This window comes from Podarcis bocagei, assembly GCF_964188305.1.
Source record: "Podarcis bocagei genome assembly, chromosome: 8".
Taxonomy (NCBI): Eukaryota; Metazoa; Chordata; class Lepidosauria; order Squamata; family Lacertidae; genus Podarcis; species Podarcis bocagei.
The window spans coordinates 92,464,581-92,534,121 of NC_138133.1; the positions used below are offsets into that span (position 1 = coordinate 92,464,581).

A 69,541-nucleotide genomic window follows, 5' to 3' on the forward strand; every position below is an offset into this window, starting at 1 on the left:
TTTTTAATGAAAAACAAAAGTCAAATTTGGAAGCAACCTTTTTGAATAGGAGAGGAAAGCTCTGGATGACTCCCAGGACAGAGGAGCACTTCAGGAATATATTCTTGCCGCAGGTGTGAAGAAACAATTGCCAGAAATCAGTGTAATCCACTTGGTCATGTCAACAAGGTACAGTTCTGTGGACCCTTTAGCGCCCGCCCGCCCGCCCCAACCTTTTGTCAACACAGATTTTTGAAAATATGCTTTAATCACTTTTTGTATGAGACAGATACATTCTGCAAACTCTTTAAAAAGTTGCTGGGTTGTCAAAACACGGGAATGACCACACACAGCCAAGAACCACCTTGGCTGAAAAAGAGAGGTGGGCAGCAGCAGTCGCCAACACAGCCACTTCCGCAGGGAGCGGGGTGCTGTGGAATTGGAGCACCCCCCCCCAAAGTCGCTGCTTCCCTGCTGCGAGGACGGATCCTGGGGAAGGGGACGGAAGAGAACCGAGGCAGCTCTAGGGGCAGAAACCGCCACGAACCCAAACCAGCCCCCCCCCACAGGAGAAAAAAGCTTCCAATCACCCGTGCCACCACAGGCAGTAGTACCAAAATCCGGCCGCAGGAGCCCCTGCTAACCAGCATTCCTTATTCCCATAAGGCCTTGGGCTCAAGGCCGGCGAAAGGGGACGCTGCGCCCCTTTCGCTACAGAAGAGCTGCCGGTAGCCAAAAGCTAGGACGGAACTGAATGCCCGACGCCTTCGGGCTGGACGGAAGAGACCCCACCCCCAAGTGAGGGACAGTCCTTTAAAGCGCCCTAAAGGTCAGCACCAAAGGGAGGGAGCTGCCTCTGCCTACCCAGATGGGGGGCCATCCAGGCTCTGGGCAAAAGCTCAGACCCTCCCAACTCCCAGCCACACCCTCGGGCACAGCAGGATTCGAACCGTATTCCCATTGGACGGGGGACCACACCTCCCTCCTCCCTCATTGAGCCGCAGCAGGATTCACCTGGAAAATTCCCAGCCCAGGTGCCGGCCCCAAGCGTCAATCTGGAGAAGGCGGCCCCCACTGACAGTTATTGCATTGATCCAGACTTCGGACTCAAAAAAGGAGTACCTGGCGAGCAGCCGTCACAGACAGACAGACACACACACAGAAAAAGATCACACAAGGCAACTTTCCAGGGCAAAGATGAGGGCAGCAACATCTCTGCCCCTGCTGGTGCTGCGGAGAGTCGTGGGGCACCCAGGAAACGGCTGCTCTGCCCTCGCCAGGTGTCCCTCTGCTGGTGGGAAGGCAGGAGGGGCCTCGCCGGGGGGGGGGGTCACTGGCTGCCCTCGTAGTTGAGCACGTAGTAGTCGTGGACGTACATGAGGACGGCAATGGGCTGCCCAATCATCAAGGAGATCCACACGGCCGCGTTCCCATAGTTGCCCCGAAGGAACCGGCCCACAAACCAGGCCAGAGGAATCTGCGGAGGAGGAGGGAAGAGGGAGGAAAGATGGCGGAGGGAGATGGGTCTTTTTAGCCTGGAGAACAGGCGACACAACAGCCATCTTCAGATATCTCAAAAGGTGGAAGGTGGAGCAAGCTTGCTTTCTCCTGCTCTGGAGGGTAAGACTCGAACCCATGGCTTCAAGTTACAAGGAGGAGATTCAACTTCAGGAAAAACTTTCTGGTGGTAAGAGCTGTTTGGCAGTGGAATGGACTCCCTTGGAAGGTGATGGACTCTCCTCCCTTGGAAGTTTTTAAGCAGAGCTTGGGTGGATGCTTCAGTTGGGATTCCTGCATTGCAGGGGGTCAGACTAGATGACCCTAGGGTCCCTTCAAGCTCTACAGTTCTGTGGTTCTATGATTCTCCACCCTAGGGCCAAAGTGCAGGTCCTGCCCCAAGGCTCACAGGAAAGAAGGCAGAACTCTCTGGGGTGGTGGCAACAGCAGCATCCTGTACTCTGCTTGACCCTCACCCCCTCTGCCAAGGCACCACATGCCGGGAGCCCCTGGCAAGGCTGAGCTGGCGGCAAGTGGCCTTTGCCAAGCCACTCATGCAAAATAAACAATAATAAATAATAATAATAATAATAATAATAATAATAATAATAATAATAATAATAATTTATATCCCTCCCTCCCCAGCCAAAGTTATTTAGAATAACACAGCATTCTAAAATCAATTCAGAATCAAATTGATGGCAACCATTGGGCTAGAGTTCTGTGAGGATTACCGAAGGAGGGGGTCAGACTGTGCCTTGGCCAAAGGCCTGGTGGAACTGCTCCGTCTTGCAGGCCCTGTGGAAAGATGTCAAGTCCCACAGGGCCCTAGTCTCTTGGGACAGAGCGTTCCACCAGATCGGGGCCACGGCCGAAAAAGCCCTGGCTCTGGTTGAGGCCAGCCTAACCTCCCTGTGGCCCGGGACCTCCAAGATGTTTTTGTTTGAAGACCCTAAGGTCCTCCACGGGGCATACCAGGAGAGGCGGTCCCGTAGGGACGAGGGTCCTAGGCCGTATAGGGCTTTAAAGGTTAAAACCAGCACCTTGAACCTGATCCTGTACTCCACCGGGAGCCAGTGCACCTAGTATAGCACCGGGTGAATGCAATCCCATGGTGAGGACCCGATCCTTACCTGAGCCATCATCCCCATGAACGCCCAGGGCCGGAACATCTTCAAAGGCACGCTGACCAGGTACTGGGTGGGGACAGAAACCCACAAAGACATCAGTCCAGAGAGGAGAGGGCACAAAGGAAGCTTGGCTGGCAAGTCTGGCTGCCTCCCATGCCACCCTCTGAAGCCCAGCAAGCAGCCCGCAAGTCTCCCCTTGATTCCAGTCCCTCCAGAGGAAAGAGAACGAAGGGCGCTCTCTTGCCTCCTGAGCTTTCAGGTGTGAGCCCATGGAATGACCCACACTGGGCCGGGGAAGCAAGTCAAGGGAGGGAGCTCCAGCCAGGACACCCTCGCCCACTCCACGTTCAGGGGTTTGATCCACTTTGCCTGGTTCAAACCTTATGCTGAGAACGGAAGGCAAGACACTATCGCGCCCCCTGCCCCTTCTCTGCTTTCAGAGCGGACGGTCCCTCGCCAGCCCTTGAAAGATGCTTATCCATCATTCTTCAGAGGAGGAGGAGCCACAATGTCCCTCAGCAGCATCTAACTTGCTCAAATACACCTTGGCATTTGTCTCCAAACTCCTCCAAAAGGTGCAGTGCAACTTGGGAGTTTTCTTTTTTCTTTTTTAAATCATTTTTATCAAGTTTACCATTTTAACAATCCAATCAAATCACATTGAATGTTCCAAATTATACAAATAGATATCAAGTACAGTGGTACCTCGGGTTAAGTACTTACCGTATTTTTTGCTCTATAAGACTCACTTTTTCCCTCCTAAAAAGTAAGGGGAAATGTGTGTGCGTCTTATGGAGCGAATGCAGGCTGCGCAGCTATCCCAGAAGCCAGAACAGCAAGAGGGATTGCTGCTTTCGCTGCGCAGTGATCCCTCTTGCTCTTCTGGCTTCTGAGATTCAGAATATTTTTTTTCTTGTTTTCCTCCTCCAAAAACTAGGTGCGTCTTGTGGTCTGGTGCGTCTTATGGAGCGGAAAATACAGTAATTCGTTCCGGAGGTCCATACTTAGCCTGAAACTGTTCTTAACCTGAAGCATCACTTTAGCTAATGGGGCCTCCCGCTGCTGCCGCACCACCGAAGCACGATTTCTGTTCTCATCCTGAAGCAATGTTCTTAACCTGAAGCACTATTTCTGGGTTAGCGGAGTCTGTAACCTGAAGCGTATGTAACCCAAGGTACCACTGTAGTCCAAATATTCTGCCTAAATTATAAATTTTTGTTGGGACTTCCCCATGCTTCAAGTTTGGGGGGGCTCTGATCATCGCAACTTGGGAGTTTTCAGGTGGATTCTTAGAGCTGAGAACTACTACCTTTACCTCTGCCCAACACACACACTTTTTTGCTATAAGCAAAACTTGGGAGTGAGCAATTGTCTCCCAAGCCTTTTCCTTACTGGTCTTTGCAGAAATGGTCTCCAGCAGAAAGCTCTGCCTGCCGCCATGTCCGCCTGGACTGGGAAGCTCAGTTTCAGGAGGCCCAGACACCCCCCTCAATCAGATGCTGCTTCCCTCTCTCGCACCCTTGCAGAGAAAGGCTGGCTGAGCACCAGCAAGGATGCTTTGTGGTATGAAATCCACAGCCTTTAAGAAGAGGGTTGAGATTGCAAGCCAGTAAAAGGGGGGGGGGGAGTCCCTTTGGGCTCTCCTGTCGACATTCATGCACACGGATTTGTGGAGCAGGTACTAACCTCGTGGAAGAAAGCAGAAGCGAAGAAGACCCCTGTCTGAGCCACCCATTTGCCAGCCCCCTTCTTAATCATGGGCTTGTAGAAATGCCTTAAATGCAAAGGAGAGAGAGAGAACTTAAGAAGAGGCTGCTGGATCTGACCCTGGAGGCCGTTGGTAGAAATATTCCTAGAGAAGGCTTTTTCAAAGCCATCTAAGTTGGGGGCCACAGCTGCCACCTGCAGAAGCGAGTTCCACAGTTTAACTATGTGCTGCACGAAGGAGGACTCCCTTTCATCTGTCCCAAATGGACTATGAGCAGAATTAGCCCGGCCATCCCCCACTGACAGCTACAGCACCCCACCCCGCTTGAACCCAGGATTGTCACAACTCAGCCTAGGTGTACCTCAAGCACCATTTGTGGACAGGGATGTTCCAGTTCTGCCAAAAATAGGTCACGGTCTCCGAGTTCCTGAAGGAAGAAAAGGGACATATGTTGCTACACGTCAACTAACCCTACAACCCTTGACATTGAGAGAAACCCTTAACAGAGCAAAATAGGTCCCCCCTCTCTCTTTTGGACAGGGGGTCCAATTCCTGCAGGGTCAAATGTGAGCGGTCTGGCTGCGCACAGGATTCAGTCACTGAGTTTCACCCACGAAGGCTGAGCCCAGCCAGTATCGTCCCTTATCAGATGCCTCAAAGGCTTTTCCTGCAACACACATGGAAGGGAGGCGTCTAAATCATTCGCCATCATCTTAAGTGATGGGGATCCACCCACCACACCCCCACACCTGTTAGGGCTGGGGGAAACCCTCCCAGTCCTCGCCCACGGTGAGGAAGAAAAAGAAGATAGTTTGGATTTGATATCCCGCCTTTCACTCCCTTTAAGGAGTCTCAAAGCGGCTAACATTCTCCTTTCCCTTCCTCCCCCACAACAGACACCCTGTGAGGTGAGTGGGGCTGAGAGACTTCAGAGATGTGTGACTGGCCCAAGGGCACCCGGCAGCTGCATGTGGAGGAGCGGAGAAGCGAACCCGGTTCCCCAGATTACGAGACTACTGCTCTTAACCACTACACCACACTGGCTCTCCAAAACCCAAGCCTTGGCTGTTCTGCAGGGTGCTTTGAATGCCCAAAGCAGATCTTTTGAGTGCCATTTACAGATTTTTAATTTTTTTTTATTATTGCAGCCACCTGCCATTCTTTCTGCGGTCCTAGGGCAGGTTATAACAATCTGAGACACAGCTTAAAAACCTGAAAATTGAAAAAAAGAACACAAGTCACAAAACACGCAGGCCCTCCCTGCAGAGCTGACTCACCACCAGTCCCTATAGAACTCCCGGTCTCCAAACTGCATGATTTCCGCAATGACATTCAGGCTGGAGTGGAAGAACCAGTAGAAGAAGATGAGCCAGATCAGGTGGTTGGGGACCTGTCGGGGACAGCAAGGCAGAGGACAGCATTAGTGCAGGGGTCAGCAAACTATGGCCCGGGGGCCAGATGCGGCCCACCAGGCTCGTAAATCCAGCCAGCGGACCCTGCCGCCCGCTCGGTCAGTCGCCGTGCGGGGACTGACTTCCGTGACCATGGCACAGCTTCGGATTGGCTGCAGGAAGTTCCTGCAGCCAATCCAAAGCCTCACCACCCGCGTGCTCAGGTAAACCCAGTACGCCCATGGACGGAGAGGCGGGCGGGTGGCAGGCATCATGACGGGCACATCACAGGGCTTCAGCCAGAGCTTGGCATGCCTACTGGCCTCGTGCCTGGCACCCGGCTCAGCGGCCGCACTGGAGCAGCTGGAGGGCGAGCTGCGGGCGGCCTGCCCACCAAGCTGGCCTCGGAGGACAGGCCGCAGCGCATGGTGCATGCCGCCTGGGAGCTCCGCGGGGGCCGGCTGATGGGGCAGCTGCTGCGCGTCAACGCCGCCGGTGAGCAGGCATGCAGAGAAGAGCTCCTGAGTGCGTTCCTCCTCCAGGTCCGGAGGCAACTGCGGGACCGGCTTACAGGGTATTTATATTTTTCAAAATATAGTCCAGCCCCCCACTACAACTCCCACCATCTTGTCTGTTTGATGCTGGGAGTGATTGGAACCGTAGTCCAAAGGACCTGGACAGCCCCCAGTTGTGACTCACTTTACAGGATCCAACCCCGGAGGCCTGCTCCCATCCCCATCCCAACCCTCTGTGCCCAGGTGTCCTGGGAAGGAAGCCCAGTTTGTGGTACGTACAGCTAGTTTCAGAAGGCGCTCGATGATCCTGGAATAGTCCATGTCCTGCAAGGGAGAGGAGAGCACGAGTCAGCTGCAGAGTGTCATTGACCCATCCGGGGTGTGCATGGCAGAAAGCACCAAGCCCCTGTGTCTTCTTGGGGGGTGGGCTGTCCAGGCAGCTCTCCTGTGAGACGCTGGCAACCAACACACCTTGCAGACCCCTCCCCTAGTTGCAGCTGCTGAGCACTTAAGAGGCCACCAGGCCAGCCATAAGCTAAGCTGTCATTTCTCCCGCCTGACTTTTCCCATTACAGCTCTAAGGGCACGTTGTGGGCCAGTCCTGCTTTCTTGGGGGGGGGGGAGTATCCACAAGCAGTTCCCCAGCACCATGGTGGAGAAGGGGGTCCCCAGGGCATGGCTTACCCGAAAAGGCTTCATGGAGTTCTGGATTGTGGGGACCATCCACTGCAACAAGCACACATTAAAATCAGGTTAATAGGGCCCGGGGGGGGGGGAGGTTAAAGCCAGGGGTCATCTACCCAGCCCCATAAGATACAACCCAGCTTAGCCTCCTTGGTTTGAGGGAATGTTCTCTGGCCCTGTGGCACAGAAGTCATCATCATCATCATCTTTTATTTGTATGCCGCCTTTCCACAGTTAAAAAAACAGTGCTCAAGGCAGCTTACAGCCTAACAAGATTTACATAATTGCAAAAGTCATAAACAATAAATAGGTAAAGGGACCCCTGACCATTAGGTCCAGTTGTGGCAGACTCTGGGGTTGCAGCGCTCATCTCGCTTTATTGGCCAAGGGAGCCGGCGTACAGCTTCCGGGTCATGTGGTCAGCATGACTAAGCCGCTTCTGGCAAACCAGAGCAGCGCACGGAAACGCCGTATACCTTCCCGCCGGAGTGGTACCTATTTATCTACTTGCACTGGTGTGCTTTCGAACTGCTAGGTTGGCAGGAGCAGGGACTGAGCAACGGGAGCTCACCCCTTCGCAGGGATTCGAACCGCCGACCGTCTGATCGGCAGGTCCTAGGCTCTGTGGTTTAACCCACAGCGCCACCTGCGTCCCAACAAATAAATAAACCACATCAAAAAAATACACAACCAAATGGGAAACAATTTCCAAACTGGAGGAAAGAAAAGTCACCCTTGTGCAGTATAGAGAACCAACCCCAACTCTGATCACAAGGGCAAGGCTGCCCCAACTCCTCCAGCTACTGGGACCCAAAACATACCACCAAGTTCTGGAAAGTCCCTGCTCTGACCCCTACCTAGACAGAGAGGTCTCAGAGCCTCTGAACAGACCTCTCTTCCAACCACCAGCACTATCACCCTTCTTCAGTTCCTGCTCCCCTCTTGGACTTCCAGCACTCGCTGAAGAATTTGTCTTTTTATTCCAACAGGAATTTCCACCAAAGTCTGATCTTAGCTTTAACCATTTTTTACTTTTTCTGCACACCACTCGGGAACACAATTCCAGCGAAGCGGTATGTCAAATGTTTAAATAAATACCAGACACACCAGACCTAAAATGCACCTATATTTTGGAGGAGGAAAACAAGAAAAAAAATATTCTGAATCCCAGAAGCCAGAACAGCAAGAGGGATCTGGCTTCTGGGATAGCCGTGCGCAGCCTCTCCCGGGCAGCGGGATGAAGGCTCCCCCTGCCCGGAAGAGGCTGCGCGTGGCTAAGCCAGAAGCCAGGACAGCGAGCGGGAAGCCTCAACGCAAAGCCTCCTGAGCGAAGAGGCAGGAGTGCTCCCGCTGTGCACAAGAGGCTTTGCGTGGCTATCGCTGAAGCCAGGAGAGCAAGAGGGATGGGTGCGCACCAATCCCTCTTGCTGTTCTGGCTTCAGCGATAGCTGCGCAGCCTGCATTCGCTCCATAAGACCCACACACCTTTCCCCTTACTTTTTAGGAGGGGAAAAGTGTGTGTTATAGAGCAAGAAATACGGTAATAACGTAACAAGCTTCCATCTAGGCAGATCAGCTTCAGCCCACATGCAGCACCCCTGCAGAACTGCCAAGTCAGGCAGATGTTCAATGGGAGTGTTCCAGTACCTCCAAACGGTTTTAGCAGTTGAATCAGGGAAGGTGGCAACCATCTCTGCACCCCTTCCCGTCCTGGCCTCCCGTGTCTGCTGCAGCATCTTGTTTGCCCCCCAACTCTGCACCAGACACTCCAGAAGGGGGCACAGGGCAGCTCCTGGCCACTTCCAGACTGGAACCAGAGAGAGCCTGTGGTCTGCTTTAGGCACCCTGCCCAGGTGGTCTCTCTGGCCAGACGCTCCTGCCATGCCCTGTGCTTCAAAGGTGCCAGCAGCAGGTACAGAGCAAGCCCCACCTGCCCCCCCTTACCTGCTGAATCAGCCCCACCATCAGCTGGAGGAAGAAGAGCTGGGAAAGGGGGGAGAAAAAGAAGAGGCCAGGAGTGAGACACCATCAACACGAGACTCATGAATGTTCAAGGAAGAGGGAGGCTGGAAGGTTCAGGTCAGGTGCAGGAAAGTCCTTTTCTCTCGTTAATCTATGGAACTTACTCCTGCAGGAGGCAGGACGGCCACCAAACTGGAAGACTTTAACAGCTGGATCAGACACACGGATGGAAGAGGGAGACAGTCGATGGCTGCTAGCCAGGAGGGGACAGTGGCGTATTTTTTAAAAAATCTTTTTTATTCATTTTCCAATAAAAACATCCAATTGAATATCTAATCATAATACTTCAATTAAAAAAATAAAAAATAAAATAAAAAAGATCAACTTATACTCCAAATTTTATTTATTAATTACTTGGGGATCCCCACAGTCTGGATCTCTGGAGCATATCTCCACATCTTAGTCCTGCTTCTCCGTGGCATAATAAATAATAATAATAATGCCAGGAGGGAACAGGGGCATACTATGTATGTATGTATGTATGTATGTATTTTGTGCACCCCACCCATCTGGCTGGGTTTCCCCAGCAACTCTGGGAGGCTCCCAACAGAATATTAAAAGCGCAATAAAACATCAAACATTAAAAACTTCCCTAAACAGGGCTTCCCAAAACAGGGTGTGGCGCTCATTTTGTGCTTGCCGGTTTCCCATAATAAGCACCTGGTTGCTGACTAAAAGGTAAAGGTAAAGGGACCCCTGACCATTAGGTCCAGTGTGGCTGACTCTGGGGTTGCGGCGCTCATCTCGCTTTATTGGCCGAGGGAGCCAGCGTGCAGCTTCTGGGTCATGTGGCCAGCAGGTCTAAGCTGCTTCTGGCGAACCAGAGCAGCGCACGGAAACACTGTTTACCTTCCCGCCGGAGTGGTACCTATTTATCTACTTGCACTGGTGTGCTTTCGAACTGCTAGGTTGGCAGGAGCAGGGACCGAACAACGGGAGCTCACCCTGTTGTGGGGATTCGAACTGCCGACCTTCTGATTGGCAAGCCCTAGGCTCTGTGATTTAACCCAAGCGCAGATAAGCCATTAACCTGATCCAGCAGGGGTCTCTTTATGTTCCTATCAGCAGCTCCGCCAGCAGCCAGGTAGGATGGGCCCTACACCCAGCCTCCAGGCCAAAACTCTTTCCCACAACCTTGCAGGCCTTCCAAGACCCTGAGCCTTCCTTGCTAGGGGTTCCCACCCCCTCCCTACAGCCCCAACACTACACTGGGTGCATTCCTGACCCCTCCAATATGACAGGGGAGGCAGGCAGAGTCTTCTTGGCGTGGGGGGGGGTCCTTAGGTGTGCGCAACGTGCGCTAAATGTTCAGCCACCGTCACGGGGACTCGCAGCCGGCTTCCCCCATGTTCGACTCAAAGGGAAGATTCCCCAAATTTCAAAGTACAGTGGTACCTCTGGATGCAAACAGGATCCATTCCAGAGCCCTGTTCGCATCATGAGTAAAATGTAAGACGCGACTGCGCATGCACGAGTTTTACCGCTTCCGTGCATGCACATGACATCATTTTTAGCATCTGTGCATGCGCAAGCGGCAAAACCCTGAAGTAACGCACTCCGTTACTTCCAGGTCGCCGCGGAGCGTAACTTGAAAATGCTCAACCTGAAGCACATTTAACCCGAGGTATGACTATAACAGCCTTCATTGCCTTGCAAAGGGGGTGGGGAGCTGGGGGTGGGCAGGGGGCAACGAAGACGGGTCGCCTCCAGACCCAGGGCAGGGGCCTCACCATCTCAGCCAGCCTGCGCAGCAGAAAGCGCTTGCGGACGCGAGGAGAGCGCGGGAAGTTCAGCTCGTAGCACAAGGTCGGTGCGAAGAGGAAGTAGTAAAGGTCTGCCATGGAAATAGAAGGAGGGAGGCGTTAAGGGCAGGGGCATGAAACAGGAGCTGGCCTCTCCCTTTGGGAAAAGGACCGCAGCTCAGGCACAGAGAAAGCGTGTTGCGTGCAGAATACCCCGGCCCCAACCCACCCACCCCCTCCAACAGCATCTCCCCAGGCAAGCAAGGCTGGGGGAAGTTGGATGCCTGAAATCCTGGAGAGCCGCTGCTGCTGCCGGTCAGTGCAGGGAACACTGCCCTAGATGGGCCAATGGTCTGACTCCAAACAAGGCAGCTTCCCCTGTTCCCCAATGTGGGGGGTAGGGAGCAGAAGAATCCCAGGGGACCTTTGACCTCGAAGCCATCACACTCCAGGGGAAGGCAAGTGCCACAAAGCCTCCCAGAGGCAGGGGGGGTGTCAGGAGTCTCAGCCCCAGGATGGCGTCGCCGCAGATCCCCCCAACCCTGCCAGAGCTACAGGGAACCGCCCGCCAACCAGGTCTTGCCTGGCCACGTTACCTCTATAGGTCAGGTTCGCTGGGTAAGCCACGGCCCCCGAGGCCACGTTCCCATTGGCCTTCTGCGACCCGGCAGCTGGAATAGACAATGAAGGGCATCAGTCAGAGGACACAGGTCAGAGAACGGCAGCGTTGGAAGGAACCCCAAAGGTCATCCAGAACAACCCCCTGCGAGGCAGGAATCTTGGGCCCAACATGGGGCTTGAACCCACGACCCAGAGATTCAGAGTCTCCTGCTCTACCAGCTGAGCTACCCACAGTCGTTGCCTTATTCCTGCATTGGGGGGAGCGGGTTGGACTAGATGACCCTTGGGGTCCCTCAGACCAGAAGTCAACTCAGACCATAAAGATGCACATAAAAGGACATTAGAATGGAAGAGGAGCCAGCTGGATGAGGTCAGAAGGGGCCCAACCAGTCCAGCATCCTCTTCTATACAGAACAACAAACCCGTGTTGCAAACTTAACACAACAAACAACACAAGCAACACAAAGACCAGTATACTAGATAGCACTGCAATTCTTATTGCATGATATACATGATTTAGTACAACAACAACAAAATGTGTACACTTGTAAATTCTCTAATACAGGTGAAACTCGGAAAATTAGAATATCGCGGAAAAATTCATTTATTTCAGTAATTCAACTTAAAAGGTGAAACTAATATATGAGATAGACTCATGACATGCAAAGCGAGATATGTCAAGCCTTGATTTGTTATTGTGATGATCATGGCGTACAGCTGATGAAAAACCCCAATTAACAATCTCAGAAAATTAGAATATGAAATCAAATCAGCAAAACAAGGATTGCAAATAGAGCAATATTGGACCTCTGAGAAACATGGGCATTGAACCAGGTTTTGGTACTTTTGGCAGTGTGGGCAGGTGCCGGATAAGATACATACATATCCTCATGACCACTGCTCTATGTGCATTTTTCTAATCTATGGGTTGTGCTAAGAAGATTCCAGCAAACAATCAGATTATCCGGGATCACTGTCCTACGTGATCTGTGTATCTGAAGAAGTGTGCATGCACACGAAAGCTTATACCAAGAACTAACTTAGTTGGTCTTTAAGGTGCTACAGGAAGGAATTTTTTTTATTTTGACTATGGCAGACCAACACGGCTACCTATCTGTAACTGTCCTATGTTGTTATTCACTTACTACTTTGGCACCATGAATGCCTAAATTATTTTTACTGCTTAGCCCACAGGATAGCATCTATTACTTTGTTTCAACTATAGACTTCTTATACTTCTACAGACTTTCAAAGATTTACAGACATGTGTTCATTTGATTTCAAATATATTAGAGAATTTACAAGTGTACACATTTTTTTGTTGTACTAAATCATGTATACCATGCAATAAGAATTGCAGTGCTATCTAGTGTTCTGGTCTTCGTGTTGCCAGCATCCTCTTCTGGCAGCGGCCAACGAGATGCCCCCATGGGAAACTGGCGCACAAGACCTGACTCCCTCCTGTGGCTTCCAGAAGCTTGTATCAGGAGCCTTGTGGCCTCCAAGAGAGGAGGAACAGCCTAGCCAGCCTGGCTTGTAGCCACGGACACCCCTCTCCTCCTCCATGAATTTGTCCAACCCTCTTTCAAAGCCCCAGTTGGCACTCGGGGGCAGGAAGGGTCTCAGGTGCCCCCACCAGGCCTGGCTCCCCCCCCCCATCTCCCCAGAGTCAGAGCTCACCGGAGCGGGTTCGGGCGGCCTTGGCTTGCCTCTTCTCCCGGCACCACTTGTTGACATCCTTGAAGGAGAAGAGCTTGAGGAAAAGGATGGTGTGGACACTCAGAGCAAAGACGGCCCCAACTGCGGAGGGAGGAGAGAAGCAGGTGAGTGAGAGACGCAACACGCAGCCCCAGATAATCTGCATGCCCCAGAGGCAGGAAGGGGGTGAAGCCAGCCTGACTCCCTGATGTTACAGGAATTTATGTATAGGTTCAGGGGGGGGGGGTTGCCCCTCCAGCAGATATCATGCACATGCAGCCCACTACCAAAATCAGCACAATCACTTTTGTGACTTTTGTGATTTGTCCCCACAAAACACTTCATCACGGTTTCTTCCTATCTATTCAAAGGCCTTTGCGGCACAACACCAAATGTAAGAATTCACTGATAAATGTATCTATGTACTGGCTCCCTGGGAAAACTTCAGAAAGTCATCTAGACATGTGAGCTCAGCTACTCAGCAGCCCCTCTGCCTGAGTGATAATTCCTGGCATCCTGATACCTGAGTGCCAGACAGGTACCATTCCAGAAATAACAAACCCAGATGAAGACAAAAGGATGTGATTAACTTGGCTGGGAAACAGGGAAATGTAAATATCTCTTTTGTGATACTTGATGGGTGTTTGGTGGAGGGCAAGGGGAACCATGGGGCAGGGTCCAGGATGCTCAGATTACTGCCACCAGACCTCCCCTTTCATGATGTAACCGGGATGTATGAGTGATGTAGTTTGGGGGGGTGTAACATGGGAATTAGCAGGTAATAAAATTTTGGGTCCTCTTTTGTTTGGGGTTTCCATCTTATTCCACGTTGTGGCAGGTGGGAGTCCTGTCGCGACAGTCTTCAATAATGACCAAGCCTACTGGCTGCTGTTTTGCCCTGGTATTCCTGGGCTGGTGTCCTTGTTTTTTTGTCCGAGAGCCCTCAGATTTCTCCGTTAACACTGACCAACCCCCATGGAGAAGAGGTAGCACTTCTCAAAGGCTATCTGGGGTGGAGACAGGACAAGGTGACTTTGTGCGCCAGCATCTTCTGAGAAGGAGAGATCAGAAACCTCCCAGCTCACGGCCCAGCTCTGCCTGGACCGCAAGCGGTAGGGCTGGGCAAGAGAGTGATACAGCACCCCAAACCAGTTTGAAGCACGTTTTGTGATATCGGTTCCATAATTTTTGACCTGGGGATATATCGTGAATCATGACATGTGTGTGTCTGTGCGTGCGCTATGCAAAAATCACGATGTGGGGAAAATTGTGAAGCCAGGTAATGCCTCTCTGTAGCTCCAATCTTATTTCAGACATGTGGGAAAGCTGCTTTTCAAATCAAGGGCCGCATTCCCTTCAAAGCAACCTCCTGGGGGCCAGATGTGAGTGTTGGGTGGGAGGGAGGGACCAGGCAAAAGGGGATGGGACGTCAAATGCAGATGCTGATTTTGCACAGTAGGCTAGTTATGAAGAGAGAGAGAAGAAACGTACACCTCTCCTGCAACCAGCCCCCAGGCCTGAGGCTTCCCAGCCCCAATCTGGGGGCCCTGCCACCCAGGAGCCCACAACAGAAAGCCGCTTTTTCAGAGCAAGTCCACAAGTCGGGGGGATGGCTGTGCACTCACCTGGCGTGATGGAGGTGACAGCAAGAGCCACCAGCGCAGGGAAGCATAAGATTGTCAGGAGGTTAACGGTGTGCAGGACGGCCCCAAGGTGCTCCGACATAGAGCCCTGCGGAAGGAAGGGAAACAGGGGCAATGCTCTATGGCCACCTTAAGCGCTACCTGCCCACCCCTAAAAGGGGGGCCTGTTATTGCTCTTATTATTTCAATTTATATACTTCCCATGATCAAGAGATATCAGGGTGTTGTAAACCAGGACTCAAGGCAGCTTAAACAAATCAATATGATGCAAATACAAAGCTGAAAGCATTATCAGCAGTAACAGTCAAAAGGGGAATTAAACTCTAATAGGATTAAAACAGTGTGTGTGTGTGTGTGTGTGTGTGTGTGTGTGTGTGTGTAAAATATAACATATACTGTATTTTTCGCCCTATAGGACGTACTTTTTCCCCTCCAAAAATGAAGGGGAAATGTGTGTGCACCCTATGGAACGAATGCAGGCTTTCGCTGAAGCCTGGAGAGCGAGAGGAGTCGGTGCGCAAGCCTTCCCACTGTTCCCCGACCTGGTTTAGAGGCTGGCGGTGGGGGAAAGCAGCCCCCCCCCCGCCAGCCCCAAAGAGCAGGTCGAAAGGAACCCAAAGCCTCCGGAGCCCAGCGGGATTTTTTTTTTCCTGTTCTCCCCCCTCATATGGTCCGGTGCGTCCAATAGAGCGAAAAATACAGTGTGTGTGTGTGTGTATATAAATTAAAATACTGGTAACAAAAACAGCACAGCACTATGACAAGCGCTTCCTTAAAAAGAAGAACAGTCAGTTCCCAAAGGCCTGTTGGGAAAACCCGGTCTTCACTGGCCAGCAGGAGGACAAGAAGGAGGGAGCCAGTCTGGCTTCTCTAGGAAAGGACTTCCAAAGTTGTCTTGGAGGAGCCACCTCCGAGAAGGCCCTCTCCTGCGCCCCCTACCCAGCATGCCCGTGAGGGTGGCGGAACAGAGAAGGGCCTCCCCTGAAGATCTCAGAGCCCGGGCAGGTCCCTATGGCTGAACACGATCCTTCAGATAGCCTGAGCCTAAGCCCTAAAGAGAGCCCGCTTCGCAAGGGATCCCAGCCTGCCCCCCAAAGCACACTTACCGTCGCCAGCCTCTTCTCAATGTGCAGAGCTGCCAGAGCGAACACATTGGCCACTGGGGGGAAAACAGATGTTGGCAATCATTGCTGGGCAGTGCAGGCAACCAGGAACAAGGATTTGGGTCCCTGTTCTCAGCCAGCCCAGGAATTTGCAAGCCTGCAGGTTGGAAGGGACCCAAGGCTCATCTAGCAGAACCCCAGAAAGGCACTCCCATCCATTCATCCCCCGCCACCTCCACCCCGCCCCCTCTCTCTCTCATGCACACGCATTGCCTCACTCAAGAGCCCTGATCTGAACGGTGCAGGAGACCAGCAGCACCAGGGACCCAAAAGCTGCAGGACACAGAGGCCGCAAGGAGTTTTGTAAGCAAGAAGCTCTTCAAGAGGTGCAAGTGGAAGGAGCCAAGCGGAGACCAGGCGTCTGCAGAGAAATTCAAGACAAATGCCAAGATCACTTGACTCACCGATAATAAGGCACAGGGCAGGCCAGCTGTAGGGGTCTTTCAGGAACAGGGAGATGACCTGGATGGGGTCCACCAAGATGCCGTACCTGAGGAGGGAAGGAGCACGTGGTCAGAGGCACGCTCTCCTCCATCCCAGTCGGACAATGCAGACCCAGGAAGGAGGCGGCTTGGGTGAGAAAGCTGCAGCCCTTTGTTTTATAACAGAAACGTCGCATATGTCGTGTGTGAGTGTGTGGGTGTCGTGTTTGTACAAACTGAATGATGGGGGGGGCGGGTTTCCTGCAACACCAGGAGATGTGCTGGGCAGCCGTGCTGCGCATTGACAAGGAGGCACTCTCGGGATCAAGCCACCCCAGGCCCAGGGATACCCCACTTGGGGAGGGAGAAACTAGAAGCTCTATTTGCAGTTCTTGTTTTGCTGATTTCATTTAATATTCTAATTTTCTGAGATTGTTAATTTGGGGTTTTCATCAGCTGTACGAAATAATCATCACAATTATAACAAATAAAGGCTTGACATATCTCACTTTGCATGTCATGAGTCTATCTCATATATTAGTTTCACCTTTTAAGTTGAATTACTGAAATAAATGAACTTTTCCACGATATTCTAATTTTCCGAGTTTCACCTGTAAATGATCCCTGGCAGATGGTCACCCAAGCTCTGCTTAAAAACCTCCAAGGGAGGAGAGTCAGCCATCTCTCCCAAGGTCATCTTCTTCTGCGCTGCTGAATGGCTCTTGCCCTCATAAAGTGCCTCCTAATGTTTAGTTGGCACCTCCTTGTCCCTTGAAGCCATGGGTTCGAGTCCTCCGCTCTGGAGCAGCAGGAAACAATCCTGCCAGCCCATCAGTGCTGAGCTTGCATGGTCCGACTCAGAGAGGGTGCCTTCCTATGTCCCTGCACTGTCCGGCAGCCATGGCTCTCTCCCAGTCCTGCCTGGAGATGTTGAGGATTGAAGCAGCGACCTTCTGCAAGCCAAGCAGGTGCTCTGGCCTTGAGCTGCAGCCCTCCCCTCCTCTCCCCCCCCCCCCAAGGTCCCAGGATCCGCCCTCCTCCTTGCTGCTTCTGAGAGCAACAAGAGACAGGCCCCCAAAGCAGGCATAGGCAAACTCTGGCCCTCCAGATGTTTCGGACTAATAATAATAATTTTTATTTATACCCCACCTTCCCCAGCCAAGGCCGGGTTCAGGGCGGCTAACAAGCAATAATAAAAACAAGTTGAATGACTACACCTTAAAAAACAAGATTAAGATACAAGAATTAAAATATTGAAACATTAAAATATTAAAATGCAGCCTCGTCACAGGAGGAGAAAGGAAAAAGAAAGAGGGGGAGGGAATCAAGTTGGCTCCAAGCCAAAGGCCAGGTGGAATATCCCTGTCTTACAGGCCCTGCGGAAGGAAATCAGATCCTGCAGGGCCCTGGTTTCATGAGGCAGAGCGTTCCACCAGGCAGGAGCCAGTGTTGAGAAGGCCCTGTATCTGGTTGAAGCTAATCTAACGTCCTTAGGGCCCGGGACCACTAGGGTGTTGCTATTTATGGACCTTGAGGCTCTCCGTGGGGCATACCGGAAGAGGCGGTCCCGTAGGTACGAGGGTCCTAGGCCGTGAAGGGCTTTAAAGGTCAAAAGCAGCACCTTAAATCTGACCCTGTACTCCACCGGGAGCCAGTGCGGCTGGAAAAGCACTGGGTGAATATGCTCCCATGGCAGAGACCCCGTGAGGAGCCTCGCTGCAGCATTCTGCACCCACTGGAGTTTCTGGGACAGCTTCAAGGGCAGCCCCGCGCAGAGCATAACCACTGGTCCTGTTAGCTAGGGATGATGGGAATTGTAGTCCCAAACATCTGGTGGACCGGAGATTGCCTATGCCTGCCCCCAAAGGCAGCCTGTCACATCCACTCTGATCTGCTATGGCAGAATTGTAGCATCCCAGGTGAGGTCTCTCCACTGCTGCCAGCCCCCCACCCCAACCGAAGAGGAGCGCAAGACTTACTTGATGAGGTTCTCTAGGAAGAGGCGAGCATTGCTCAAGACCTGGAAGACACGAAGGGGTAGAAGTGAGCAGCAGCTCCCGCAGGAAATGCCAACCCCAACCCCTTTCCTTCCAATCTCAAAAACCGGCCATAACTGTCTCTCGATAGCCAGCAGTGCAGAATTTCTGCTAAAACTTTCCTGTTCAGACAAGCCTGCCCACATGCTTAGAAATGCAGAAGGGAATTATAATCTGATTTAGTGTTTTAACTTCTTTCACATTTTAATGTATTGCAATTCTCCCCCCCCCCATTTTTATGGCTTTATCTTTTCTGTAAACCGCTTGGAGGTGCATAAATTTTGTGAAATAAATAAGGATACAAATGAGAAAATGCAATGCAATGGGAGGCTGGTCTCAGGTCCCTCCCTCCCCCAGCACTAAAGACAATTCTGTGGGACTGATCAGTTTGGGAGGGGAGCAACCGGGGGCAACAGAGCTACAATTCTGGCAACTGATCAGGCAGCTTAGAGAGCTGTTTGTAATAGTTTAATTTCTTGTAGTATTTCTTCATTTCCAGGTTTTTGTATTAATTTTTTCCCTTTCCTTCCTAACGGATTAACTATTTCCAATTTTTTACTTTGTTCCAACTTCCTCAGATGGGCATTCTGTTGTATTAGTGAGCCCCTTAGGACTGCATTGCTTCCGTCCCAGACCCCTTTCTCATCCACCCATTGATTGAGGTCAAACTCAAAATACTCTTTAATTATTATTTTTACCTCCCTCTACTATTTCTATACTGTTTACTATTTCTTCGTTTAATCTCCACTCTGCAATGCGAGCTCACCTCCTTATGGAAGTTCTCAATGTTCTACTGTTTTTATATTTTACTGGAAGCCGTCCGGAGTGCCAGAAGAACAGGATAAAATTCAAATTAAAAAATTCCTTCCAGTAGCACCTTAAAGACCAACTAAGTTAGTTCTTGGTATGAGCTTTCGTGTGCATGCACACTTCTTCAGATACACTGGATAAAATTAAATTAATATCATCATTATTTTGCTGTGGGATGGGCAGCAGGACAAGCCACGCTGTCTTGGCACATGCCTTCCAGCCCGTGTGGGCGAGTTTCACCCTGAGCAGTTGCTACAGAGGAGGAGGACAAGGAAAGAGATGGAAAGATAGGGAGGCACGTTGCTAAACCACAAGCCTGCCTGCTTCCTGATTTCCCAATCGAGGGTGAGCAGGGTTAAGTCCAGGGAGCAAAGGTCGTGGGGAGCAAAGGTGGAAGGGACTCCACAAGGGGGGCCCCCCTTCCTCTTTCAACACCACCCTCCTGCTGCGTTCTTGAGCTCGCCTCTCCTTCACTGGGGACAGACGGACCGAAGGGAGCTTAAACAACATCCGGGCTGCCTTGGAGGGAAAAGGGAGCATTTCTTCCGCCCAGCCCCCCCTTAACATGGCATGCAGAGCAAGGAAGTGTTCTCCACCCTGCCCAGCACCCCACCCCGCAACAAGGAGTGGGGATAGCAGGAGGGATCAGGCCCACAAGCCACAGTTTTCCCCTTAGGAAGTGGGGGAGGGATACTTCAGCAAAGGGGGGCTTCAGGAAGAAGCTGGATAGGGATCGGGATGCACAGGCGGCAGTTCAAAGTGCAGGGTCTTTTCGGGATTGGCCCCTGACATGCTGGCTCCAGCTGAACCCAAAGCAGAAAGGTTGGGGGGTTGAAACCGGAAAGCCCCCTACACAAAGAGGGTAAGTGGAGTTGCACGGTGGGAGAGAACAGGCACTGAAAGCGGTGGGAGAGAACAGGCACTTTCCATTAACATCCCAGTCTGGAAGTTGAGCCTTTCCTGGAAGCATCACATAGCTTTCTATCCTGGCAGGGCAGGGCAGCCTCAGAGTGGAGCCCAGTGGCTAGGGGGCCAGAGAGCACTCTGGAGTACGTGCCAGCTGCTGCCTTCGCCAGCCAAGCACCAAGGCCGCCCCCCACCCAAGAGTGTTGCAGGAGTAGCATCAAAGCAAAAGAACAGACAGGCTGCCCGTCTTCCTTTCCAAGTCCTGCCTGCTCAGTTTCACAGACTAATTCCAGGCTTAGCCATTGCCTCTGTGCACCTTGGCAGGACCAGTTTCTGCTGGGGCTGCCCCTTGCCCAGAGTGGCAGTGGCAACCCAGCCAGATGGGCAGGGCATAAAGAAAAAAATTATAAGTATTACTGTTATTATTAGAGGAACGTACTGGACCAGACTACCCCATTTCCATGGCAACCGTAAGTGCTCCAGGTAGCCCACAAAGTCAGTGTGAAGGCAGAAACAGACATCCCTCAGGCATGTGTGTGTGTGTTGTGTGTGCCCCAGCGCCTCATATTCACAGGTACACTGCCTCTGAACTTGGAGGCTCTCTTCAGATGGATGGAGCATGCCTCCACTGACTTGATTGCTTGATTAGCTGAAGTAGTCTCCACCCCCCATCGTTCCGCCCGGACACTGAGGTCCAGCTCCGAGGGCCTTCTGGTGTTTCCCTCACTGTGAGAAGCCAAGTTACAGGGAACCAGGCAGAGAGCCTTCTTGGTGGTGGCGCCCGCCCTGTGGAACGCCCTCCCTTCAGATGTGAAGGAAGCAGCTATCTTATCTTTAAAGACATCTGAAGGCAGCCTTGTTTAGGGAAGTTTTTAACACTTAATGCTGTATTGTTTTTAACACTCGATTGGGAGCCGCCCAGAGTGGCTGGGGAAACTCAGCCAGATGGGCGGGGTATAAATTATTATCATTATTACCCCAGGAGACAGCATCCCGGGGCCAGATTGCCGGCCTATCGACACCACAATAGCCCTTCTGTGCCATCAGGGAAGGCCACAACGGCCTCCTTGCCCCTGGAGTATGTCTGTCTGCCTGGCTCCTGGCCAGCTCCTCTGCAGGGAAGGGATCCGGGTGCCTCTGTCTGGGGATTGGCAGCTGCTGCTGCTGTTGCTGCCGCTGGGAGGCTCAAGAGAGCAGAGGTGCTGCAAGAGGCCTGGCACGAGGTGCCAAGCAGCCTCAAGGCAGGAGGGCAAGGGCAGAGGGGCGAACTCTTGCTACTCACCAGCATGACAACACACCAGTTCAATATACCCCGGTAGTTGCTGTAGCCACTGGCTGAGCTCAGCAGGGAATCCTGAAGTCTGTGGCATCTGGGAGGGAAGGAGGAAGAAAGGAAGGATGGAGAGGTTAGAGGAAGCAGGGGCAGAAGCAGGCTGGCCCTAGACGCAGGCAGGGAGAAGAGGTTAATGCACTGCCACATTCGCACCCCAAAGCACGCATGCCCCAAACCTTCTGTGGCTTCTCCCCAGTGCTGACTGGGACGGATGGGCATTGGGAGTCAAAGCATCCGGGAGGCACTGGGGGTTTTGCAGAGGGGGCGCTGCTCCACAGGAGACGGCGAGGGCCACCAACTTGGGAGGGCTTCAAAAGGAGGTTAGACAAGTTCATAGAGGGCAGGCGGTGGACCTCTCCTTCCTTGGGAGGTTTTTCAGCAAAGGTTCGATTGCCACCCGTCATGGATGCTGCAGCTGAGATTCTTGCATCGCAGGGGGTTGCAATGTTCCAGAGCTGGGCGATATACCGTATTGGCCCGAATATAAGCCGCACCTTTAAAATTCAAGGGGGGGGGAATAAAAAACGAATACCCGACTATAAGCCGTTCCCTTTAAAATTCCGCAGGCACTCTCACCCATTCCGATTTACCGTATGTCTGTTTCAGCGGCGATATCACAAAAGCCAATTTTTGTAAGGTTGCAAATTTAACTTTTCACCGTCGGAATTTGGGGGGGGGGAGTGGGGCTTATATTGGTATCATCCAAGAAACTGGTTTGAAGTCCATACCATGATATTGGTTGCATAATTTTTGACCTAGCAATATATCACAAATCCTGATACATGTGTGCAGAAATCACAAGGGGGGGGGGGACCATGAATGCCTCTAGAGAGCTCCATCCTTATTTCAGACATTGTGAGATATTGTTGGAAGCCGCCCAGAGTGGCTGGGGCTACCCAGTCGGATGCGTAGCATAGAAATAATAAATTTTAGTCGTATTATCATTATCCTATCAGTACATCACAATGCTTATAGCTGGTGATACCTCGATTTAAGAACAGTTCTGTTTACGAACGATTCGGTTTACGAACTCCGCCAAACTGGAAATAGTGTCCCGGTTTGAGAACATTACCTCGGTCTAAGAACAGAATCCGAACGGTGGGCTGGCACCAGGAGTAGGAGGTCTCATTAGGGAAAGCGCGCCTCAGTTTAAGAATGGTTTTGGTTTAAGAACGGACTTCCGGAACGGATTAAGCTAATAAACCAAGGTACCAATGTATATCACAATGCTTGGGAAGCAGGTGTTGCCCAGGCCTAGTCGCTTCCAACTCAGATTCTATGATTGGGCTCTCAATAACTATTATCCAGAGAAGCTGTGCTCTGCCCTGGCAGTCGCTGAAAACCTTGAGAGCGGAGGGGACTCTTGTGTTTGGATCCTGCCTGAGGATTTCCCGTGGGGGCACCTGGTTGGCCACTGAGTTCAGGATCCTGGACTAATAATAAGAATAATAATAATAATAAGTTTTATTTATACCCCGCCCTCCCTGGCCAGAGCCGGGCTCAGGGCAGCTAACATCAATAAAATTTCAATAAAAATGCACCGTATTTTTCGCCCTATAGGACGCACTTTTTCCCCTCCAAAAATGAAGGGGAAATGTGTGTGCGTCCTATGGGGCGAATGCAGGCTTTCACTGAAGCCTGGAGAGCGAGAGGGGTCAGTGCGCACCGACCCCTCTCCCTCTCCAGGCTTCAGGAAGCTCTCCGCAAGCCTTGGGAGCCCGCGGGAGTTCCCGTCGGGCTCCCTAGGCTTGCGGATAGCAGCCTACATCTCAAAGCTGTACAGCGCGCCCCAGGCTTCAGTTCCCGACCTGGTTTGGAGGCTGGCGGAGGGGAGAAGCACGCTTCTCCCTGCCGCCAGCCCCACAAGCTCGGGGGACAGCGGGGAGGCGGAACGCCGCCATCCCACTGTCCCCCAACCTGGTTTGGAGGCTGGCGGCGGGGAGAAGCGCCTCTTCGTGACCCCTGGACCAGAGCACGCCAGGCACTCCTGTCTTCCACTGCCTCCCACAGTTTGGTCAAACTCATGTTGGTAGCTTCGAGAACACTATCCAACCATCTCGTGTCCATGGAGTTTTCTTGGCAGGGATACTGGAGTGGCTTGCCGGTTCCTCCTCCAGGTGGATCACATTTGGTCAAAACTCTCCACTATGACCTGTCCATCTTGGGTGCCCTGCTTGGCATAGTTCATAGCTTCTCTGAGTTATTCAAGCCCCTTTGCCATGGCAAGGCAGTGATCCATGAAGGGGCCAAAGTCCATTATGGGGGCCTAATCTGGCGGTTGGCTTTATGCAAACCCCTGTTGCAGTTTAATTCCCTGGGCAGAATCCTGGGGGGGGAAAGCTCAACAACTTCAAACCTTAAAAAAGGTCAACAATTTTGGTTGGCCCTTTGGCCAGCCCTCACGGCCCTTCACTTCATCAAACCTGGCCCTCTTTGAAAAAAGTTTGGACACCATTAAATTAGGTTCATGAGGCACGAGGGAGAGATTCTTCTGCATTCTCCAGCCCAACAATCTTCCATCCCCTCCACAAATCTGAGCCATTTCCCCTACTTGACCCCAGGGTGTTTCTTAATCCCAGGAATTAAGCCCCAAGCAAGGCAGTGTTGCTGGAGCATCCATCACAGCCCCTTAATCTGTTTGGATAAGCCTTTTATCTCGATCTCTTGGCTGAGCTGGAGGCCAGCCACCCACTGGGTACATTCCACCAAGAAAGGGAACTGACCTAGCAGGAGAAAACCACATTCTCTTAGGCAAGCTTCTACTTTTTCGATACGGGAAGCGTCACAAAGATAAGAGGTGACATGACAGAAATTTATAAAATTATTCATGGCATGCAGTAGGGCTGGGCAATGTCTGGTTTTCAACATCATCAGCTAAGCACTGTGATATACTGTACCGATATCTAAAATAAGGATGAAGCTACGCAGAGCCATAGGCTAGCTTCAGTTTTCCCCGCAACGTGATTTTTGCCGGCTCCTGCTCCTAGGATTCACTGCCAGGGGAGAAATGAGCCGAGTTAACAGGGACTGCAAGAATGTACAGAACAGGCTTCCTCTACCTCGGCCCTCCAGGTGTTTTTGGCCTACAACTCCAATGATCCCTAGCTAGCAGGACCAGTGGTCAGGGATGATGGGAATTGCAGTCTCAAAACATCTGGAGGGCCGAGGTTGAGGAAGCCTGACATAGAAGCATTAGCTTGCTTCATGGTTTTCCCCACATTGTGATTTCTGCATAGCGTGCACGCACACACACACTTGTGAAATATCACCAGGTCAACAATTATGAAACCGAAAACATGATTTGGACTTCAACCCGGTATTGGGCATTACGTCGATATATTGCTGAGGCCTCTGTCTAGTTGTGTCCGACTCTTGGAGAAATTAGACAGAGAAACGTTTCATGCAATGCAGTTAAACTCTGGAACTCCCTTACGCAGGAGGCAGGGGTGGCGTTAAAAGACAGGACGAATTCATGGAGGAGGAGAGAGCTACGCATGGCTGTGGGAATGTCTAGGAAGGTAGGAGAGGATACCTGACTGCTCTAGGAATACATCCCTCCTTGCTCCTGGCCATGATGGAAATGCTTCTGAATGCCAGTTTGTGGAAACCACAGGAGAGAAGAAGGATCTTGCGTTCGAATCCTCCTTGCAGGCTTCCAACTAGGGCATGTGGTTGGCCACTGTGAGACCAGGAGGCTGGCCAAGACGGGCTCCCATTGGCTTGATCTAGCAGGCTCTCCTTATGGATCACTGCTCATTCCAAACACCCCTTCAAGATTACGGAAGTTGCCCACAAGTGATCAGCTCATAAAAGCAGATCAGTGCCTCAATGACTGCCTCAGACACACACATACCGGGCAGCTTAGACGAAGTTCTCCAAGGGCCGAAATATTGTGGGGAACCTGGTGTTCTATTCACCTGCACATTTTTCAAGTTCATGCCCCTGAGCTGCTGGTCCCAAAAAAGCTTATGAGTCACTAGAAATAGTACAGTCATAAAAAGGTAAAGGTAGCCCTGCGGGTGGCGCTGTGGGTTAAACCACAGAGCCCAGGACTTGCTGATCAGAAGGTTGGCGTTTCGAATCCCCGTGATGGGGTGAGCTCCCGTTGCTCAGTCCCTGCTCCTGCCCACCTAGCAGTTTGAAAGCACATCAAAGTGCAAGAAGATAAATAGGTACCGCTCCTGTGAGAAGGTAAAAGGCGTTTCCATGCGCTGCTCTTGTTCGCCAGAAGCGGCTTAGTCATGCTGGCCACATGACCCGGAAGCTGTACGCTGGCTTCCTCGGCCAATAAAGTGAGATGAGCGCCGCAACCCCAGAGTCGATCATGACTGGACCTAATGGTCAGGGGTCCCTTTACCTTTACCTTTACCCCTGACCTTAGGTCCAGTCGTGCCTGACTCTGGGGTTGGGGCGCTCATCTTGCTTTGCTGGCCGAGGGAGCCAGCATACAGCTTCCGGGTCATGTGGTCAGCATGACTAACCTGCTTCGGGCAAAACAGAACACCGCACGCAAAATGCCGTTTACCTTCCCGCCACAGCGGTACCTATTTATCTACTTGCACTTTGATGTGCTTTCAAGCTGCTAGGTGGGCAGGGGCAGGGACCGAGCAACGGGAGCTCACCCCGTTGCGGGGATTCGAACCACCGACCTTCTGATCAGCAAGGCCTAGGCTCTGTGCTTTAGACCACAGCGCCACCCACGGCGCAGTAAAGTCATACCTCAGGATAAATACACTTCAGGCTAAGTATTTTCAGGTTGCGCTCCGCTGCAACCCAGACGTTACTTCTGGGTTTCGCCACTTGCGCATGTGCATATGGTCAAAATGACGTCACACGCACACACGGAAGCGGCGAAACGTGACCCGCGCAGACGCACTGTTGCGTCTTACGTTCTGTTCAGGATGCGAACGGGGCTCCGGAACGGATCCCGTTTGCATCCCGAGGTACCACTGTATTAAAAACCCAAATGTCTCAAAATACCACCTTCCGCTTTTAGGAGCTGTGATGCTGGAACTGCAACATAGAGCCCAAGAGCCCAGCAAGGAGGGGAGCTGAGTTCAAAGGGCTCCCCCCCCAAAAAAAAAACACCGGCGACAACGGAGCGTTTCTGGGTCAGCCATGCTCAGCAGCAGCTCAGCTCAGATTCCTTGTGCCCTTTGAGCAGAGACGCAGGAGCCCAGCCTCCTGCTGCTACCTCAATCGAAGAGCTTCTTTCTGCCCCACAATAGTCCTTGCTCCTTCCGGCTTTGCAGCAGCCACACCGTTTGATGCTCTTTTGATCAGGCCGCTGAGCCCAGTGTCTCTCAGCCAGACTACAACCGCCAGCCTCCCCAGGGAGGAGGCACAAAAGCCATTCTTGCCCACGAGCTGCCTTAAGCATCTGCAGGGGGAGGCAGAGACCCCTCCGTGCGAAAAGGCCTTTGCCCAAGTCCTTGGAAGGGAAAGCCTTACAGCAGGGGTCAGCAACATTTTTGAGCAGAGGGCCGGTCCACCGTCCCTCGGACCATGTGGGGGGCCGGACTACATTTTGGGGAAAAAATATGAACAAATTCCTATGCCCCACAAATAACCCAGAGATGCATTTTAAATAAAAGGACACCTTCTACTCATGTAAAAACACGCTGATTCCCGGACCGTCCGTGGGCCAGATTTAGAAGGCGACTGGGCCGCATCTGGCCCCCGGGGCCTTAGGTTGCCTACCATTGCCTTACAGGCACTGTCCCTCAGAGATAGAGGGACAAACAGTCCACAATCCCTGGCTGGGAATAGAAGAGGAATAATAATAATATAATAATTACCCCGCCCATCTGCCTGGGCTTCCCCAGCCACTCTGGGCAGCTTCCAACACAATACTAAAATACAGTAATGTATCAAACATTGAAAGCTTCCCTAAAGAGGGCTGCCTTCAGATGTCTTCTAAAAGTTTCGTAGTTGTTGTTCTCTTTGACATCTGGTGGGAGGGCGTTCCACCGGGAATGCACCACCACCGAGAAGGCTCTCTGCCTGGTTCCCTGTAACCTCACTTCTCGCAGGGAGGGAACTGCCAGAAGGCCCTCAGAGCTGGACCTCAGTGTCTGGGCAGAACGATGGGGGTGGAGACACTCCTTCAGGTCTACTGGACCAAGGAAGACTCATTTGTTGCTCAGCTGTGGGCTCCCTAGGAATCCTGGTGCCATAAGCCGTTGCTTATCTGCCAGAGCTGGAGAGCCAGTTGTCCCCAGCACGGCCACCTCCACGTCTCCTTCCAAGGCAGCTTTTGGCAAGCGGGGGAGTGAGGCACCCAATCCAGACCAAGGATCTGCTCCACCCCAGCACTGAGCCCCAGGCAAGGAGACCAAGGTGTCGACATTTCAATAAAACAGGGCTGGCAAACAGGACAGAGAGGGCTCTCCACTTCTGTTTGCAAAACAGGCGAGGCACAAGCTGGTGAGACCTGCTGCCAGGTATCTTTTGTCCAGATTCTTAGACAGGTAGAGCAACCAGTTGAGGTGACTCAAAAGACAGGCAGGATCCAAAGTTGTGGAGTAGGTCAGTTTACCCGAAACAATGCCGTATGGCAGGGAACAGACTCTCACAAAAGGTGGTGGAAACTCCTTCCTTTTTTTAAGGCAAGCTGGGTGGCCTCCTGTCGCGTATGACCTAGTTGAGATTCCTGCATTGCAAGGGGGCTGGACTAGATGGCTCTAGTGTTAGGATCCCTTCCAACACTACAATTCTATGGTTCTAATCGTCTTCCACTGCGGGAACTGCGGGAGGCAGTGGAAGACAGGAGTGCCTGGCGTGCTCTGGTCCAGGGGGTCACGAAGAGTCGGACACGACTAAACGACAACAAATTGTCTTCCACAGGTAGGCTGCGTCCCACTCCTGGTCACATCGTGGCCTAAGGAGTCTAGTCCCCACCCTGGCACTGCAACATCAGCTAGATTTAACATGTACAGGATCACTAGGGACTAGTAGCTCAGGTCTCGGAGAGGCTCCTTTCTAGAATGCCTCTTGGCATTTAACAGTTCAGAAGCAGCTCCATTTTGGCACAAATCACATGTCTCAAAATATGCAATGTCTAGCTACCCTCTTCCTCCACCCACAACTAGAGCCACTGTTTAGTTATGATCATTTCCCTCCGCAGCAGTAAAGGCAGTGCAAAGGCTCCTTGGAATACCTCCATCCAGGTACCCACAAGGTCCACACCTGCTTTGTAGTAGCAAAATGTCCTGCTGTATCCCACATCTTCAGGACACACACACACACCCCGACCACTTTTGTGGTTTTGGAGCAATTTGCATTGCAAGTCCTAGACGGAGTCTGCATCCTTTGTACCCCATCCCAGGCCAGTCAGGTGCAGCGCCTCAGAGGCAGCCCTCCTCCACAAGTTTACCAACAAGCACCTGAAGCTGCTGAGAGGCGACCCGGAGATTTGGGATGAAGGACAATCAATATGCAGGTGCTACCTAAAACCGCTTGCTCTTTTCATGCAGTTCGAGTGAAAGAGCAGAAGTGTTGAATCAGCACAAGGGACTGGCTGCGTAATGACACACATTCCAGAGAAAACAGAAGTACCTGGGCAGGTAGTCCAAGACAACAGTATTCAGGTGCTAAATGGGTTTTTGCTCCACCTGCAGAACAGGTAGCTCTCTGATCCACCTGTGTTGATGGATGCACACTTTGCTTCGGGGTTTCCCAGCTGCTCCGGCTACAACCTCACCCAGATAGATGTTCTGGGCTGACGTTACCCTGGCCTGATGCCCCCTCCAGGTGTTTCAGACCGTGACTCACATCAGCCCCAGCCAGCAAAGCCAGGAGTCGGGTCCCAAGGCAAGATGAGAAGGGGCAGCCCTGTCACCTTTGGGAACCCTCTGATGCTCTTGGAAGAAGGGAGGGGGGCAAGAATGAGATGCCCTTGCCCCACCAAAAGCCCTCCATGGCCCAAGGGCATCTGGCTCCCTCGCCCATCTTCACAGGAGAACGGGACGTCATAGCTATCTGAAAAAATATACCACCAGGGACTGCTCAGCCTCTCTGCATCTACTGGGTTCTTCCTCCTGCAATCCCAATTTAACACCTAAAAGGTAAAGGGACCCCTGACCATTAGGTCCAGTCACGGACGACTCTGGGGTTGCGGCGCTCATCTCGCTTTACTGGCCGAGGGAGCCGGCATACAGCTTCCGGGTCATGTGGCCAGCATGATGAAGCAGCTTCTGGCGAACCAGAGCAGTGCATGGAAACGCCGTTTACCTTCCCGCCAGAGCGGTACCTATTTATCTACTTGCACTTTGACATGCTTTCGAACTGCTAGGTTGGCAGGAGCAGGGACCGAGCAACGGGAGCTCACCCCGTAGCTGGGATTTGAACCACCAACCTTCTGATCGGCAAGTCCTAGGCTCTGTGGTTTAACCCACAGCGCCACCCGCGTCCCTTAATTTAACACCTAACTCAACCCAAATATTATTCTGCACCATCAGCAAGAACCCCAAAGCGGAGGGTCGATGTGAAGGAATCTGCCTGCATCAAGCCCTCCCAACACCTGAGCCTTTCTAAGTCAATGTGGGGGCTTTGCTGAGAGTTGGGGGGCGCTTTTGCAGAGACCCTGCCTGGCTCTATATACAAGGCCAGAAAAGACTGTAGCTCAAGGAGAAATGTCCATTTCAGGAGGCAAACCCAGCCACCCTCCTTCCTCCTAGCTATTGATAGAGCACGTATAGGAGATGGGCAACATTTGGGAAAGGCAGGCAGTGGCGGGTGGCGGCCACATTTGACCAGCCAGTCTGTGGGGCCTCACTTCTCTGTCCCCCCCCCCTCCCCAGTTCCGACAGGGCTTTGGGATTTCCTATGGCCAAGAACATCTTGTGTTTGCACACCCAGGGAGCACATTTGCATTTGCAGGGACCATACAGAGACACTCAAAGTGTATGTGAAATCCTAGGGTGAGTCACGCAGGATAGGCAGCCTGGCCATGGGGGGAGGAAGGCAGAAGGGGAAGAAAAGCAGCCAAGAACAGGGTCAGAAGTCGAACCCAAGCGGGGATGGTGACAGGAGCCACACCCTGCTCCCTGCTCCTCTGTATCGCCCTGCTTTGCCCCTTGAGAAGAGGCCAGCTACTTTATTGGGGGCAGGGAGCACAAGGAGGAGGGAAGGGGGGGTTGGTTTACCAACTCTGCCCAGAGCTTACCCAGGGCGTGAAATGGGTGCCCTAGAGCCATCATCTCAGCAACCCATTTCTACCCCAAACTAGATTTGGGGGGAGAAGGAAGTAGAACAGGGGTCAGCAAACTTTTTCAGCAGGGGGCCGGTCCTCTGTCCCTCAGACCTTGTGGGGGTCAGGACTATATTTTGAAGAAAAAGAAAATGAATGAATTCCTATGCTCCACAAGTAACCCAGGGGTGCATTTTAAATAAAAGGGCACATTCTACTAATGTAAAAACACACTGATTCCCGAACCGTCCGCAGGCCGGATTGAGAAGGCGAATGGGCCGGATCCGGCCCCCGGGTCTTAGTTTGCCTACCCATGGGGTGGAATGAAGGGGGGGAACACATAAGCCCGTGAGTTTTTCCTACTCTGTTTCCCCCAAAATAAGAGTGTGTCATATTATTTTTTGCTCCCAAAGATGCGCTAGGTCTTATTTTCAGGGGATGTCTTATTTTTCCATGAAGAAGAATACAGTAGCTTCGGGGGCCTTATATTCCGGAGTTGCCTTATTATTGGGGAGGCGTTATATTTGGGGGAGGCGTTATATTACAGCCAGAGGCAAAACTGGAAGTAGGTCTTATTTTCGGGGGGTGTCTCACTTTCGGGAAAACGGGGTACCTCTCCCGCAAGGTAGTGCAAAGGGAGGAGGGACCCCCCCAAAAAACCTCCCCGTGTACCTGGCAACAGATGAGTCCCTCCACCTCCCCCCCCACAGGTAAGGGCCGCTCTGGGGGTCCCGGGCAGGGGGATCCCGTCGAGACCCCCGCTTTCTTCCGCCTCCCCCCAAAGAGGAGGGGCAGCAGCGCCCCCCGTGGACCCCCCAGAGCCCCTGTGTGGGTGGGGGGGCGGTGTCCTTGCTCCCCAAGAGGGATGGGGAGACGGGGGAGCTGAAGACCCCCCGGCCCCCCCCGGGGGGAGGCCTGCCCCGTCCAAAGGGCCACTGGGGCGGAGGGCAGCCTACTCCTCCCCCCCGCCTCCAACGCAGGTAAGGGCCGCTCTGGGGGTCCCGGGCGGGGGGATCCCGTCGAGGCCCCCGCTTTCTTCCGCCTCCCCCCAAAGAGGAGGGGCTGCAGCGCCCCCCGCGGACCCCCCAGCCCCCCTGGGTGGGTGGGGGGCGGTGTCCTTGCTGCCCTTCAGAAGCCCCCAAGAGGGATGGGGAGACGGGGGGGTCACTGGGGCGGAGGGCAGCCCCCACCCCCCCGAGGACCCTGAATGGGGGGGTCTTCTTGAGGGGAGGGGGGCGTCCTGTCACGGCGGCGGTTCTGAGGGGCGCCGAGTTTACCTGAAGTCTCCGCCCTCGGGGGGCTGGGCGGCGTCTCCGGCGCCCCTCCGCGAGTCGCCCCCTCCTGGGGGCGCCCCCGCCGCCGCTCGCCGCCCCGCCGCTCCCCGCTCGCCCATCCCGCCGCTCGGCTCCTCCGGCCGCCGCTGCTTCTCCTCAGGCGCGTCCCCGCGCCCCGCCCCCTCGCAAGCGCCCTCCATGACCCGCCCGCCCAAACTTCGCCTCGCGGACGCCGTACACCCCGCGCGGAGCACCACGGGAAGTGTAGTCGCGGGACGAGGCGCCGCGGGTCGGAGGCGAGCGGAGGGAAAGGAGGGGCCTTTTGTACTCCGGCGCCGCGTCCAGAGCATGCTGGGAGGCGCCGGATTGGAGGCTGGCCGCGGGGGCTGCCGGGAGGAGTAGTTCTGGGGGAGTTGGCCTCCCGGAGATTAACCCTTTCGGGGCGTCCCTGCTGGAAGTTGCGCCAAGCTGCCAATTCTATTGTTGTTGTTACGTATATAAAAAATAAATAAATTGTCCAGTAGCAGCTTAGAGACCAACTAAGTTTGTTCTTGGTATAAACTCTGGTGTGCATGCACACTTCTTCAGATACATGTTTAGGGAAGTTTTTAATGACTGATGTTTTAATATATTTTTAATCTTTTGCTGGAATCTGCCCAGAGTGACTGGGGAAACCCAGCCACATGGGCGGGGTATTAATAATAATAAATTAGTATTAGTATTAGTATTAGTATTAGAGAAATCACCTTGCCAACAAAGGTCCTTAAAGCTATGGTTTTCCCAGTAGTGATGTATGGAAGTGAGAGCTGGACCATAAAGAAGGCTGATCGCTGAAGAATTGATGCTGTTGAATTATGGTGCAGGAGGAGACTCTGGAGAGTCCCATGGACTGCAAGAAGATCCAACCTCTCCATTCTGAAGGAAATCAGCCCTGAGTGCTCACTGGAAGGACAGATCCTGAAGCTAAGGCTCCAAGACTTTGGCCAGGTCATGAGAAGAGAAGACTCCCTGGAAAAGACCCTGATGTTGGGAAAGATGGAGGGCACAAGGAGAAGGGGAAGACAGAGGACAAGATGGTGGGACAGTGTTCTTGAAGCTACAAACATGAGGGAGGCAGTGGAAGACAGGAGTGCCTGGCGTGCTCTGGTCCAGGGGGTCACAAAGAGTCGGACACGACTAAACGACTAAACAACAACAACAATAATAATTATAATAATTTATTATTTGTACCCCGCCCATCTGGCTGGGTTTCCCCAGCCACTCTGCGCGGCTTCCAACAAAGATGAAAAATACATTAAAATGTCACACATTAAAAACTTCCCTGAACAGGGCTGCCTTCAGATGTCTTCTAAATGTCTGGTAGTTTTTCTCTTTGACATCTGGTGGGAGGGCATTCCACAGGGCGGGCGCCACCACCAAGAAGGCCATCTGCCTGCTTCCCTGTAACCTCACTTCTTGCAATGAGGGAACCGCCAGAAGGCCCTCAGAGCTGGACCTCAGCATCCAGGCAGAACGATGGGGGTGGAGATGCTCCTTCAGGTATACAGGACCAAGGCTGTTTAGGGCTTTAAAGGTCAGCACCAAAACTTTGAATTGTGCTTGGAAACATACTGGGAGCCAATGTAGGTCTTTCAAGACCGGTGTTATGTTGTCTCGGCAGCCCCTCCAGTCACCACTCTAGCTGCCGCATTCTGGAGTAGTTGTAGTTTCCGGGTCACCTTCAAAGGTAGCCCCATGTAGAGCATGTTGCAGTAGTCCAAGTGAGAGATAACCAGAGTATGCACCACTCTGGTGAGACAGACTGTGGGCAGATAGGGTCTCATCCTGCGTACAGGTGGAGCTGATAAACAGCTGCCCTGGACACAGAATTGACCTGTGCCTCCATGGACAGCTGTGAGTCCAGAATGACTCCCAGGCTGTGCACCTGCTCCTTCAGGGGCACAGTTACCCCATTCAGGACCAGGGAGTCCTCCACACCCGCCCTCTCATTCAGTTCAATGGGACTAAAGGCGCAAGCCTATGTCTACTCAGAAGTAAGTCCTATTGGGTTCTATGGGGCTTACTCCCAGGTAAGTGGGATTAAGACTGCAGACTTACTCCCAAGTATGTGTGCATAGGCGAATAGTCGCCTTAAAGGCACAGGAGTCTTGCCCCAGAGGAGTGGGGGCCCTTCTGCCATAACGAAACCCATGAAGAAACAGTTCAATTTCCTTCCCCCAGCTCCAGTGAGGAAGCTGAGTTCAGTTGCAAAGAAGGAAAGGAAGGACAACTAACTGTGTGTTAATTTTCTGCATGAATGCAAACTCAAAAAAATTCTTTGTCATGACCTAGTTGGGGGCGGGGAGGAAATGAGAATGGCTGAGATCTGGTGTTGTGGGTGGGGAAGTCCACAAGCAGATAAAACAGGCAAGTTTTCAAGAAGCTGAGTGCTTTTGAGGAATGGTGATCGTTGCTCAAGAGTCAATTTGCAGAAAGAGGCTTGTGACCTAGATGAGGCAAATTAGACCATGACCTGAAAAAAGAGACAATGCACGTACTTATGTACACCAAGAGAATCATTAATAACAATTATATACACACACAAAATAACTGGAGGGGTGGGGGAAGCAGGTGAATGCGGGTGTCCATCTCAACGTCATGTCCTTAAAGGGGAATTATGCCAATTAAGATCAACCACAACTGCCTTGCCGTGGCAAAGGGGCTTGAATAACTCAGAGAAGCTATGAGCCATGCCGTGCAGGGCCACCCAAGATGGACAGGTCATAGTGGAGAGTTTTGACCAAACGTGATCCACCTGGAGCAGGAACCGGCAAGCCACTCCAGTATCCCTGCCAAGAAAACTCCATGGACAAAGAGGAGAAGGGGACAACAGAGGATGAGATGGTGGGACAGTGTTCTCAAAGCTACCAGCATGAGTTTGACCAAACTGCGGGAGGCAGTGGAAGACAGGAGTGCCTGGTGTGCTCTGGTCCAGGGGGTCACGAAGAGGCGGACACAACTCAGCAACTTGCCTTTCCCTGTCTTCTTGCACTAAGACATGATTTTGATGCACATACACAAGGTAGCAATAACCAGGATTATTTGAGGGTCACATAATAGCCAGTGTGGTGTAGTGGTTAAGAAGGGTGGAATCGTAATCTGGTGAACCGGGTTCACTTCCCCGCTCCTCCACCCGCAGCTGCCGGGTGACCTTGGGCCAGTCACACTTCTTTGAAGTCTCTCAGCCCCACAGAGTGTTTGTTGTGGGGGAGGAAGGGAATCGAGATTGTTAGCCACTTTGAGACTCCTTCGGGTAGTGATAATTGTTGTTGTTGTTTAGTCGTTTAGTCGTGTCCGACTCTTCGTGACCCCATGAACCAGAGCAGAGTAGTGATAAAGCGGGATATCAAATCCAAACTCCTCTTCTTCTTCCAAAGAAGCCTGACTATGCGCATGTTTACCTAGAAATACATCCCTGAGTATGTTAGTTCTGGTATTCACAAGTGTAGGAGATGCCTGCAAGCGCCTCTTCCATCCTGCGGTTCCCTGGAACTGGTAGTGGCGACCTAGACCAGCTGTGATGGTTTAGGGTGGATGACTGGTCACCACCTGGCTTGATGCAACATACCCTCCAACATTTCTCTGATGAAAATAGAGACGCCCTAAATAAAACAAGAAGGAGGAGGAGGAAAGGCCATATCTCTGTTGTTGTTGTTGTTGTTGTTGTTGTTATATCCTGCCCATCTGGCTGGTTTGCAACTGTCCCTACAACCCTGGCATCATCTAGGTTAAGGTTATCAGATGTCCCCGTTTCCCGGGGACAGTCCCCGGATTTACAAATCAGTTCCCATACAAAATCCATTGAAGTTGAAAAGTGTCCCCGGATTCATTGAAAAAAAATCTGGTAACCTTAGTCTAGGTGCTATTTCCTCAACGGGATGAAATTATTATTATTATTATTATTATTATTATTATTATTATTATTATTATTATTATTATTATTATTATTATTATTATTATTATTATTATTCCTGTTTATACCCCGTGTATCTGACTGGATTTCCCCAGCCAGTCTGGGCTGCTTCCAACATATATAAAAACATCGTAAAACATTTTAAAAGCCCTCCCTCTGCAGGGCTGCCTTTGGCGGGCTCGGGAGTCGGACAACTCCATCCCCTCCAACATTCCTCCGGTGCAAACAGGGACGACCTAAGGAAAAGCGGGACATTTATTATTATTATTATTATTATTATTATTATTATTATTATTATTATTCCGGGATGCAATCAGAAACCGGGACTGTCCCTGGCCAAGAGGGGCCCTTGGAGGCTCCGCTGCTGCAATGGCCCCAGATCCATCCCGGGGACCCCCGCCCGGCCGCCTTCTCCCTCCCCAGGGGGCGCCCGGGCACCTTGCCCGCAAAGAACTACCAGTCCCGAGAAGCTTTGCGCGGCGAAGCGCCTCTCCCCGCCCCCCCGGGGAGATGGACGGGGCGGGCGTCCAATGGGGCCTCCGAGTCCCGGCCGTCGCGCCAATGGGAGCGGCGGGAGGCGGGGATTCCTGCTGCCAGCTGGGCACCGGGCTGCGGGCAAGCGGGCGGGCGGACGGGGCGATGAGCGGGCGGCGGCGGCGGCGGAATCCCGGGGGCGAAGAAGGAGGAGCCCCGGCAGGAGGAGGTGAGAGGGGGCGCATGGGGGCCCGGTGAGCCGCTGCAGCCCGGGCACAGCTGGGGAGCCGCTGCCACCCCCGGAGGTGCCCGGGATGGGCTGCCGGGCACGGAGGAAGGAGCTCGGCTTCCTCCTCCAGCCCCGACGGCTGCAAGGAGGGAGCCCCGGGGGAGCGCCGGATTGACGTGTAAGCTAAACAAGCTCTAGCTTAGGGCCCCACTCTCTTGGGGGCCCCCAAAAAAATTAAAAGGGGGGGAACCCTGGATGTACCTTCCCAAAATATCAGATAAAAATCAAATAAAATGAAACATACATATAGCAACAGTGGAAAGTGGCTTTGGATTAGTCCATCAGTTACCATATACAGTGGTGCCTCGGGTTACAGACGCTTCAGGTTACAGACTCCGCTAACCCAGAAATATTACCTCAGGTTAAGAACTTTGCTTCAGGATGAAATCGTGCTCCGGTGGCGCGGCAGCAGCAGGAGGCCCCATTAGCTAAAGTGGTGCCTCAGGTTAAGAACAGTTTCAGGTTAAGAATGGACCTCCAGAATGAATTAAGTTCTTAACCCCAAGTACCACTATAGTATATAAAAGGTAAAGGGACCCCTGACCATTAGGTCCAGTTGTGGCTGACTCTGGGGTTGTGGTGCTCATCTCGCTTTATTGGCCGAGGGAGCCGGCATACAGCTTCCAGGTCATGTGGCCAGCATGACTAAGCCACTTCTGGTGAACCAGAGCAGCACACGGAAACACCGTTTACCTTCCCGCCGGAGTGGGACCTATTTATCTACTTGCACTTGATGTGCTTTCGAACTGCTAGGTTGGCAGGAGCAGGGACTGAGCAATGGGAGCTCACCCTGTCGTAGGGATTTGAACCACCGACCTTCTGATCGGCAAGTCCTAGGCTCTGTGGTTTAACCCACAGCGCCACCCGCGTCCCTATCATATAGCATATATTCAACACAAAAAACAGTGTTGACAAAGGACAGCCGGCCCGGAAGGGACCCCCAAGAGTCATCCAGTCCAGCCCACTTCAATGTAGGAAGCTGCCTTCTGCTGAGCGCCAGGCCCTCGGCTTCCATCTAGGCCACCCTGGGCAGCAGAGTCTTCCCCAGCCCTCCCTGGAGAGAGGTGCCTTGGGAGCAGGGGGCCTTCTGCATGCGGAGCAGGTGTTCTGCCTGACCCCTCTAACCCCCCCCCCATGCGACAGCAGGCTTGGAGCTCTATCTTGCCCAGTTGTTCCCTGTTGCGCCCAGCATAGGGATGGAGGCAGCGGATGCAGCCCTGCAGTTTACCGTCAGCACCCGTGGGTGCTTCTGCTGCTGCAACTGCTGAATCCTTTGACCCAGATAACTCCAGGAAGGAGGCTTAGAGTTATGCAATAAGCAGAATGACAAGCAACTAGTCCTCAGCAAAGGGAGGCTAGTCACTCCCATATGGCTCTTTATTTGGGAAATATATTGGGATTTAAGTGGCCATTAGCAAATATTCAGAAGCACAGAATCCTGCCTGCTCAGTAGGCAGAGCTCAGTTGGTGGGCTCCGGGCAGTTATGCTTGCTCCCAAAGGCAAGATCTTTGCGGATCCCATTATTTTGTCACCTCGCCCTTCCTCCTAGGAGTTAAGGGCGCAATGTTCCTTCTTCCCCAACCGCAGATCTTCACAACAACTCTCTGAGGGAGGCTAGGGACAATCACGGGCTGAGGATCTCCTAGTCAGCGTCCTAATTAAGTAAGGATAAGAAAGTAAGAGGGACGCGGGTGGAGCTGTTTGTTAAACCACAGAGCCTAGGACTTGCCGATCAGAAGGTCGGCGGTTCAAATCCCCGTGACGGGGTGAGCGCCCATTGCTCGGTCCCTGCTCCTGTCCACGTAGCAGTTTGAAAGCACGTCATAGTGCAAGTAGATAAATAGGTACCACTCTGGTGGGAAGGTAAACGGCGTTTCCGTGCGCTGCTCTGGTTCGCCAGAAGCGGCTTAGTCATGCTGGCCACATGACCCGGAAGCTGAACGCCGGCTCCCTCGGCCAGTAAAGCGAGATGAGCGCCGCAACCCCAGAGTCGGCCATGACTGGACCTAATGGTCAGGGGTCCCTGAATCTTATTTAAGAAAAGAAAGATGAGGGGGTCCACTAGGTCCACCATCCTGTTCTCACAGTGACCTGTGGGAAAGCTGTGAGCAGAATTTGAGCTCAAGAGTTCTCTTGCCTCCTATTGTTTCCAGCAACTATGATTCATGGCTGCCTCCAACTGCAGAGGCCGAGTGTGGGCATCCTGGCTAAGAGGCACCAAGAGCCCTCTGTTCCCTCATGAATGTCTCCAATGCCCTTTTAAAGCCATCTAGGCTGGTGGCAGCACAGCCTCCGGTGGGAGTGAGTTCCACAGTTTAACTCTGCTCTGCCATGCCTGGAAGATTGCCTAGGATTCGAAGCTTTGAACTGGGCAGGAATTTCTCTCCTTCCTCACTCCCTCCTGTGGGAGGGAGTTCCATCGTCTATCGGCTGTGTGAAGCGGCCTGAGGCCTCTTCCCCTTTGAAGTCCCTTGATGCAGTGGAGGGGGTGTCCCTTGGCACCCATAACACATGGGGGGGGGACATTCAGGCCTCGGAGCTCGTGTTAGCAGGCAGAGATGGATGGGGCAGCCTCTGCTGAGCAGAAAACAGGAGATTTAGTGGCTCCCACTTGAATCTGACACCAAATAGTGGTTCATCTGGGCTCCATTCTACCTGAATTAAATTGGGCATATTTGAAAGCATTCCTGCAGCTGCCAAAGTAGGTTTTCATGGTTTCTAACTTGCGTTTCTTTTTTTTTCAAAGCGTTACTTCTATTTTTAAGAAGTGTTGCGCGCATTTACCATTGAGATTCATCTGTTTTTTATTCTGTGAACCACCCTGATATCTCACGATGAAGGGCGGCATATAAATCTAATAAATCTAATAAATAAATGTAGTTTTTGGCCTGAAAAAGGAACAGCTTGCAAACATCCGTAATGAGACAGTGCCGGCTGAAGACACGGCACGAAAGGAAAAGGCGTTGGTAGGGAGGAGGAAAAAAAGCAACCCCATGAATTAGTTCTTAGTTGCAGAGTTCTTGTAATGACACGCTGGAATGGAAACGGTTCAAGGAGGGGAGGAGCCAAAAGTTTCAGGCCTCTCAGCTGAGCCCAGGGAGAGACCCTGCCATCTCATCTCAGCCCGAGTTCTGCAGCAATAATAGCACAGGCCCCCCCTGGCTCTCTGGGGCTGCTGCTCCCAAGCATCTCCTAGCAACTGCTGAGTCAACCCAGATAAAAATATTCACCCAATCGTCCCACATTCTAGGGTTCAAACAGGTTCCTGGGACCAGAGGCGTTTCAATGGCTTCTCTTTGGCCTTGGAAAATCCCCGCGGACAGGGGCTTTCTCCTTGGCATATACCAGGTGGCACGTGGGTTTTTAAACAATTAAGCAACCCTGCATAACATCAAGTAGCAGCAATCCAAGCTGCTTCTGCCCCTGTTTCCTTGAAGGGCCTATAATAATAATAATAATAATAATAATAATAATAATAATAATAATAATAGTAGTAGTAGTAGTAGTAGTAGTAGTAATAATAATGTTGGTTAGTGGTATCGACTCTTCGTAACCCCCTGGACCAGAGCATGCCAGGCCCTCCTGTCTTCCACTGCCTCCCTCATGCTGGTAGCTTCGAGAACACTGTCCCACCATCTCGTCCTCTGTCGTCCCCTTCTCCTTGTGCCCTCCATCTTTCCCAACATCAGGGTCTTTTCCAGGGAGTCTTCTCTTCTCTTATTATAATAACAATAATTTATTATTTGTACCCCGCCCATCTGGCTGAGTTTCCCCAGCCACTCTGGGCGGCTCCCAATCGAGTGTTAAAAACAATACAGCATTAAATATTAAAAACTTCCCTAAACAGGGCTGCCTTCAGATGTCTTTTAAAGATAAGATAGCTGCTTATTTCCTTCACATCTGATGGGAGGGCGTTCCACAGGGCGGGCGCCACCACCGAGAAGGCCCTCTGCCTGTTTCCCTGTAGCTTGGTTTCTCGCAGGGAGGGAACCACCAGAAGGCCCTCGCAGCTGGACCTCAGTGTCCAGGTAGAACGATGGGGGTGGAGACGCTCCTTCAGGTATACTGGACCGAGGCCGTTGAGGGCTTTCAAGGTCAGCACCAACACCTGTGCCAAGAGGAGGAGGCTGGGTTGCCGTGTCCTTAGAGGGCATTGCTCTGCCCGATGTTCCTTGGCACAGGCTGCTCCTCCCTGGCGTTTGCCTTGGACAGCGCCAGGCCGCCCTCCAAAGAGGATCCATCCAGCCTGGGCAGGGTGCGGGCGCAGAGGCCCTTGCCGCAGCCTTTAGCACCGACCCCTGTCATTCTCCCCCTCCTTTCGGCAGAGCCGCCTGGACTGCAGAAGAAGCAGAAGCGGCTGCTGATCCACCAGGCCCTGACCAGAGACCCCGTCGATGTCGAGAGCCTCCGGGCGGTGGCGCTGAGCCAGGGCGGGCTCCTCACGGACGAGATCCGCCGGAAGGTGTGGCCCAAACTGCTGGGCGTGAACGTGTATAGCCTGCCGCCCAAGCCAGGTATGGCTTCCAGGAAGGAGAGGAGGAGAGTTCTTGGAAAGGCTGGCGTGAGGTGTGTCTCATTGGACTGGGTGCTGCTCCCCAGCAGTGCCCGGGTGCCCGTCGAGGCCTTGAGAAACTTCCCGGGTTTTTTCTGGAATGCCCAAGGCTGTGAAATCCCAGCCGTGGTCAAACCCCGTGGGCTGCCTTTGCCTATGTAGGCCAGCATGTTCCAGTTTCTGCGATGCCATTTCACAGCAACCCCAGCGTGGAAATGTTGTGGGTAGTAGGAGAGGACATCTTGAATAAATATTATCCTCCCTCGCTCACGCTAGTGAGTCAATAGCAGAGTACATTCCATAGTATATTGAACTACTTTATTGTCACTTGTATAACTTGTATGCAGTGAGATTACACAAGCACCACCCCCTCAGCTCTCAGTCTTAATTCCCTTTGTTTACTGATGCACGCACACCAAACTCGAAAGTCAGTCGCCCTGTTGTTATCTTTTCATTCAGCAGCCTAACAGCCCCCAGATAGAAGCTGTTCTTTACCCTGTTGGTGCCACGAATCATGCTTCTATAGCTTCTGTCCGAGGGTAGGAGATCAAGAAAGTGCCGGCCAGGGTGTGTTGGTAGATTTGTTTGAATTTCTTTACTTAAGCAACTCAATATGGCCTGTCCAGGTTGGGTTTGTTCCTGGCACATCTCCTTTGTTTCCTCTTAAAAAGAATAAAGACACAGCAGTCTTCTCTTTGAAATAATGATAAGAAGTTTACTTCCATTCAGTTCACAGTAGGTTCCCTGAAGGCAGGCTTTTAGCTTGTAGTTACAGAAATGAGAGTGGGTTAATCCCATGTAGGGATATGAGCCCATGTGCTGCTGGCTGAGAACCAGCAGACAGCAAGAGACATCAAGAGATCATGGCATCAAAGAGGGAGATGGCTGCGTGACTGGCCCTTTTGTGGGGTCTCCTAGGGTCAAACCCATCTACCTGGTCACACGCAGGGGAAGGATGCTCCAGACCAGCTGTGACAGGAAGTCCTCCTGGCTGGAGTATCATCCCCCCTGTGTGTCCACTCTGGGCAAACAGGAAGTGTTGAACTTGACTGCTTGTGTTACATCCCGCACCCAGGCAGTATGGATGATGGGAGTTGTCCATAACACCTGGAAGGCACAATGTGAGCAGAGTCTGATTCAAGGCACGTTGCTGTGGCAGATGCTAAGGACACAACAGGCTGTTTTCAGAAGCAGTCAATTAGGGCATAATGTCCTGTTCCCAAACAGTGTTATCAGAGGTGCTGAAGATCTTGTCATTCAGTGTTCTGACTGTCGGGATCTCCGCTTGGCCAAGCTGATAAAGCACATTTTCTTTCCCCGAGTCCTTCATAATCGCCTCCCGACGTGTTTAACGACCTGAGCCTTTAATAAGGCTGCAAGGCACGTTCCATTCAGCAGAGTTTCCAGCACAGGAAAGAGACGAGAGGTTTGGGCTACATTGCAAAGAGTTTTACTATCCTAACTACACAGACAAAAAACACATCCTCTCTCTGTGAAAGCAGAGAGCAACTGAACAAAGGAACAAAGGAAACAGGAAACCCACTAACGTCACATCCCGTCTCCCTTCTCCCGTGAGACTTCCAATAGCCTGGAATCCCTGGAATGTAAACAGAGTCCTGTGACTCCAAAAGCAGCTGCTCAGTGGCAAACAGAAACTAACACTGACATGCCCTGGATTGGATGAAGGAAAAACCCTGTTCACACAATCCATACCTTGGCTTTCATTTCTTTTTCTAGACCCAGCATGGCTTGGTTTGCAGGCACAGTTGAAGTTACCGTATTTTTTGCTCTATAAGACTCACTTTTTCCCTCCTAAAAAGTAAGGGGAAATGTGTGTGCGTCTTATGGAGCGAATGCAGGCTGCGCAGCTATCCCAGAAACCAGAACAGCAAGAGGGATTGCTGCTTTCACTGCACAGCGATCCCTCTTGCTGTTCTGGCTTCTGAGATTCAGAATATTTTTTTTCTTGTTTTCCTCCTCCAAAAACTAGGTGCGTCTTGTGGTCTGGTGCGTCTTATAGAGCGAAAAATACAGTATGTGAACGTCCACTGTGGAACTCCTTGCACGGTTCTTTTTGGCTGTGCCATCCAAGCCTGGTCTCCTCTTGGTAGCTGTTAGGGACTGGCTGGATGACCAGGAGTGGTAGGAGGCACCAGCCGGGGGACCCCCAAGGGAAACCTCAGAGGAGGAAGGCTCAGAGCCCGGGGATTGGTGGTGGGAGACCAAGGAGAGATCGGAGGGAGGAGTGGGGAGAGGAAAGGTTAGATGCTGAAGGAGCAACAGGCTTTTGTGAGGCAGGAGAGCTGGCTGCAGAGAGCAGTTCAGACTCAGAAACTGAGGCAGAGGAGGGAGGGAGGGGGCTGCAGAAGAATGGAGGGAGCCTGCCTTTCCTACTTTAGAAAGGCTGAGGAGATGGAGACGGAGAGCGGGTAGAAGACCTCCAGGCTTGGCAACTGCTCCATAGGGGCAGATCCTGTCAGGAAAGGCTGCCAAATTGTATGCCATTTTATTGAAGAAATACTTTGCTTCTCTCTGCCTGACACTGCTTATTATTTATTGTTGTTGTTTTATTACTTATACCGCAGCCCTAGCAGTAGGTGAGGTAGGAAGAGGATTCATGGTCCCCGTGGCCACTCTCAGGGGCCCTTACCAGTGTGCCCACTGCCATCATGGGGTGGAGTCTTTGAGAATCTCTGGGCACCTGTGTTAAGGACATCTTGGTGCAGGGCATGCTGGGACGTTGTGCATGTGTGGGCTGTTGGGTTTTTTGTTTTGTTTTTTGCCAGCCCTTTTGTGGCAAAGCAAGGCGCTTCTTCATCTGGCGCAGCTGAAAACAGGGGCAGGGGATGAAAGTTGGCGTGATGCGCGAAGAGGTCTTGTAGAGCATGCTGCCTCCTGCCTGGCGGTGGGCGCCCATTGCTGAGCCACCCCACCCACAGCCCGTTTCCTCGCTTCTCCCCCAGGTCGGGAAGTGCGCCAGAACCACAAAGATTGCCACCAGGTCCTCTTGGATGTGCGCCGTTCCGTTCGCCGCTTTCCTCCAGGTGAGACGGGTCTCTTGCAGGGGAGGAAGGGGAGGGATGAAGGGGTGCAGCCCTGGAGGAGATGCCCGTGGCAACAAGGAGGGCGATGGGCTGTGTTTGCCACCTGCCACCCACCCCTGATCCCTGCGCAGGCATGCATGAGGAGCAGCGTCAGGCCCTCCAGGAGCAGTTGACCGATATCATCCTGCACGTGCTGAAGACCCACCCGGAGCTGCACTACTACCAGGGCTACCACGACATTGCTGTGACCCTGCTGCTGGTCTCTGGCGAGCGCATGGCCGTTGCTCTGCTGGAGAGGCTCTCGACGCTTCATCTCAGGTACTGCGCTGGTCCCGGGGGGGGGGGTTACCATGCGGTGTGGTCTGAGTCCGGTCCTAGGTCGAGGGTCTGGAGGCTGTCTGTCAAGGGTGAAGCGGGGTCCAAGGCAAGATGCCGGGCGTGGTCAGGAACTTCAGAAGAGCAGGTCAGGGTGCTGGCAGGAACAGGTTTCCAGCGATGTTGCTCCCGCAACCTGGTTCTGGGCTGACTGGCCTTTATCTCCTCTGAGGCCTAGGGCGGTCCCGGCCCACAGGTGACTTGCCTTTCCTGTCCTGGAGGCAAGCACTCCTCCTGAGAGAACTTAGTTCCCTCCACCTCTCTGCCGTGAGCCTCTGCAGCTCAGGAGAGGCTGGAGGGTTACCGGACCCAGAGGCAGCCTCACCTTCACGTGCAGGCAATGGGTCCTCCATCACCTCCGGAGCCAGAGGGGATACATCTGGTCTCTGCTCCTGAGGTGCGGGCCCTTCAGGCTCAAGCCCCAGCCCCGGCTCAGCTGGTCCTGTGCAGGCTGGGATTCCTCAGGTTCAGCCTCTGAATCAGATTCCCAGGCCATCACAGGTACGTCACCTGGACTGGGCGCAGGGAAGAAGTGGTGGTGATGGTGGAGGAGGAGGAGGAGGAAAACACACCTTTTGTTGAAAGTGGCAGCATTGAACATGGCCCTCCCCAGCATCCATGTTCTTTCTAGGGACTTTATGTTGTTGTTTTTTAAAGTTATTTTTATTAACAATTTTCACATAACAAATTATTCAAACAAATCATCTTCATTATTCCCCCCCCATTTTTCCCCTCCTACCTCCCCAACAGACCCTCCCTCCCTCCCCCCTAAGACTTCCCTCAGCTCCCCTCTCTGATTTCTCAACCAATTTTAACTTCTGCATATTATAATATTGTATACATCCTTATATTATCTGTCTACTATATTAACCCTCAATAAATTTGTGTATGTTCATTCAAAACCTGCCAAGGAGTCCAATTCATTTTGTTGTCTTTTAAAATAATTTATAAAAGGTTCCCATTCTTCTTTAAAGTCACACTTGTCCTTGTCTCGTAGTTTGCATGTCAGTTTCGCCAGTTCTGAATAGTTCATTAATTTCTCTTGCTGCTGTTCTTTTGTCGGGGTTTCCTCATTCTTCCATCCTTGTGCAATCAAGACTCTTGCCACTGTTGTTGCATACATAAATAAATTCTTTCTTTTCCTTGGCAGGTCTTGTCCTATAATCCTTAACAGAAAAGCCTCTGGTTTTTGTTATAAATGCTATTTTGAACATCTTCTTCAGCTCATTATATATCATTTCCCAGAATTTTAAAATTTCTCTGCATTCCCACCGCATATGATAAAAAGTCCCTTCCTTTTCTTTACAACATGTGTTTGACCCAGTTTTATACATTTTTGCAATCTGTGCTGGTGTTATATACCATCTATGCATCATTTTCATGTAATTTTCTTTCAGAAGAGAGCAATCTGTGAATTTTAAATCTGGTTTCCACAGTTTTTCCCAATTGTATATTATGACCTATATCTTGTGCCCATTTGATCACGACCGATTTCACCTCCTCACCTTTTGCTTTCTAGGGACTTTATGGACCCCACTATGGACAGCACCAAGCACATCCTCAATTACCTCATGCCTATTCTGCAGCAGGAGAGCCCTCGACTCCATGACTTCATGCAAAGGTACCTTCTCCCCACCCCCCACCCCCCCCCGTGCCCCAGGCTGGGTGGGCCTTTGTGCAATCAGATATAAGCAGGCTGAAAGGTAAAAAAGGTAAAAAAAAAACACAGGGGTATTTGCAAAGCTGTAGGTGGGCTTGGGCGTGAGGGAAGATTCCAAAACAATGGAGACCAAGGGCGGCTTCTTTTTTTTGAATAATAGAATCCTAGAATTCTAGAGTTGGAAGAGACCCCAAGGGCCATCGAGTCCAACCCCCTGCCAAGCAGGAAACACCATCAGAGCACTCCTGACATATGGTTGTCAAGCCTCTGCTTAAAGACCTCCAAAGTAGGAGACTCCACCACACTCCTTGGCAGCAAATTCCACTGTCAAACAGCTCTTACTGTCAGGAAGTTCTTCCTAATGTTTAGGTGGAATCTTCTTTCTTGTAGTTTGGATCCATTGCTCCGTGTCCGCTTCTCTGGAGCAGCAGAAAACAACCTTTCTCCCTCCTCTATGTGACATCCTTTTATATATTTGAACATGGCTATCATATCACCCCTTAACCTCCTCTTCTCCAGGCTAAACATGCCCAGCTCCCTTAGCCGTTCCTCATAAGGCATCGTTTCCAGGCCTTTGACCATTTTGGTTGCCCTCCTCTGGACACGTTCCAGTTTGTCAGTGTTCTTCTTGAACTGTGGTGCCCAGAACTGGACACAGTACTCCAGGTGAGGTCTGACCAGAGCAGAATACAGTGGCACTATTACTTCCCTTGATCTAGATGCAATGCTCCTATTGATGCAGCCCAGAATTGCATTGGCTTTTTTAGCTGCCAATACTTTATTTAGAATTCAACAATGACAAAGGGAAGAAAACCACAGTAGTTGCTCCATCAATTCATTACAGTTAACCAATTTTAACAATATATAAATAGTCATAGAAAAATTACACAACTTTTAACTTACTGAAGTTTTCATATTACACTTTTATCTCTTTAACTCGTTCTTAACATATGGAAAAGAGAAAGACCAAGAAAGGAGACACACACAAAAAAAAAGAAAGGAAAAAGAAAGGGGGGAATGAGGGGAGGGGGGAAGGGGGGAAGGAAAAGGAAAAAGAAGACAAAGCAAAACAAACACAGTTGGCTTCCGATTAGACTCATTGCATTATTATTTCTACAATTTTTTCGCACAGTTCCAAGTTATTGTATTTCTTTCTTTGTTTGCGTCAGATATCAAAAAACATTATATTTGGAGACCAAGGACTTCTTAGTGGTGACTCCTTCTCTTTGCTTCTGCTTGCAGAGCTGAGGTGGGGACCATCTTCGCCCTGAGCTGGCTGATCACCTGGTACGGCCACGTCCTCGCCAACTTCCAGCACATCCTCCGCCTCTATGATTTCTTCCTAGCCACCCACCCTCTCATGGCAGTTTACTTTGCCGCTGCAGTAAGTCAGGCTGGAGGCACAATGGGCAGGGGGTGCTATGCCACAGCAGAGGGAGGTTTCCTCTTTGGGGGGGGTTCCTCTTTGGTACCCCCACACACTTTCAGAGCTTTCTTACGCCTATTGAGTGTGCGTGTATCTTCATGGCTGTGGAGTTTAGCACTCCAATTTAGAATCCTGAGAGTTTAACCTTGTAAAAAAGCCTTTGCCAATCTAGTGCCCTCCAGGTGTTAAGAGGCAGCATGATAGAAGTTCCTTAAATGATGCCTGGCATGGAGAAAGTGAACAGGAAAAAAAGTTTTATTCCTGTTCTCATTACATTCGTGAAACTGAATGTTGAAATATTCAGGACAGAATTTTTTTTAAAGCCTTATTCACACAGCACATAGTTAAACCACGGAACTCCCTCCCAGTGGTGGAACTTCATGCTCCTGCACCAGGGGCGGAGAGCAGGTGGGGGCGGGGCTAGTGCATGTCCCAGGGGGCATGGTGCGCATCCCAGGGGCATGGCACGACACCCGCAGGGGCATGGCGTGTGTCCTGGGGACATGGCGCACCATCTGCGGGAGCATGGCGCCTGTTGAGATTTCCATTTCACCTTAAGGAGCAGACGTGTGGAACTGTTGCGTGTCACATGCCTGTTTACATTCCAGCACAGCTTGCTGGGAATTTCCATTGTGTGTATTGCGCGGGGGGTGTATGTGTCAGCCACAATGGCATCCCACCGGAATCGTGGTGCCGGGGGCGGTGCGCTCCCCCACCTCCTCTTCATCCACCAGTTCTCCCTCCCACATGAGGCAGGGGTAGCCACAAACCTTGTTTGTTGTTGTTTAGTCGTTTAGTTGTGTCCTCCTCTTCATGACCCCCTGGACCAGAGCACGCCAGGCACTCCTGTCTTCCACTGCCCTCCTCATGCTGGTAGCTTCAAGAACACTGTCCCACCATCTCGTCCTCCGTCGTCCCCTTCTCCTTGTGCCCTCCATCTTTCCCAACATCAGGGTCTTTTCCAGGGAGTCTTCTCTTCTCATGAGGTGGCCAAAGTCTTGGAGCCTCAGCTTCAGGATCTGTCCTTCCAGTGAGCACTCAGGGCTGATTTCCTTCAGAATGGAGAGGTTTGATCTTCTTGCAGTCCATGGGACTCTCAAGAGTCTCCTCCAGCACCATAATTCAAAAGCATCAGTTCTCCGGTGATCAGCCTTCTTGATGGTCCAGCTCTCACTTCCATACATCACTACTGGGAAAACCAGAGCTTGAACTGTACGTTATTCAGCATACATCGGGGCAAAAGGAAACATGTCTGATCCCCTTCGTATCCAAAGCAAGACAGCGAAAGCAAAAGCTATACACCAACGGAAGTTCCCAGCAAGCTGTGCTGGAGTGTAAACAGACATGTGACATGCAACACTTCCACACGTCTGTTCTGAAGGTAGAATGGAATATCCTAACACTTCCTAGGCTCACCAGCCCCTCTTTCTCCCTTCCCTTCCCTTCTCTCCCACCCATCTAGATTGTCCTCTTCCGCGAAGAGGAGGTGCTGGCCTGTGACTGTGACATGCCCAGCATCCACCAGCTCCTGTCCCAGATCCCTCAGGACCTGCCTTACGAGACCCTCATTGCCCGTGCCCACCAGCTCTTCCAGCGTCTCCCCCACGCCCAGCTGGCCAAACAAGCAGCTCTTCAGCTCCAGAAGAGGTGAGAGGGGCCAGGACTTCGGGAGGAGGGGCAGTGGGATCCTGGGTTCCTCCCCCAGGAGGTGTGTGCATGCATGGGGTGAGATGGGGCTCTGTTCTGCTTGTCTTTGCAACGTCCATCCTCCCCTCCTTCTCCACACAGCCACGAAGGCAGAGAGGAGGGGGCTGGTCTTCTCCAAAGCTTCCTAAGTTTTTTTTAATGCACAGAGAATCCCATGGAAGTCAGAGGTGAAAAGTTAGAGAGTGCACCCTGCCAGTGTGGGAATGTGGAGGCAGGCAGAAGAGGATACGTTGGTTATTAATATCCTTCCTAACTTGTGCTAGCAGGTTCCTTTACTTAGCAGAGTTTCATCCCCCTTTTTACACAGCAGAAAACTGGCTGCAAACTTGTGTGAGTTTCTTAAGACAATAAGCAATTCAATCTGGCTTGTCCAGGTTGAAATGTGTCCTAACATGTTCCTGGTAAGACCCCTTTTTAATCCCTCTTAAAAGAATAAATACACCACAGTCTTATTCATAAGTAACAAAAAGTAAGGTCACGCCCACCCACTCGTCCCATGCAAGGAAGGGTGCTCCAGGAGGAGCAGGAAGTTTTGACTGGCAGGACCAAACATTCCCTTGCAATGTCCACTCTCTTCTCGCAAAATAAGGAATGTTGTACTTGACTGCTCCCAGTAATAGTAGTAGTAGTAGTAATAATAATAATAATAATAATAATAATAATAATAATAATAATAATAATAATAATAATAATAATTTATTATTTATACCCTGCCCATCTGGCTGGGTCTCCCCAGCCACCCTGGGCGGCTTCCAACAAAGTGTTAAAATACAGTGGTCTGTTAACCATTAAAACCTTCCCTAAACAGGGCTGCCTTCAGATGTCTTCTAAAAGTCTGGTAGTTGTTGTTCTCTTTGACATCTGGTGGGAGGGTGTTCCACAGGGCAGGCACCACCACCAAGAAGGCCCTCTACCTTGTTCCCTGTAACTTGGCTTCTCGCAATGAGGGAACCACCAGAAGGCCCTCGGCGCTGGACCTCAGTGTCCGGGCAGAACGATGGGGGTGGAGACGCTCCTTCAGATATACTGGACCGAGGCCGTTTAGGGCTTTCAAGGTCAGCCCCAACACTTTGAATTGTGCTCGGAAACGTATTGGGAGCCAATGCAGATCTCTCAGGACCGGTGTTATGTGGTCTTGGCGGCCGCTCCCAGTCACCAGTCTAGCTGCCACATTCTGGATTAGTTGCCGTTTCCGGGTCACCTTCAAAGGTAGCCCCACGTAGAGTGCATGGCAGTAGTCCAAGCGGGAGATAACCAGAGCATGTACTACTCTGGTGATTACATCCCACAGCCAGGAGGTTTGTCTGTTTCCCCAACTGACCCATTTTCTGCCCCTCTCTTTTCCACCCCTCTCAGCATCAGCATTGGCACTTTCTCAGCCTTCCAGCAGGCTGCTTCGTGCCAGCGCCCAGACGCCATCCTGCGCCAGCAGCAGCAGCAGCAACACTTAACCACCAGCAAGGCAGAGGAAGCGGGTGAACTCCTCCCTGCAGCCGAACACAGCCCTTTGGTGAAGGCCGCGGTCTGGGGCATCTCAGCCACGCTGGGGGCTGCGGCCCTGGCCGTCACGCAGACCGCCCTGGAGTGGGCGCCTGAGTTCCTCCTGCAGCTCTTCTGACCTGGAGCAGAAGACGTTGTGCTCAGTGGACCTGGAGGACTGCCTCTTGGGGGCGCCCTAGCTCTGGGTTCCCTGCCCTGAGCAAAGGGATCAACTCAAAGGCCACCCAACTCTATGATTCTCATCCAAAGACTCCTGGCTGCCTGGAATGCTCTGCAGGGCAACGGGCAGCCAAAACGCCAGCCAGGGGCGAGTGGAAAGCGCTGGCCAGCTTGCATGCACTTGCAAATAGCTCCGATTCCCTGCAGAGATGCCGTGAGTGTTGCAGCGCCTGGGGAGGCTGCCAAGGGGCTGCCGGGTGCTCGACCCCTCACTGCCGTTCCCCTTCCCTGCATGAGGGCTGGGGTCTCCACCTTCGCGCAGCCAGTAACGGCTTCTCTTTGAACAGTGACAGGGAGGCTCCGGGCTTCCTTGCCCAAAAGCTGCATTGCCACAGGCAACACATTCAGGGATGGGCGTCTTGAGTTGGCATAGCAGAGGTCAAATTGCACATGACCCAGGGTGGAGAAGCATAGCTGAGGATTAGAGCGCCCGCCTTGTATACAGATTGATTTCAGTCTCTGCCGTTCGCCAGGAAGGGTGGGGTTACTGGGAAAGATCGCCTGTTTGAAACTCCAGAGATCCGCTGTCAACCCATTGAGCTATAGATGGACCTGCGTCTAATGTGGAATGAGGCAGCCTCCTGTTCATATCTGAATTGCATGGAAGAAATACTTGCCTCTGCTTTGGGGTTTGGTGCCTGCTAAGTCTGCAAAGCCCTGCTGTCACCTCGGCATTTCTGGGGTCCCCTCTCTCTCCAGATGGAGAACAGCATGAGAGCCTTGAGGCGAGGGCTCCTCAAACCTTGAATGCTGTCACCAACCTTCTGATCGTATATGTATACAGACTCAATGCAAAAATCCCAAACCTAAAGGGATATTTACTCTGACCAACGTAAAGCCCAATGGCAATTTTAAGCAGGGAGACTACCAATGTTTTCAGCCGACCCAACACAGGGTGGAACTGGATGGGCTCACACGGGAGGTGTCACTAGGAGAGAGTTTGCAGAGCCTCCGAACGACCAGGCAAAGCCAAGAGTCCCCTTATAAATGGTTTATTTACTAGGGAGTGGAGGGACACGGGCACACAGCCATTTAACCAAAATGAACCGTAGGGAGAGATCCGCTGCCAAACTGCCCAGAATATGCTTTGAATTCTTGCTTGCCTTCTGAGATGGAGTTCTCTGTGGGCACATTCGTTCCGTGCCTGGATTTCAAGAGAGTCCAATGGGGGCTCCTGTGAACTCTGCAAGGGCTCTCATTTTCCCCCTCGGGCTCCCGGCCACCTGCCTTGACTTTCATGCACAAGAAATCTGGCCACACCTCTTTGCATACAGGGCCGGCTGTTCCATGAGGCAGAGTGAGGCAGTTGCCTCTGGCGGCAGATTCTGAGGGGTGGGAAGAAGCTAGAGCTGTGTGCTGTCTGCCCTAAGCTACCCTGCTGCCCTACCAGCGCTGAAGTAGAGTCAGATTTTGTGCACAGAATAGGGAATGCCGTGTCTTGCCCTATGCCTTTTCGTCATCTGGGTGGCGGCAGCAGGCACAGCAGCCCCCCCCCCCATTGCCAAATGAACCAGACGATGTGAGTCAAAACCGAGTGTGTGTGCATTTATTTATTTTATATTTGTATCCTGCCTTTCTCTGCCAGCAGACCCCAGATGGGACTGCCTCCCCGCTGCCCAAGTGCTGGTCTGATCGCTCCTGTCCCTGTTGAATGTCCAGTTTACAGTTCTGGACTAGAAAGGCGCACATTAAGTGGGAGTCCCAGTCCCACCGCTGACTCCCCTGCTCAGCCACACGACTTGCCTTGAAGGGGAGAACAAGGAAACCCAGACTACGTTGGGTTCGATGAGACTTTGCTGAAAGCAAAGGAAAGCTTTATAAAATAAATACTTTTGACTTTTTGGTTGGCCTGTGTTTCTGATGAGCAACCCTGTGCCCCTCTCTTCCTTGGAACATAAAAGCATAAGAGTGCCCAGTTTTCTCAGTCGCCTGTGGGAAGCCTGCAAGCCCCTCCTGTAGTTTCTGGCACCTGGGATCTGGAAGCATTTCTGCCTCTGACCATAGAGGAAGAGCGTAGCCATGGGGGCTGATAGCCATCACTTGCCCTCTCCTCTCTGAATTTGCCCACGTGCAGAGAGGGCTTCCGTTGCACTCAGCTCCCTCTTCTGTGGTCTTCTCAGAAGAGACAACTTGCTGGCCACTGTGAGGACAGGATCCAGCTATGGCAGGGCTCCCCAAACTTGGGTCTTCAGCTGTTTTATGGACTACAACCCCCATCATCCTCGACGGCTGGTCCTGCTAGCCAGGGACGATGGGAGTTGTAGTTCAACAACACCTGCAGACCCAAGTTTGGGAAACATGGAGCATTTCTTACATTCCTACCCAAGCTGCTTTGTATTGTGTAAGAACACAATATCCCAATGGTTCTAGTTACAGGTAGGCAGCCGTGTTGGTCTGCCATAGTCAAAACAAAATAAAATAAAAATTAAAAATTCCTTCCAGTAGCAGCTTAGAGACTAACTAAGTTAGTTATTGGTATGAGCTTTCGTGTGTATCTGAAGAAGTGTGCATGCACACAAAAGCTCATACCAATAACTAACTTAGTTGGTCAATTTGATTTGAATTAATTTTATAATGAAATGATTTTAGAATGTTGTATTATTTTATTGTTGTTAGCTGCCCTGAGCCCGGCTTCGGCTGGGGAGGGCGGGATATAAATAAAAAAAATATTATTTATTATTGGTCTCCAAGGTGCTACTGGAATGGTTTGTTTTATTTTATTATTTTGTTTTGTTTCGACATCCCAATGGGTCGAGCCATTGCAGTCATACCTCGGGTTACAGATGCTTCAGGTTGCGTTTTTTCAGGTTACGGACCTGCCGAAACTCAGAAGTATCGGACCGGGTTACTTCTGGGTTTCAGCAGTCGTGCATGCGCAGAAGCGCCGAATCGCAACCCGCGCATGCGCAGACACAGTGTTGCGGGTTGCGAACGTGCCTCCCGCACGGATCACATTTGCAACCTGAGCATCCCCTATTTTGCTATTACAAGAACAGAACCTCTCCCAAGGCTTGGCCTGGGCTAGTGGTCACCCGTTATTGGCTTCTTTCTCCAGCTTCCTGAGTTTCAATGCATCCTGCAATTTTCTACCAGCCTTGGGGTACGGTTGGGATGAAATCATATGGGGGGTGCCAGAAAGAATGTCTGCTGGAGCCCGAAGGGGAGGGGAGGAAGGCAGCAAGATGGCCAGAGAGAAAGGAAGGGGTGTCAGGATGTCTGCGCCCCCAAGTGACGGGCCCCTTCCATGGTCCAGAGGGAGAGAAAGGGGCTGAGGGGGCTGGTGCCTAGTCGATGGGCCGGAAGGTGAGCAGAGGGGGCTTCTCTGGCATGAGGATGAAGCCATAGACGGTCTTGAGGTCTGCCTTGGAGACGGTATCGATCTTGAAGTTACGCAAAATCTGAAACAAGAAGCACAACACGTGTGAGACTGCAGGTATGCTGGGGTGGGTGTTCCTTGAGTCGGTGGCAAGGGAGCCCCTTCCTTTCCTCACCATTGCCTGAAAACAGGAACCACCAACCTTTCTTATTTTTATTAAAGATTTTCTTGATTTACAAAAGTGTTTGCAATGTCTCTCTCTCGTATTTTTTCCCCATGTAACATTTTTACACATCAGTTTCATTTGTTGAGAAATTAGGAAGAAAAGGGGGAAAGAGGTGGGGGAGAGAGAGATGGGGGGGTCGGGTGGCGATGTTTCTATTTTACTTCCTATATGTAGGGTTTGGTGTCAGTGTCGCTTGTGCAGGTTCTTTGCTGTTCACTTGTCTTCCTTTGGAGGTGAGAGAGGTTGGGGTTGGCCTGGGGTGTGGTTGTTCGTTTGTGGTTGGCTGGGGTGGTCTTTGTTTTCGTGTGTGAGGGGGGGGTGGGTGTTTTGGATCAGGTTAGCCATATTGATTTGTATGCTGTTGGTGGATTTTTGTCATTGTCTTGTTGGGCTGTGTGTGTGATAAAGGGGAGCCATACCAGGGTGAAGGCGTCTTCTTCTGTTTGTCCCCGTGTCAGTTTCAGTTTATTAGTGACTTTTTCTAGTAGGGCTGTTTCCCAGACTATTTGGTACCATTGGTCCATGCTTACTCCTGACAGGTCTCTCCAGTGTCTGGTTATGATGTTTCTGGCTGCTGAAAGTAGGTGGGTTATGAGTTCTTTGTGGTGTAAGTGGGCATTACTGTCTTGGAATATGTTTAGTAAGGCCAATTCTGGGGTGATTTCTAATACTTGCTTGGTTATTTTACTTATTTATTGTATGGCTGTTGACCACCAACCTTTCTGAGCCCGTGGGTGCATTTTGAACAAGCGCAGTGGGCGCCAGTCACAAAACAGCTGGGTCTGTGCCAAGGAGTAAGCCCCAGTGAATCTAGTGGGGATTACTTCTGTGTAGCCATAGATATGGTTGCAGTGGGTGGGAGGGAAGTGGGATGCTCCTCTGTGATACCCACCTACCCACCCCCAATGTCAAGCATGGGGTGCCACCCCCAGGAAACCGTGGGCACCGGGGATTTGCCACGCAACACTTTTGAAGTCAGAGTGAAATCGGCTTTGAGGAAGCCACCCCAAAACGCAATATTTCAGACGGGGTCAGTGGCCTGTGGGTAACTGTGGGCGACACCCATGTACACGGACTCCACAAGAGGGGTACAAAGGCATTGAGCAAAGGGTCATATGCGCATCTCCACATTGTGGCGCCTCCCAAGACACCGGGTAGAGAATTGCTTCCACCTCCTGGACCTGCAACCCCACAACTCACATGCATGAGGAAGAGGGTCATTTCTGCCTCGGCCAAGCGCCTCCCGATGCACTGCCGTGACCCGAAGCCAAAGGCCAGCGCCTTGAAGCTGTTGTCCTCTTTGCCAGTCCAGCGGCTGGGGTCGTAGCGCTCCGGGTCCCTGAAGACCTCCGGGCTCCGGCCCATGGCATAGAGCCCCACCTGGCACAAGGTCTGCAAGGGAAGGAGCACAGTCTTGAGCGGAGGCTCCGGGGCAACGTCCTTGGCGGCTGAAATCAAGCTCTGGAGCTTCCAAAGGTGGTGGCTCGCTTGTACGTTCACCAGGGACATTCAGTCCCTCCAACAATAGTTGCTCCAGGCCGATAGGTGGTCACTTCACCCAGCCCATCATTGATCAAAACTCCACACAGATCTGGTAAAGGGACCCCTGACCATTAGGTCCAGTCGCGGACGACTCTGGGGCTGCGGTGCTCATCTCGCTTTACTGGCCAAGGGAGCCGGTGTACAGCTTCTGGGTCATGTGGCCAGCATGACTAAGCCACTTCTGGCAAACCAGAGCAGTGCATGGAAACGCCGTTTACCTTCCTGCCGGAGCGGTACCTATTTATCTACTTGCACTTCATGCTTTCGAACTGCTAGGTTGGCAGGAGCAGGGACCGAGCAATGGGAGCTGACCCCGTTGCGGGGATTCGAACCGCCAACCTTCTGATCGGCAAGCCCTAGGTTCTGTGTTTTAACTGACAGCACCACCCGCATCCCTTTTATATATATAATTTTTTTTTTTGCCCTAATTCTTCACCCAGTTGCCAGGACTAAGAACATGAAACTTCATCTTGGGGAGATGATCACCCTTCCCACCACCAACAGCTGGGTCCAGGTTGGGGAGAGTAGACAGGTAGCTCAGAGAAGGAGGATCTCTGGTTCGCCTCATCCCCTTTTGGAGCATCTTTTGGAGCCCTGCTGCCCTGTGCATTCTCAGGGACGTCCGGATTGCCTGTCTGGGTGTATCAAAAGGACTTCTTCTCACCCAATCCACCAGGCAGACATAAGGCTGAAAGATCCCATTGTGAAGCCAAGAAGGCAAGGACGCACCAGGCATTAAGAACGTAAGAGCCTGCAGGATCAGGCCAATGGCCCGTTGAGCCCAGCATCCTGTTCTCATGGCAGCCAGCCAGATGCCCCAATGGGAAGCCCACACGCAGGATCCGACACAAGATCAGCCCTCTCCCTTCCTGCGGTTTCCATCAGCTGCAATTCAGACGCATGGCTGCCTCTGACTGCGGGAGCAGAACACAGCCATCAGGGCCAGTGGCCATCAATATGTGGGATGTGAAACACAAGAGCAGTCAAGTACAACATTCCTAGAGTGAACATGTTTACACCTGGGGAGGAATGTTTGTCCAGCCAGCAGGTCAACTTCCTGTTTCTTTCTGGGCTGGGACAGACTTCCTCTGCATGTGACTAGAGGCGGGCGTGGCCTCACCTGTGCAGGTAACAACAAAAGCACAGGGCAGGGCAGCCATCTCTCTCTTTGACTACATGCATTGAAGAAGCAACATCTGGCTTAGGCAAAGGACAAAGGGACTGTCACCTTATGAGATAGTTTCCATGTGTATGTTACTTTTCTAAGCTAAGTCTGCCTTCTGGGATCCGATTGTGAACAGAATGTGAGTAAACTCTTTTTATACTTTTATAGAAGACTGTGTCGTGTCTTATCTTTTATGAGGGAATAAGGGGGAAATACCAGAACAGTTATTATTGAGGCTTTAGTGAGCCTGAGCTAAAGCATCCGCTGTGAGTTTAAAAAGGGGAATGTTACTCTGCTAAATTGTGAACTTGTTCACACAAGTTGGAAAGGCTATAATCAAACAATATATCCTCCTGCATCCCTGAACATTCCCACACAATAGCCCTCTTCTCCTCCGTGAATTTGCCTAATCCTCTTTTAAAGCCACCCAAGACGGGGGCCACTCCCGCCTCCTGTGGAAGGAAGTGCCATAAGGATAACTATGCACTGTCAGAAGGACTTTCGTTTGTCCGTCCTGAATCTCCCATCATTCAGCTCCATGGGATGCCCTTGAGTTCTAGAGTTAGGAGAGAGGGAGGAAAACTTTTATATTTCCCCTTTCTCCATGCTGCAGCTCCACATCTCCTCTCTTGCCTACTCTGACTGGCTTGTCAGGGTCTCAGGCAGAGGAGGGTCTTTCCCATCACTCTGCCACTCAAATCTGCTTTGAGTTGGTAGAAGCCAGAAATGGCGCCACTGACCGATGGTCCTTCTGCAAGGAGAGGAATGGTCTGGGCCAAGGCAGCCTTGATCACAATGTCTCTGATGGGGGATAGAACTGTTGAAGATTCATTTCCCGTGTCCGCAGTCATGGGATTGTTGTCTATCACATGATGGTGTATGTTTTGACTCCACAGGGTGGGAAGTGATGGAGACGGGATGTTTGTGTTCCTGTGTTCCCTGAAGTGGGACTATTGTCCTTTGTTCTTTCTCTCTTTGCTGTCTGATGCTAGAGAGAGAGAGGGAGCCATGTTGCAGTGCTCCTCCGTGTGTGTTTAGATGTAAATAAAGTAGATTAGCCAAAATGCTGAGTTGCTGAGGTCTGTCCCGCGAAACACGCAGACTCTGCGGATCCCTAAGTGTGCCGGTGTGTGTGGGCATCAGTCACTGTGATGTTCGGGCTGAAGAAAGCTTTTGAAGCTCCCGAACGATTGACCAGGAGGAAGAGAACATGCCAGTCGGGCATGTGTCTCTGCCAGGGTCCTACTCGAGTGTAGGACGAGCTCCTGACAAGAGCAACAAGAATCGGCGTGGGATCCTGGCTGATGAGTGGCGAAGGGAGACTGCAAAGGACACTCACCCCAGCTGGCACACAGTAGTTCTGAAGCACCACGTCCCTCATCGGGTAGCGCTGCACTGTAATCCCCACAGGGTAGAGCCTGCAAGAGAAGGATGTTGTTGTGGCTTCTCAAAGAAAGTGGAGGAAGAGAATAATAGCATCATAGAATGTAGACTTGGAAGGGACCCCGAGGGTCATCTAGTCCAACCCCCTGTGAGGCAGGAATATATATTTTTAATTTAAAAATTTATTCATTTTCAATAACAATCTACCAATTAAGGACAAATTAAATCAAATCCAAATTACAATAACCACAATACACCAATTATATATTCCAATTATTAAAAAATTGGGACTTCCCATGTTCCAGATGTCTAATTGTCCTCATTCATGTCTCTGCATCTGTGGCTATTTTTCAAATTCAAAACTAATATCATCCATCCTTATTCACAGCCTCAGGCAGGAATATTTTGGCCAACATGGGACTTAAACCCACAACCCTGGGGTTAAGAGTCTCATGTTCTACCAACCGAGCTATCCCAGATTAGTACCACCAGAAGTTGCTTCAGGAAAGCCATTCTTCATGCAGCTCATTGCTAATTCCTCTTCCATGAGCTTCCCAGTCCAATCCCAAGCTAAGAGTTTTCATCCACCCTGCCCACCCCGCAGCCACCTTGTGGGACCCATTTCCTCGCCAGGCATGGCACCCATCCTGCCCTCCTTACCTCAGCGTCTCCTTGATTGCTCCCTTGAGCAACGGCATGTCATTCATCACCTTGGAGAGCTCCCTGGATGAGACCGCAGCAGCCTTGACCTCTTCCCGAAGGGCAGTCTGGACTTGTGGGTTTCGGGCCAGCTCAAAGAGGGTGAAGAGCAGGGGCATGGCTGTCTGGAGGGGGGGGAGAGAGAGTCAAGGGAGGAAGAACCTCCTCGGTCTGTGTGCCCCCCTCCCCGAAATAATGGGAAGCTACTCAAACAAAGCTCCATATAGTTCAAGCTCTGGTTTTCCCAGTAGTGATGTATGGAAGTGAGAGCTGGACCATAAAGAAGGCTGATCGCCGAAGAATGGATGCTTTTGAATTCTGGTGCTGGAGGAGACTCTGGAGAGTCCCATGGACTGCAAGAAGAATAAACCTCTCCATTCTGAAGGAAATCAGCCCTGAGTGCTCACTGGAAGGACAGATCCTGAAGCTGAGGCTCCAAGACTTTGGCCACCTCATGAGAAGAGAAGACTCCCTGGAAAAGACCCTGATGTTGGGGAAGATGGAGGGCCCAAGGAGAAGGGGACGACAGAGGACAAGATGGTGGGACAGTGTTCTCGAAGCTACAAACATGAGTTTGACCAAACTGCGGGAGGCAGTGGAAGACAGGAGGGCCTGGCGTGCTCTGGTCCAGGGGGTCACGAAGAGGAGGACACAACTAAACGACTAAACAACTCAAACATGCAGTTGTGCTAGAACTGGTGTTACATATTCAGACTGTCTGGTCAGCAATTTGGTTGCCAGATTCTGAGCCCACTGTCGTTTCTGAACTGTCTTCAAAGGCAAGCCCTACTTTAGCAAAATAGGAAACCATAGTTAACTGAAAGCTTCCTAATTTGTTGTCTTGCACAAAGAGAAGAGTAGGTGGCATATGTGTCCAGAAGTCTCATTCATATTTCAGGAAGATAACATGCAAATAATCCGATTCTGGCCATTGTGTTCCGTGGAGGTTACAACTAGGAATATGTAATAAGGATCGTGGCCTTCCAAAGTGTAGATGCTGCCGCTACACTCATTGTTACGAAGAGATGAATGAAAACCACATGAAATGTCACTGGTAATTGTAATTGGTAGAGATGAGCTGCTTTCAATGTATAAAGCATAATATCTCTTCAGTAATGTAATTTTCATGTTGATCCAATTGAATCTCCGAGTCTTCATACACTCCAAATTAAATTATTTTCTTCCTCATACCTGTTTTATATATTATAATACTATCATTCATTTTTATGCTGATCTTTTCTGTGAACTGCCTTGAGACCTCTGGGTATAGGGCGGTATATAAATTATCATCATCATCATCATCATCATCAGAAGGACACATTGACAAAACCCACTGAGGCCAGTTTAATGGTCTCAGCCTCCTGCTTTTCCAGGCCAACAGTGACGTGGTCTCTGGCACCTTCCACAGCAACCGTTTTTGTAGCTGGAAGCAGTCAGTGGGGGGCTGGCCAGGTGGGAATAAGCCAGCCAAGCAGGGGCAGGCCTTACAGGACCCCTTGCAGGAAGTCCCAGGCTCTCCAGTGAAGGCTGGGCTGTAGGTACCATCTGAAACCCAGGAGACCCATTGCTGCCAGTCAGTGTGGCCAAGACTAAGCTCAAGCTCCACCCATGGTTTGGCCTGGTCTGATGTTCCTGATCTGTTTATGGGGTGGGGCGCACCCACCGTGTCCACGCTGCCCGCCGTGAGCTCCGTCATGTTGGCCTTGATGGAGTCGAGGGGCATCTCCTCTTGCAGAAGCAGCTCGGCCATGATCCCGGAATACTTGCGGGGCTGCCCCAGGCAAAACTCCTGGTAGATATTCTGTATGCACTTGTCCGCTGCAGAAGCAAGGAGAGAGAGGTGGGGATCAGGTCCAGGCGCAGTGAGAAGCGCCCCACTCTCAGCCTTAGAAAGAAGCCCACATCCAGGCCAGGGGTGGCAGGCAGGGAGCCCAACAGCAGGTGGCGCCAGAGACAATAGCAGGCAGGGCTGACTCCAGCCGAGTTTTGCGCCCATCCTCCTCCATGGTGGGTTCCAAAAGGGGCACCGCTGAGACTGGGGGGGAGGGAGGAAGCAGACAGGAAGCGCCACTCTGTGGACTAGCTGAAGGAAAGATGGGAAGCAGGCAAGTGGGCTTGGCTGAGCACAAACTGAACCCAGGCCCCCAAAGGCACCCAAGGACATACATAGCACATTGGGACCCCAGGAGCTCCAAGGCCATGGCTGTTGATGAACGGGGAATGAGATGGTTCCGGTTTCCAGCAAGAGAGAACCAGTGAGGAGCCTCCTCCTCACACACCAGAGATGGGCACCAGGGTGTTGGCAGTACAGGATCTCCTGGAAGTTAAGGGAAGCTAACAAGATCAAGCTTCAGGCCTCCACTGCGTGGTCCTGAATGGGGCAACTGTGCCCCTGAAGGGCCAGGTGCGCAGCCTGGGAGCCATTTTGGACTCACAGCTGCCCATGGAGGCACAGTTCAAATCTGTGTCCAGGGCAGCTGTCTACCAGCTCCATCTGGTACGCAGGATGAGACCCTCCCTGCCTGCGGACTGTCTCGCCAGAGTGGTGCATGCTCTAGTTATCTCCCGCTTGGACTACTGCAATGCACTCTACATGGGGCTACCTTTGAAGGTGACCCAGAAACTAATCTAGAATGCAGCAGTTAAGAATGCTGACTGAGGGCAGCCGCCGAGACCACAAAACACCAGTCTTGAAAGACCTACATTGTCTCCCAGTACATTTCTGAACACAATTCAAAGTGTTGGTGCTAACCTTTAAAGCCCTAAACGGCCTCGGTCCAGTATACCTGAAGGAGCATCTCCACCCCTATTGTTCTGCCCGGACACTGAGGTCCAGCTCCGAGGGCCTTCTGGCGGTTCCCTCACTGCAAGAAGCCAAGCTACAGGGAACCAGGCAGAGGGCCTTCTCGGTAGTGGCGCCCACCTTGTGGAATGCCCTCCCATCAGATGTCAAAGAGAGAAACAACTACCAGACTTTTAAAAGACATCTGAAGGCAGCCCTGTTCAGGGAAGTTTTTAATGTGTGACATTTTAATGTATTTTTAATCTTTGTTGGAAGCCGCCCAGAGTGGCTGGGGAAATAATAAATTATTATTATTATTATTATTTCCTTATCTCCTTATGCTTCTTTGGAGGGCAGGAACTCCCTGCCCAGTAAACTGCTCCTGCTAGATCCCTGGTACTAAGTGGGGTAACTGTGCCCCTGAAGGACCAGGTGTATAGTCTGGGGGTCATCTTGGACTCACAGCTGTCTGTGGAGGTGCAGGTTAATACTGCGTCCAGGGCAGCTGTCTACCAGCTCCATCTGGTATGCCGGCTGAGACCCCACCTGCATTCTATCCGTTCTGGAGGCCCGTTCGCAACCTGAATAGAATGCAACCCGCATCTGCGCACACACGGGTTGCGATTCGCCGTTTCTGCGCATGCACATGATGTCATTTTGCGCGTCTGCGTGAGTGGCGAAACCCGGAAGTATCCGGTACTTCCGGGTCACCGCAGGACGCAACCTGAAAACGCGCAACCTGAAGCAAACGTAACATGAGGTATGACTGTACTCTGGTTATCTCCAGCAACTGCAGCCTCTGCAGCTAGCCTCTCTCTCTCCATTGCCACCAAGTGTCCCTTGTCTAATGCCCACTGCCAACCCTCGACTGGTCCATCTAAGGTCAACTTACGCAGGCCCAGGACTGTGTCACATTCCTGCTCCAGACAGCGCATGCTCCCTGCATGCTTAATTCCAGCTCAAAGGTGAAGGGAGCTTGCCCTGCCACCCAGTCAAACCAAGCCATGCACTTCAGCCGCTCCTTTGCACCCCACTGGGTGCGGGGGAGCCACTGCCCCATGGTCCTCTCCCCTCTCCCCCCAACGAGGGATCTGGGGCTCACCATGCTTAAAGATGGCGTCCCAGGCCTCCATGTGATCTCGCCAGAGTTTGTTGTTCACCCAACGCATGACCCCGGGCGGCAGGAAGAGGAGGGGCAAGGTTGTGCGCAGCATGGTCTCCACGGTGTCGATGAAGTGCTGGGACTCCGGATTGGGATTCTCGTCCAGGAGGCCCAGGCGCTGGCCGTACAAGGCGTAGCTGCTGGCTGCCGGGATTGGAGGGAGATTGGAGGTTAGATGTCACAGGAGTGGGAGTGGGGGCTTTCCAGATGCACTCTCTCATCCCAAAGGAAGGAAGGAAGGAAGGAAGGAAGGAAGGAAGGAAGGAAGGAAGGAAGGAGCGTCCTCCTCCACAAAGTTTCAAATCCTAGGCAATATTCCAGGGGAATATTCCTGCGGAACTCTCTCCCACAAGAGGCAGTAATGGCCAACCACCTGGATGACTTTAAAAGAGGGCTGGAAAAATTCATGGAGGAGATGGCGATCAATGGCCTTGGGCAGCAACACTCGTGAATACTAGTTGAACCGGACCACGGATTTTTGTAACTTTTAAGGATTATTGGCTGCCTGATTTTCATCGCTGAATATATTGAAACCTGGCAAGACTTTAAAAGTGAGCAAACTGTAAAGCTTGTATTTTTCTTGTTTACCTAAACAGTCTTTGTTAAGAGGAAAACTTAAATGGGATAAAAGTAACCCAAATCTGCCTAAAGCATCCTTAGATATCGTATTTATTCTAGAAGGTTATGCAACCTTGTCCTAAATAATAAATAATAATAATAATAATTTTTATTTATACCCTGCCCTCCCCAGCCAGGGAGGCTAACACCAGTAAAATTACAATAAAAACATTAAGGGGGGGGACAATTTAAAATACAGGTTAAAATGCAATTTAAAATGCAGCCTCATTTTAAAAGTCAAAACCATAAGGGGAGGGAAACATAAGGGTCAGAGTGAGTCCAAACCAAAGGTCAGGCGGAAAAGCTCTGTCTTGCAGGCCCTGAGGAAAGATGTCAAGTCCTGCAGGGCCCTAGTCTCTTGGGACAGAGCGTTCCACCAGATCGGGGCCACAGCCGAAAAAGCCCTGGCTCTGGTTGAGGCCAGCCTAACCTCCCTGTGGCACGGGACCTCCAAGGTGTTTTTGTTTGAAGATCGTAAGGTCCTCCGTGGGACATACCAGGAGAGGCGGTCCCGTAGGGACGAGGGTCCTAGGCCGTATAGGGCTTTAAAGGTTAAAACCAGCACCTTAAACCTGACCCTGGACTCCACCGGGAGCCAGTGCAGGCTTCTAGAGATAAGCTGCAGGTGGGTGGTGATTTTTCAACTCTGCTGAAATAGGTATTTGCATTCTTACACAAGTAAGAAGAGGAGGGAGAAGAACTGCCCCCCCCAAAAAAATGCCCGTACCTTCCAGGGTGAAGCGGAAGAGGTCGTGGTAGAGGTCCACCGTGAGCGAGCGCCGCGCATTCTTCCTGATCAGCCGATGTATGGACTCAGCAAAGTCCTCGGCCACCGTGTTGAGGAAGGGCAGGAACTTCCGGGTGCCCACAGGGCTGATCACCTCTTTGTTGAGGATGAGGCGGTCTGAGCGCCAGTCCTCCCCGTTCCTGCGTGGGAAGAAGGCCCCAAAGTGAGGTAGGAGACTCTGCGCCTGGAGTGCTTGGCTTGGCTTCCTGTTCAGGGACTCCATCACCCACCACTGATCCCCTCTTGCCCCACCTTCCCTCCTGGGCCTGGCACCCCAGTTACCACCCTCCCATCACTCAGAGGTAGCTCAGTGGCAGAGCATCTTCCTTGCATGCAGAAGGTCCCAGGTTCGAGTCCTGACCGCATCACCAAGAAGGGCTGGGAGAGGATCCTGCTCTGAAATCCTGGAGGTCCACTGCTGCCAAAGCTACTTCCGCCCTATGGAGGAGGTGGGGTTGTGCGATTGGAGGGTATTTCCGGCCGCATCACCCCCTGGCCGGCCAATCAGCTGGCTTGGGGGCGTGGCCTGCCCTATTTAACGCAGGATCTCCCTCTTTGCCACCTGCCAGCTGTTCCTGCTTCCCACCCTCCCACCCTATAAGGTTTTCGTTCCTTGACCTTGCTATGGACCTCGGTTGGTTGCCATTGAGGGGCCTGATGGGAATTTTTCCACTTGGCAAATTGGCACCAGCCCCTTGGTTTTCGCCCACCTCGTAGCAAATCGTCACAACTTTCTGGGTATTGGCGGTTAGGCATTGGTATTGCTCTGTAGATGGAAGAGGGGAGGAAGCGCCATCACCTGCCCCACATATTGAAGGGTAGTCCGATAAAGGATTCCGGGGGGCGTGGCCCTGTCCGAAGCCTATGGAGGTGAGGGCCTAAGGCACGCCCCCTATTGGTGACCCCGGGGAGTTCCTAGTTGATGTGCATCAGCAGGACTCCCCCTACTGGTGGTTAACCCTTCCTGGACTTCAAGCGGACGGGCTGAAGTGGGATATAGTCGGTTAGGACCAGTGCCTAAGCCAATACCGCTCATCACCTGTAACCAATAAAGTTGTGGCCTTATTTAGCCCATTAACCTTTATAATTGTGTCATTATTTCCACTGGGGATGGGCAGGAACTCACCACGCAACCAGTGCAGCCACTGGTCTAACTAAGGCAGTGCTCTGTGCTCCTCCTGCAATCCCATTCCTGCCTCGGAGCTCAGCGTTGCCTCCACATATTCGGAGGGTACCTGAGGTCCTCTAGACTCCAGCTCCCATCAGCCTCAGGCAGCATGGCCAGTGGTCAGCCATGAAGGGTGCTGCTGTCCAGTAACACCAGAAGAGCACTTGGGTTGTTCTCTGGAGGCCACTTTTAGCCAGAGGAGCTGAGATTCAAGAGGAGGCAGACGGGTCTCATTTCAAAACCATATTGGCTCTGGTGCGTTACAGCAGCAGGGACTGGGAGAATCGCAGAACCACGGAAAGTACCAACCACAAATGCCATCTAGTCCAACCCTCTGCAATCATAGCTGTCAGTTTCCCTTTTTTTAAGGGAAATTCCCTTATTCCAAATAGGATTCCTCACAAGAAAAGGGAAAAGTTGACAGCTATGACTGCAATGCAGGAATCTTTCACCGAAAGCAAGACTCAAATCCACAACTCTGAGATTAAGAGTCTTATGCTCCATCAACTGAGCTAAGAATGCTTTGAAGTCATTCTGACAAGGGATGAGAACCAGCGTTCCTGAGACCCCGTGTGGTGTAGTGGTTAGAGCAGACTTTTATCAAACTTGAGTCCCCAGGTGTTATTAGACTACAGCTCCCATCATCCCTGACCACTAGTCCTGGCAGCTAGGGATGATGGGAGTTGTAGGCCAATAACATTTGGGCACCCAAGTTTGAGAAGGGCTGGGTTAGAGTGTTGGGCTAGTCCTGGAGAAACCTGGGTTTGAATCCCAACTCGGCCATGGAGCTCACTGGGTGGCTGTTGATCAGTCACTGCCTGAAAAGGTTGTTGTGCAGATTAAATGAAGAGAGGGAGAGGAACCATGTACCCACACGGTACCATAAATAAATAAATGGGAAGTTATCCCACTGCATGAGGCCGTCCCAACCATCGGGGGGGGGGCACGGGGTGTGGGAAATGCAGAAGTTACGCCACTAAAGTAGTTCCCGATGCCACGTCCAGCAGCAGCCACAGCCCGCCCTTCCCTACTGGCCTCACTCACAATAGGAAGACTCCGCATTTGTGGTTCCGCAGCGTGCGATGGGCGATCCACGAATTGATGCCCATTCGGCGTGGGAAGACCCCCTCGGACTGGAACAGAACGGCAGCATCGCGGGGCAGGAGCAGGTGGACGGAGTCGTAGGTGCCCAGCGTCTCCCTGCCAAGTGGGACGGAGTCAAGCCCTTGAGATATGGACCCCCCCAACTGCCCCTGCCAAATCCCAGAACCAGAGTGCAGCTCCCAAAGTGCAGAATAAACAGAAAAGTTCTCTCTCTCTCTCTCTCTCTCTCTCTCTCTCTCTCCTCTCCTCTCTGTTTCTCTCTCTCTCTCTCTCTCTCTCTCTCTCTCTCTCTCTCTCTCCTCTCTCTCTCTCTGTTTCTCTCTCTCTCTCTCTCATACACACACACACACACACACACACACACACACACACACACACACTGCCCTCAAAAGAAATCTCTGCCCTCAACAGAGGGCTGATTCATACATGCAGATAGTAGGGTCTTATTGTATTTTTCTCTGTATAAGACGCACTAGACCACAAGACGCACCAAGTTTTTGGAGGAGGAAAACAAGAAAAAAAATATTCTGAATCTCAGAAGCCAGAACAGCAAGAGGGATCGCTGCGCCGTGAAAGCAGCAATCCCTCTTGGTGTTCTGGCTTCTGTGATAGCTGCGCAGCCTGCATTCGCTCCATAAGATGCATACACATTTCCCCTTACTTTTTAGGAGGGAAAAGGTGAGTCATAGAGCAAAAAATACGATAATTTATTTGAGTTGCTGAAATTGCCTCCCTAGGGAAGCCCAGCCAGCCCCAGCCTCCAATCCTTTTAGCAACCTTCTTGCAAGGTAGCTTTTTAAGGAAGCCTGTTGGGTGCCCCCTTTGGAAGCAATGCATTTGAGGAAGCATCACAGAGCGACTGACAGAGCAAGATCCCGTGCGGAAGACCATTGAGTATAAATCCACCTCCATTGGGCTGTTAATGTGTGAGTGACCTATTGCCGCACAAACCCACACTAAGGCGGCCGTCTAATACTGCCTGATGCTGAAATCAGGTCTAGGGGCTGAGCGGTGACTCAGACGAAGACCCTGGGCTGTGGTCTTCCAAGCTCAAACCATGCATGGCCACGCAAGCTCATGCAAGTTTTAAATGGCTCACTACCACACTCTGCCTCAAAATTTTGCATTGGTTAATTTGCACAAATACTGTTGCCCATAAACAGCCCTTGTTATGGGACTGGAGTCTGAAATGGGGTGAAACCCACGGGGTGAAATCCACAAGACACTTTCTGGGCACCAAAGCCCTAAGATTTGGCACGGACAGAGTCCAACCCTGGTTCCTGGAAAAAGACGCAAATGGGCCATTTATGCCCCTGTCCCCCAGCAGAAAGCGTGTTCCCACACACATCCCACACTTTCCAATGTGGTTCTTCCCCACATTTCCCCCTGCAAAAAGTCTGGGGTTTGTTTTTTTTAAGAACGTGGATTTGCTGTGCTAAGATGACAGGGCACTTTGATTTAAACGCGAGGTTATTGTTTTCTTGCTTCTGGTTTAACTATTTATTTGTGGTTTTATCTTGCATTTTAATCTTGCAAATGGCCCTGAGATCTCTTGATGAAGGACATGTACAGTGGTACCTCGGGTTAAGAACTTAATTCGTTCTGGAGGTCCGTTCTTAACCTGAAACTGTTCTTAACCTGAAGCACCACTTTAGCTATGGGGCCTCCTGCTGCTGCCATGCGATTTCTGTTCTCATCCTGAAGCGAAGTTCTTAACCCGAGGTACTATTTCTGGGTTAGCGGAGTCTGTAACCTGAAGCGTCTGCAACCCGAGGCACCACTGTATATAAATCAAATAGATAAAATTAGATTAAATAAAACTCTAAGACGCGTCTGGATTGCTTCTGCATAAGAGTGTCCACCTGAGAGCGGGTTTGGAACTCACCTGTAGATGGGCCCCAGGTTCTGGAAGTTCTTCTGCATGATGTGGTGGAAATTTGGGAAGCTGTTGGTCCTCCAGAACTGGTACAAGTTGACCCAGGCATTGGGGCTGCTGCGGGGGATGGCCTCAAAGGGAAGCGCCCTGGAGATTGGTGGCTTTGGGGCCACGGCGGGCGCCACAGAATGGCATGGCTGCCCTGAGCAGAAGGAGCGCAGGACGCGAGAAGGAGCAGACCGGGGGCTCATCTGACCACGGGCTCCCATCTCCCCTCCCCTGCCGTCGCAGCACCCGGCAACCTCCTGGGTCTTCTGGTTCCTCTCCAAGTGCTCTCCCCCGAGGAAGAAGAGAGCGAGGGGCCTTATAACCCTGCCAGGGCCTCCCCTGGCCAAGGACACAGCGCCATGCAAGCGCACCTCCTCCCGGCCGTGTCAGAAATGATGACATCTCCATCGGGGACACATCCCTCTCCGCACTCGCTGCCTGTGCACCAACCTGGAACATTGAATTCTCAAGGCAGAAGGGACCTCAAAGGCCATCGACCCAGCCAGGCCCTGTCCCTGCCTCCGCTCCATAGCTCAGCCACTGCTGCGGCTGCCTCTAAAAACGAGAGAGGGGCAAATTGAGAGCAGCCAGGAAAGACCCTCTCCACATTGCCACTGTCAAACGCATGCAGCCCAACATATTCATCCAGCTCCTGGGTCCTGAAAAGTCCACTGTCTGTATCCATTAACTGCCGGGAAGTCT

The 69,541-nt window shown here is 51.8% G+C and overlaps 3 protein-coding genes across 3 annotated transcripts; 1 reads left to right on the forward strand and 2 right to left on the reverse strand.

Annotated features, from left to right (window-relative positions):
• Positions 1-228: 228 nt before the first annotated feature.
• DGAT1 (diacylglycerol O-acyltransferase 1) lies at positions 229-31,979 on the reverse strand. Its single transcript, XM_081204827.1, has 17 exons — positions 31,768-31,979; positions 21,250-21,337; positions 18,195-18,235; positions 16,198-16,283; positions 15,737-15,789; positions 14,613-14,718; positions 12,970-13,089; positions 11,265-11,339; positions 10,657-10,760; positions 8,849-8,887; positions 6,905-6,946; positions 6,500-6,544; positions 5,592-5,704; positions 4,676-4,741; positions 4,293-4,380; positions 2,610-2,672; positions 229-1,456 (listed from the first exon to the last, which is right to left on the reverse strand). Exons 1-17 carry the CDS (start codon positions 31,962-31,964, stop codon positions 1,310-1,312), a joined length of 1,473 nt encoding a protein of 490 aa, XP_081060953.1. The 5' UTR covers positions 31,965-31,979; the 3' UTR covers positions 229-1,309.
• A 4,354-nt stretch (positions 31,980-36,333) lies between these two features.
• On the forward strand, positions 36,334-52,804 carry LOC308592879 (TBC1 domain family member 20-like). The gene is made up of 8 exons (XM_081204883.1): positions 36,334-36,419; positions 40,806-40,994; positions 43,996-44,076; positions 44,208-44,394; positions 45,971-46,072; positions 47,354-47,495; positions 49,000-49,184; positions 50,601-52,804. Exons 1-8 carry the CDS (start codon positions 36,356-36,358, stop codon positions 50,860-50,862), a joined length of 1,212 nt encoding a protein of 403 aa, XP_081061009.1. The 5' UTR covers positions 36,334-36,355; the 3' UTR covers positions 50,863-52,804.
• On the reverse strand, positions 52,494-69,142 carry LOC308592841 (cytochrome P450 11B, mitochondrial-like). Its single transcript, XM_081204766.1, has 9 exons — positions 68,801-69,142; positions 66,856-67,011; positions 64,584-64,783; positions 63,179-63,382; positions 60,958-61,112; positions 59,256-59,419; positions 58,552-58,630; positions 55,706-55,897; positions 52,494-54,361 (listed from the first exon to the last, which is right to left on the reverse strand). The coding sequence occupies exons 1-9, from the start codon at positions 69,058-69,060 to the stop codon at positions 54,248-54,250; spliced, it is 1,524 nt and encodes a 507-aa protein (XP_081060892.1). The 5' UTR covers positions 69,061-69,142; the 3' UTR covers positions 52,494-54,247.
• Positions 69,143-69,541: the final 399 nt, after the last annotated feature.

Bases quoted from the DNA above. Each gene is read 5' to 3' on its own strand.
- LOC308592841 (XM_081204766.1), bottom strand. From the start codon at position 69,060: ATGGGAGCCCGTGGTCAGATGAGCCCCCGGTCTGCTCCTTCTCGCGTC. The intron at 61,113-63,178 runs GTGAGCCCCAGA...TTGCTTCTGCAG, and splicing joins GGACGCCATCTTTAAGCATG to CGGACAAGTGCATACAGAAT. The intron at 58,631-59,255 runs GTAAGGAGGGCA...CTTCTCTTGCAG, and splicing joins GCAATCAAGGAGACGCTGAG to GCTCTACCCTGTGGGGATTA.
- DGAT1 (XM_081204827.1), bottom strand. From the start codon at position 31,964: ATGGAGGGCGCTTGCGAGGGGGCGGGGCGCGGGGACGCGCCTGAGGAG. The intron at 13,090-14,612 runs GTGAGTGCACAG...CTCCCTCCGCAG, and splicing joins TGTCACCTCCATCACGCCAG to TTGGGGCCGTCTTTGCTCTG. The intron at 1,457-2,609 runs GTAAGGATCGGG...CCTCCTCCGCAG, and splicing joins TCATGGGGATGATGGCTCAG to ATTCCTCTGGCCTGGTTTGT.
- LOC308592879 (XM_081204883.1), top strand. From the start codon at position 36,356: ATGAGCGGGCGGCGGCGGCGGCGGAATCCCGGGGGCGAAGAAGGAGGA. The intron at 40,995-43,995 runs GTATGGCTTCCA...CTTCTCCCCCAG, and splicing joins TAGCCTGCCGCCCAAGCCAG to GTCGGGAAGTGCGCCAGAAC. The intron at 44,077-44,207 runs GTGAGACGGGTC...ATCCCTGCGCAG, and splicing joins CGTTCGCCGCTTTCCTCCAG to GCATGCATGAGGAGCAGCGT.